Consider the following 64,786-nt stretch of genomic DNA (forward strand, 5'->3'; position numbering starts at 1 on the left):
GTTGATTCCTTTGTAGTGTAAACATAAACCCTTCTATACTGACTACTACCCCTACTGTCCTACTAGATTAGTAGTTGTGAGCAGACCTAGCTTAATATGTACAGACCTCTATCTAAGAGGCCTTTGTTAACTATGTGTCCCCAGCCTTCTTAGAACCTGTTCCAATTGTTCTAGAAGTTACAACCTATTCTAGAAAGAAAGTACATATAGTCTACCCTTTAGACTTTAATAGGTAGTACTTTAAGGACTTCTAGTACTAAGTCAAACTATATATAACTACTACTTTAACTAATCTATTCTTAGATCTTAATTATATTCTATTTGTCCTCTCCTTCATAAAGGAAGGCAACACAGCCACCTAGGCCTAGAACTGGATTGAAGGACATTAGATTAGAAGCCTGATCTGACTTTAGAATGATAAGTTGTATTTGGAATTTATAGAGCAACTCTGTACTTCCTTTATTAATCTGAATAAAAAGTATAATATATAGAACAAGCTTGTATCTCTGTGACAGAGCAAACATTCTACTAATACCTTCTTTCAGGAGTTTGATATCCTGGCCTAGAAGGTAGGATTCATACTTAGGTTTGATAATGTTCTTATTAGAATGCTTGAAAAAGCTCTTCACCTAGAACTAGTTAATAAGATTCTTAGAATAATACTAGAACTAATTACTTACACTAAGTAGAAGACACACACTATTTCCTTCAACCAAGCTGTAGTTTGAATGTGTCAAGTCTGTGTAGAACACTTACACATGTATCTAGCTCTGACAGTTCTAAGCCCTCAGATCAATCTGCCTGTAATTTATAATTAATCTGTTCTAATAGACATTAGAGAAGCTTAAAAGTAAGGAGTATACTTTACCTACAGAAAGTCAGAGTACTAAATTAAAGACTGCCTACAGAAGTAACAGTATATCTGTCAGGTCATTAGAGTAATAATGAGTAACAAGTAGGATTTGTAGTAAGAAGCCTTTTCTACAAATCTAGAAGTTACTTTAAAACTCTCAGACTCTAACTATATATTCTAGGATTTTGTAGAGGCTCAACAGTGAATGTAGTACTAAAGGGCTATGACTTGGATTTTTTAACAGTCACTTTTGATTCAATAAACACTGTAGAATTAGAAGTAAATAAAGTAAGAAAAGTAGAAAAAGTAGAAAAAGTAAATTAACAAAATTATTTATTAAAAAGAAAAAAGCTAAAAACAAAAGTAGATAGTTCTCTTATTTCTTCTGATTCTTTTGATCCTTCTCTTTGTACTTTATCCAAGTCTAAATCTATACAATCTAACCTACTACTTCTGTAGTCTAAAATCTTAGAATGTTCAGAACACTACCTAACCCTGTTTACTACTCAGTAATTTGTCTATAGTATTAAGTAAGGATAGTCTCAGCTGAGTTTACAGCTGAGAATATAGGTCTGTCCTTGTTGAAAGAGAGAGGTTAATAAGGAAATATTAGTATATATACTTACTCTCTTAAACAATAAGACTGTACAAACTGTATGTTCTCTTCAGAACAAGTAGTAATTTATTAGAGGACACTCTAGATATTAGCTCTAGGTCCCTATCCTCTTAGCTCCCTTCTTAGAATCCCCCCAGATCCAAACAATAGCTCTAGTAGACAGTAGATACACTAGTTTATATATTAATAAGGCCTTTGTGTAGGAACACTACCTTCCTACTTAATGTGTTCTACTTCTAATCCTAGTATATAATGTAGACAGAACTCTGAACCAGAATGGTTGGATCACCAAGTTTGTCCAACTATAAATAACTATTTAGGATTATGAGGAAAGTATCAAGTTTAGAGTTACTAACCTTAGAAAGACAGATGTCTTTATTAGATTTGAATAGCTAAAGGCTTACAACCTTACTATTAACTAGTTAGAGTAAACACTTGTGTTTAATTAGTGTCTCAAGTCTTACAACTATCTTATACTACTATTCTGAGTAAATATAGACACTTCTAATATTACTAACAGTTCTAATAAAGGTGACCAGTTGTTCTTCTTTAACTAGGATAGATATGTAGACACATATTCTAGTTAAGGCAGAATAGAGTTAATCTGAAGGATGTCTAAGATAGAACCAGTCTAGAACCCTCTCAGAACAACTCTACTCTAGAACACACATAGACCCAGCCTGCTGGATTTTGTCTAAGAGTTTCCTAAAGTCTTTAGTAAAGAGGAATTCAACCAGCTTCCTAAACACTACCCTTAAGACTATATAATCAAATTAACTAAGAGTTTCTAACCTAAGGATTGTAAGGTCTACCTACTCAACAGAGACAAGTAGGAGGTGCTTGACAAGTTCCTTCAGGAAAATCTTCAGAACAGTCAGATCTAACCCTTAAAGTCTCTTATAGTCTCCTCTTTCTTCTTTGTCAAAAAGAAAGATAGGAAGCTCTATTTAGTCTAGGATTATTGTTGTCTTAATAAGAGTACTGTCAAAAACAAGTACCTACTCCCTCTGATTCAGGAGCTCATTAATAAGACACATACATTTAGGGTTTTTACTAAGTTGGACATTTGATAAGGATACAATAATATTTGGATCCAAGACAGAGATGAGTAGAAGACTGTATTCTGAACTAATTGTAGACTGTACAAACCAACTATAATGTTTTTTGGACTAACTAACTTGCTTACAACATTCTAGTCATTCATGAATCACATTCTCATGGATCTGATTGACTCAGAGCATGTTAGTGTGTATCTAGACAATATTCTGATCTTTACCCAGACAGCTGAGTATTATTACTAACTAATCTGAGCAGTTCTATAGTAGCTTTAAGATAATAAACTATTCCTCTAAGAAGTAAAGTGTTCTTTTACACAGGAGTCAGTAGGTTATCTAGGCTTTGTAATCAGTAGAGGAGAGGTCTGTATGGATCTGACAAAGGTAACTATAGTTTAGAACTGGTTACAACCTTAGAATCTGAAACAGGTCTAAGTGTTTCTTAGGTTTACAAACTACTACTAACACTTTATTTAAGGCTTTAGTACTATTGCCCAGCCCCTTCACAATCTTACTAGCAAAGATGTTCCTTAGTAATAGAGTGATTAGTAGTAGTCTGTGTTTGAGTCCCTCAAGTAAGCTATTACTAGTAAGCCTGTATTAGTAGTTCTAACAGTTGTAGACAAGTTCTGAGTTAAAGCTAACTCTTCCAACTTTACAAATAGAGTAGTACTGTCCTAGTTCATTAATAGAAAGTAGTGTCTGATAGTGTTCTGATTGGAATCCCTCTCTGTAACAGAACAGAACTACCCTATCTATGACAAGGAACTCCTTACAATTGTCTGTTCCTTAGAGGAGTAGTATTAATATCTTCTCAGTACTGTACAGAAGTTTAAGATTTAAAGTGATCACCTTAATCTCTAGTACTTCCAAGTGTCTCAGAAGCTCAACTACTGTCAGGCCTGCTAGATGTTAAAACTGTAGAACTATAACTTTGTACTAACTCACAAACCTGGAACACAAATGATGAAAACTGATTTACTCTCAAGACAAGCAAGTTATAAAAGGGGGGAGAATAATAACAAAAATCTCATTCTTCTAAACAATTCCTGTTTTGTGTCTAAGACAATCTAAGAGATCTGACTCAAATCTGAGAATGTTGACTTTGTCACTTACATACAGTAAGCTCTAAAACACACACAGGACTAGGTTGTAGTAAAGTAGTTAGAGAAGCAGACTAGAAACTAGGAGGAGAATAAGGATGGACAGGTTTACTAGGAAGGCTAACTGTATGTTCTGAAGGATTAGAAGCTGTAGGAGAACATTGTTCAAGCTTATTATAACAATCTGACTATAGGACATTTAGGCTAACATAAAACACAGGAACTTATTACTCAGAACTACTAGTAGTTAGGAATGTAGAGGGAAATTCTGAAGTACATGACTGATTTTAATATGTACTAACAGACTAAAGCCTACCAGACAAGGGTTTGGGCTCTCTTACATCTGTATTAGATCCTGGATCACTCTTAGAAAGAAGTCTTAGTAGACCTGATTAGTAAGCTACCTGAGTCTTAGAGTTACAATACTATTTGTATGATTGTTGACTAATTCTCTAAGTAAGTCTACACAGTTCTGACCCAAACAGAACTCACTTCTAAAAGTATAGTGTGTATTTATTAAGATCATGTCTTCTAGTTGTACAGACTCTCTTAGAAGCTCATTCACAATTGTGGACTGTAATTCAAGTTAAAATTTGTGTAGAACTTGTACACACTTCTTAGAATTTAAGAGAATCCTTCTACTACATATTACTTACAGACTAATAACTAAACTGAGCAAGTTAATTAGGAGATCAAGCTTTATCTCCAGATGTTCATCAATCATCAGTAGTCAGAATGGTCTGAATAGTTAGCTCTAGCAGAATTTATGTATAATAACTAGTAACACTCTACAATAGGACAGTCTCTGTTCTTTCTCAACCATAGGAGACATCTGTACTAGGGGACAGTTCTAAACTGGAACAGTAGTTCTGAATCTGTAACAGACTTTGTAGAACAGATATACAAGACTAGGGAAGACACACAAGCTCTTTTGGAGAAGACAGTATAAGTTATAAAGTAGAACTATGATTAGAAGAGGTTTACAGCTAAGGATTACTAGCCTAGTAACAAAGTTATACTAGAAGCTACTAATCTGACTACAGACCACCTAATAAAGAAGTTGGACAACAAGTGTTTCAGACTCTTTATTATTGAAAAAAAGGTTAGTGTCTCTACTTACAAACTCTAGCTTCCAGCAACATAGAAGTACATACACTCAGTGTTTAACAAGGTTCTGTTGTCTTAGTACTATAATCTAGGTTTCCCTTTGTAACAAAGACCCCTACTACCTCCACCAGAACTTATTAGTTCTGAACCAGAATATAAAGTAGAGTACATAGTAGATACTAAGCTAGTGTACAGAAAACTCAAGTTCCTTATTTACTAGAAAGGATACCTAGTTGAAGAACACACTTAAGAACCTGCTAAGAATCTTACTCATACTACTAAGGTAATCTGAGACTTCTATTAACTTTATCCAGGTGCTCTGTGTCAACTCTGCCTTACAGATTTCCAAACCCTACTGTTCTAACTTATGTCTGAGTCACTGACTGAGTCTAATATTTACTAATCAGGATGATTAGTTTTAGAGGGGGGGTGATGTTACAGTTCTCTACTCTCACACCTTCAGTTCTGAGGGTTCTACACCCTTCTATACTAGAACTCAGGACTTCTGTCCCTCAGGAGTACTGTCTATAAACTATATGTAGGCTGACTCTCACTATTACCCTTCCTTACTTTATTATTCTGTTCCTTTGACCACCCTTTCATTCCTTGTTCATTCTATAGTCTCTTACCCTTTGTCTATCTCTTCATTCTTTGTACCTTTATCTTTGACCTTCCCTTCTTTCATTCTTTGTAGCTCATCATTCTTAGTAGCTCATACTCTCTGAGTACTCTTGTATAGTTTAGTATATATAAGTATACAAGATCAGACTAGTCCTGTAGTCTTGATCTTGTCTACTCTAGATAGTCCTGTACTCTTAGACTTACTTTATATACTCTACTCTTATCTCACACACACTCTCTCTGTCTGTTCTGCAAGTTCCAACTATGTTCTAGTGCTTACATTCTGTATTTCTGTTGTGTAGAATAGTTGTAGCCTGGGTCCCCTTACTAAGCCTTTGGGTCCCCTCTACACTGTTACTGACAAGAAATGGATTAGCTACATTGTAATTGTATATACTACCTCACATCTTTATAGCTCTCTCCTACACTTAATACTAATACAATCTCTATGAAACTTTGTAGAACAATAGATAAGATGTTAAGGATTATGAAAATCTAGTAACAATGTTGGTTTTTTGTAAAACTGACAGAGATATGAAGAAAATGAAATAGGACCAATCCTACAATCCTAACAGTTTAATAATTATAATTTTGCACTTGTCTTGTACTGTAGTTAGTATTTACATATTATAACATTATTCCTTTATGTATAGTTAGTTTATACACTCTATAGTATTGTTTTTTTTTAGTTTGTAGTTATTTATTATACTTGTGTATATATATATTTGTCTGTATATCTTAAATATGTGTATTATATTTGATATCTAATAAGTAATTGTAGAATCTAATGTGTTTCATAATAATTGCTTGACTATAATATGTATTAGTTATTATATTGTTCTGTATTTGTTCTATTAGTTCTATCCACATTATTATTATTATTATTATTATTGTTGTTGTTGTTATTATAGTGTCTGTAATTGTATTATCATTTATAATACATGTTAAATGTTTTATTATTCAATTTAATATACTGTTTAGTATATATATGCTTGTTTTAAGCATTAATTGTTTGGCTGTAATATTACTATATATGTTATTATTTGATTCATACTATAACATATGTGTACTTGTTGACAGTGTTAATTATTTGTACTATTATAATGTTAATAACAGATAAGTAGTGTTTACTTTCTCAATCCTTCTAACATTTGTCTGTAGTATAATTAGTTATTTATAATAACATGATTTCTGTAATATTATAGAATATTTTTAGTGATTAAATGTTGTAGTAAGTAATACTCATTGTAGTTTCAACACTACCTGTACAAATCAAGTTATTACTAGGCTAATAATTATAATCACTAAGACAATAATTATATAATGTCTAGGTTGTATATAGTATAGTAGATTGTGTGTTTACAGTGTATTGATTTGTATTTAGAATACTCAGACAGGTGTGTCAAGTTCTGTATTGTAGTGTACTGAGTGTAAGGCTCATAACCTATTAAGAAGGAGGTTATAAGAGAGGCTTAGAGGGATTACACAAAGAGGGGGGATAGTAGACTCAGCTTACTCTCTAGTATCTTACTTTATTGTCTGTTAATTAGTTAGTCTATATATACTATATAAGTATGTCTCAGATGTAGAATGTATAATAGAATGTATTCTATTATTACTTGTTATTACTTGTAATGTAGTTTATATTATTTGAGACATACTCTTGTATAGTCTTGTCTTAACAATGTTACACAGTATGTATTCAAATTATAGATAGTAGTTATATGTAAGGTGTATAGTAAGGAGGTTAAACTCAGTAAGATAGATGTATTTTTATATAGGGAAAGAAATTCACTTATTTATTTTATCTACACATTTAGTGTTCTTAGATAGTCTAAAGATCCTTAATACTTTAGATCTTGAAGGGTTTAGCAATATAGTATCCTTAGTATTAGAACTGGAAGCTAATTTACAAGATACTTTGTATAACTAGTAGAGTTTTAACATTATACATACACACTTTCACAACAAGGATTTGAATCTGTTGTTAGTTACACTTAGAGACATTCTAGTAAAGGATTAATTTAATGTACTTCTGTCACCTCTACTACAAATTGATCAGTCCTGATTAGTTATTTAGAGTATATTCAGATTCAGTCAGAGTACTATAATAACTACTATGTTAGCTAGTTTAGTAAGTCTGAAAATATTTATACAAGTATAAGTGTATATAGTTAACACTTATTCATCAGCTTAAGTAACCAGAACTGCACCCTCCTTTCTTTATAGACAGAAAGGCACCTTATCCACCTTTGTTAGTACAGTACCCTTTTTATTACAATCATCTGAGTTTACTAATTATCTTATTACTCTTCCTAATTAACACAGCAAATTTTGTATTATAGTAGTAGGTTTCCTTCTACTAAACAAGTGTTAGGCTTACTTCCTTACTCTGTCATATAACACACCAACTTTACATATTGTCAGGCTGGCAGATCTGATTGTCTTACAGAAACAGGTACACACTCTTGTTACAGTCAGTAAATCAGAATATTTGTATGTTATACTTTATAAAGGTAGTCATTTCATTCTCTCAAAGGTACTATGGAGGAACTTTCTGAAAGTTTACTTTAAGAATCCACTCAGAGAGGTACCTGTACTACCTCTGACTGAGTAGGAAAAAGCTATAAACCTTTAATTCTTATATGTTCTACTTATGTTTAATAAATCACATCTCTTCTATAATAAGTATACTGTCTGAAAGGGAGGCAGACACAATATGTTAAAATTCAGCAAAGACAGTAAGTATGTCAAATAAGATGTTAATACTAACATTAGGGGAACTGTAACCTTTAAACATTATGATAATTATATATTTATTAAGTTAACAGACTCTCAAACTATTATAGATACATATGTCTAATAATTCTTCTTAAAACTCTTGTCAAAAGGAGACTAGAAGTCTCTATTAAATATCCTTAAAGACAAGTCTTAAAGGAATTTACTTATTTTGTGACAGAAAATCAGACAATATAGTTAGGTAAGGAAACTATAAATACTTACATTTTATTACTGTATTCTTAAATATTCCTAGCTGTAAGGTGATCTTGGAAAAGGTTATAATTGATTATAGGCTGCTAGTTTTGACTGTATACTCTTGTTAACATGTATTATGATTAATAATACAATTACAAACACTATAGTATTAATAAAATGATTAATATATATACAAACAGAACAGACACAGAACTAACAGAACAGACACAGAACTAACAGAACAGACACAGAACTAACAGAACAGACACAGAACTAAGAAACATGTATTAGATACATAATAAGTATCAGATATGAGATAATGATACATTAGATATCTAAGACATACAGACAGACAAATAACATAAAAACAAACAACTTATTAACTAAATACATATTATTATCAGGGTCTATACCCTTATTACTTGTGTAATAACTTAAGAATACACATTCTAACAGATTATAAGCCTTGTACTCTCTACTTAACACCTTATATTACTACTATAAGACTATACTACACTACTTTACATTAATACTACACATCTATAATAGACTCCCTAAGTACATACAATACACACACATTAATCAGAACTGAAACAAATCTATCTACAACTTTAGAGTAGACAAGTAGGACAAATCCTACTTACTACAAACCTACTAATGTCTCTAAACACTTTGAACATAATATTACACAACTAAAAGACACATTCAGATTCAAAATATAGAAGTATTAGATTAACTCTACTATTGTGGCAACAGGCTATATACACTTGTTCACAAATGAACCAAAGCCTGAAGACATCAAGGTTGTACACACAATTTACACATTAATAATTAATAAAGTAGTAGATTATATAATGGCTAACTTTATACATACTAGAATGTTGATTAAAACTCTTATGAGTGGATTGGAAGAATGCTTCAACCCTTATACAGTTGCACATAAAGTATACAATGAGTCTTTACTATTTAAATACAATAATTATATTAAAAACTTTAGACAAGTACTTGATAAACTAGAGTAGATATATGTACAGCTAGTAGCAGACAATTTAAAACCTACAGACACTATGTATCAAGCAGCTATTTACACTACAACCCCTCCTAAATATAGTAGTACTATTACAGTTATAGAACAAGCTTGAGATATGTTTTACAATGGAAAACCTGAATCTGAGTATTAACCTATTAAGTTATAAAGACTTATTATAGTACTATGTCAAGCATTTAATGATTTTCACATCAAAAACCCTATACAATACAATAATAACAAGCCTACAATACACAGACAGACAAATATGTTTTGTACAAAAGATAAAAAGTACAGAAACAAGGGAATTAACAAAAATACAAGTAAATCAACCTCTACATTAAAATACTACAATTGTAGCAAATCAGGGCACTTCTCCTGTGATTGCTAGAAGTCACCAACTCAATCAACACTAGATGCCTAAGCTAAAAAGTCTAATCCTTCAGCTAACACAGTAGAAGTAATAGAAGCAAAATCTGTACTAGTAGCAACTATACTGTGTATGAACACATACATTAAACAGGTACTAGACATTGAAATGACAGATGTACTAGCCTCTTAGCAGGCAAATACTATTGTGAACACAAACAAACAACCCATTTACAAATTGGGTATGTTATAACAATATTTTGGATGAAAATAACACACTAATAAATAAATATATTCCTAATACAATTGATATAATTGATTCTAGTACAATAATACATACTACACTGTATTACTTTTGCCTTACAAACATACAAAACATATCCCTAGTAACAGTTACACTTACAAACAAATTAACAGTAACTCTTACAAAGGCTAGAGATATGATTATTAAAATTAAAAAGGGAAATTCAGGAAATACACACAATCCTGTAATTAGTAAAATAATATTGACACATGTTTATTATCATTTGGATTTGAACTTTTCACTTATAAGTCAAGCATTATTATGTAACAATGGTTTTGCATTCATGTTCAAACAATTAGAATACATTATTTATCATAGACAACACAAAATAGAAACAATTAAACTTGAAAACAATCTATATACATTAAGAAACACTCATTATATGAATTCTATAAGTAGAATCAGTGTTTACAATCTACATTAACATCTTAGTCATATCAGTTATGATTATATTAAACATTTATTACAGAATGACACAATAATATTATCTCAAAAGATAATGAACTTTAATGAGAAACAATGTATTGATTGTATAAAAGTAAACATTGAACAAACAGTACATTCAAAAACAAGATCCTTGGAAATAAGTGTAAACTACAGTAATATAATACATATGAATATAATAGGTCCAGTATCCTATGAAGGATATAAGAATATATGATATCTATTAATGTTAGTTGATGATGCAACATGTTGGGTATCTTTATTAAAATTATGAATAAAAGACAATACATATACTCAGTATGTTTAATAGAGCACAAACATATTTACACAATACAGAATACAAATAAATCAATTGTAAAGTAATAACAATAGAGTATTTTACAGGAAATTCTTCCAAGAATACTTAATTAGTTAAGGAACAAAATCCAGACTAACAGTAAAACATACACTGTAACAGAATAGAGTAGTAGAACAAATGTATAAAACAATATTTAAACAAATACATGCCTCTATTACTTTACAAAACATTCCATTATACTTATAGGTAGAAGTAGTAATGTTATAAGCATATATTCACAATAGAACTCCTTGAAGAGTAATAGGATATGTAACTCCTTATTATAAACAATATGGACACAATACTAGTATTAATAACATACACAAATTTGGTCAATACATTATAATACAGAATGAAAACCTATCTAAAATAACAGATAGAGGTTATTACAGACAATGGATAGGTTTCAACAACAATTCAAAAGGTCATATTATATAACATGATAGAAAAATAACTATTGAACATAATATACAATTCCTTGACACAAAACCTTTACAAATTGAAGGGGACTTAGAAGAAATCTAAGAAAACAAATATGATATTAAGGAAGACAACAATACACCCAAGTCCAAAGGACCTAGTGACAGAAACAAATACTGCTGCCAAGTACACAAAGGACAGACACATGTCAAAACAAAATCCAAAGGAAGGAAGATAGGCTTGAATGTTCTAGAAACTCAAACAAAAGCTCTCTGAGTAATCAAACATCTTTGATACATTTCTCCTGGACAAAACAATCCAAACTATTCCTCTGAAACAGCTCCACATTTACAACAGGACCTTAGTACATCCTCAGAAGACAAGGGAACACTTTCAGAGAAAGTAAATTACTAACAGAAAATATAAAATGAGTAGAAGTTGGCAGAAAACACACAATCTAACAAATCTGATCAAGAATCTAACAAAACTACACAATTACAGTGCTCTACTCGAAAGTGCAAAACTACAGAACGTTTAGGTGAAACGAATTTACTTAGTAAATGCTTAAAAGGTCTATCATATGTTGACAAAACAAATATTATGATTTATCTTAACAAATTTAACAAACTACATACAGAAATAATGGCAGATCCATTATTGTATAAAGAAGCAATCAATAGAAGTGATTGTGAGCTTTAGAATAAAGCTATAGACAACAAAGTACAACAATTAATACACTCTAATACTTGGGAGACAGTATATCCTCCTAATAACACAAATGTTATTAGAACACAATTTGTATGTAAAACAAAACAACTAGCAGATAATTCTATTAAGAAACAAAAAGCTAGATTAGTTGTACAAGGAATATTTCAACAAGACAGTAAAGATTATTATAATAATAATCTATTTGCACCCACTACACACATATCTTTAATAAGACTTACTATTGTATAGGGATGTTCAAAGAACTACAAGATACATTAAATAGATGTTAAATCTGCATACTTAAACAGAGAACTCAATAATGATGAAATAATATTTATTAAACCTCTACCAAGTGATTTAATAAAGTTAAAACCTGGACAAGTATTATAATTGTACAAAGTATTATACAGTTTAAAACAAGTCAGACAATAATAGTATAAAACTCTATACTGAATACTTAATACAATTGGTTTTACATAATCAGAATATGACTTTGTAGTATTTTACACAAAGAAAAACAAATGTACAGTTGTAATACTATTAGTTCACATTAATGATATAACTATTGTTGTACAAAGTAATAATATTATTGATATGATTAAAAACTCTCTACAATTACATATAGAAATTATGGACAGAGGCAAATTACATTAGTTACTAAACATAGAAATCAAACACAATAGAAACAAACAAACAATAATGATGAGACAAAGACATTATATTAAAAATGTATTAATTCAATATAACTTGTAAAACAAAGAATTTGTAAATGCCTATGTAACCAAATACACAATTAGTTACAAACAATAATCTACTAGAGGATGAACACACATTTATGTCCAAAATACTGTATATGAACATAGTCAGATCCTTACAATATATTGCAGATTGTACACAACCAGACATAGTGTTTATAACATCTCAACTCACAAAACACTTAAAATCCCCAAGCATGTTACATTATAATACTATAGTGTATTATATACAATACTTAAAGGGAACCAAAGATAAATGGTTAATATTTGGACAAGGAAATCATAATAATATTACTGGTTATATGAATGTAGATAGAATAATGCAAGAAAATAATAAAGCAATATCTAGATACACATTCTTCTTAGGAGAATTGCTCATATCTTAGTCAAGTAAAGGACAAAAACTAGTATCCTTATCTACATACAAAGCAGAAATAATAGTGCTATCAAATGGAATACAAGAAGCTATAGTATTACAATACCTAACAGATGAGATACTGTAGATCTCTAATGCACCTACAAATATTTATTACAATAACCAAGCAGTAATTAAATCTATAAAAGCAGACAAAACAAAATACTCAACAAGAACCAAACATATTGGCTTACAATACAATTTTATTAAATGTTATGTTGAGGAACAACTTATTAATATTAAGTATGTTCAAACAGACAATTAAAGGGCAGACACCCTAACCAAATTATTACATGTTCCAAAAATCAAACACCTTACAGACTTAATAGGTCTTATAAATGTTTGAAGGGGACTGTTAACATGTATTACAATTGATAATACAATTACAGACACTACAGTATTAATAAAATGATTAATACACATACAAACAGAACAGACACAGAACTAAGAAACATGTATTAGATACATAATACAAGACATGTATCAGATACACAATAAGTATCAGATATAAGATAATAATACATCAGATATCTAAGACATACAGACAGACAAATAACATAAAAACAAACAACTTATTAACTAAATACATATTATTATCAGGGTCTACACTCTCATTACTTGTGTAATAACCTAAGAATACACATTCTAACAACTCTATTAGTAGCACTTTAAACAGGAAGACTGTACACAATAATAGAATTTAGACTAGCTATAATGAATAGGGAGAATAAAGGCATTTACTCTGAGTTATAACAGTTTGTAGAGTTCTGATTATTATTTACCAGATAGTTGTACTGGCTGGACAATTCAACACCTGTCCCAGACTGTTAGTTCTGACTTGTTGTTCTGTTAGAGTAGTCTTAACTAAATAAACTGTGTAAAGTAACAAAATTAGATAATATATTCTAAACAAATGAAAGTACTTACTTTGTGTCATAATAGCTTGTAACACCTTGATTGTTCCTAGCTGAGTAAATATAATAACTAGAGGGTTTAATAGTGGTTGTAAGCTGTTGGTTCTAAAGTATTACTCTATAAGGATAGTCTTAACTTATAAGACTGTATACATTTACAAAATCACAAATTACTGAGTCATTAAAAGACACAACACTATTTACTTTGAGCTATTACTGTTTACAACAGTTTGATTGTTTATAGCCAGTTACTAATAATGTTTAAACAATGTATTAGCTATCTTAGACTACTCTTTTTAATAGAGGAATTTATTAAGCTTAAGCTTTATCTTCTTTACCTCTATAATCTCTAAGCAGTTACATAGTATACTAATAGCTTAGTATAGTTTACATACAGTACTAAATCCTATACTCTCACACTATAGTAATACAGTTAATCAAGGATATTAACTTATTTAGTAAATCTTATACTTTCACTTTTGTATACAACTACACATGTTTTAAAACAAGTGTACTGTAAGTCTAATAGAAGAGAGATACAATTGTGTACAAGGTTCTGTAAAGAAGGTAGAACTCAGAATGATTCTAAGAGAAAGTATAAATGTAGAACAACACTGGTAGAGTACTGAACACTGAGCTTAAAGACTGTAGGACACACAAAGACTGACAGGACAAAAGTATCTTTATTACAGTTAGTAAACAAGAACTAGGAGTACATAATAAGACACACCTTTGTTACAGTCAGTAAACAAGAACTAATACAATAAAGGTGTAAACATAAGCTTTATATACTAGAGAAGAAAGGAAAGTGGCTCAGGCTAAAGGAATGTATAATATGAGTAAAAAAGGAAACTATATGTATGGCTCAGAATTAGAACTAAGAATGAGTAGCTTAGGGCTTGAGACTAGGAACTGTATGTATGGCTCAAGACTGTGTGAGAGAGTTCTGGAACAGAACCCTCAGAACTCTCAGAACTCTTAGAACTATAGTAAGCTGTACAGTAGACTTACAGAATAATAGAAAAGGAGCTTAATCTATCTCCCTTCTAAGTATAGAATACTCAGTTCATTAGTATAAGACTCTTGTATTAATGTAGTTTACTTATAGAATACTATATAGAATAATAACAGATGTAAATAAGGAACATAAGGAACATAGAACAGTTCTATAATACTCACCTCAGTTCATTAGTACAAGACTAAGGTGATACAAGTAGTAGCTAGAAGGTTTAAATGTACTACTACTCACTTAGGAGAGTAGTCTGAATTAAAATGGAAATCATTACTAAAATGGGCAATGTTGTGTCTTTACTCATTTAATCTCTATACTAAGCTACCCTCTTATAAATCTTTACAGGCAAAATCTGCTAGGATAACCTTAGCAGAAAAAGAAGAGAATCAGATACTCAAGCTATTATCATGCTTACACAACACATACATTCTGATACATTCTAATCAGAAGGGCTCAGTCACATCAAAGTTGTATCATCCTCATGTCAGCAATCCTTCAATTACATCATTATCACCCACACAATAGTCTTGGTTGCTCAACTCAGACTAGTTAGGTTCTGGACTCTAGTTCTGATTCACAAAGGCAAGACTCTGAGCCTTTGGACAGCTAGTCAATCAATACAAAGGGAACTTGGATTCAGAGTCCTGGATAGGTTGATATAAAGGAGACAGTGGTGGATTTGTTTACAAAGGACTAGTAACTACAAAGGACTCCTAATTTCTATAAATACCCTCATGTAATTCATACTTTCCAGTAATCAAGTTACTCTCTACTGTAACTCTTAGTGTGTAGTTTGACAGTCTCCTTAGTAAACATTCTATCTTGCCTTGTCTTGTCTTGTATTACCTTGTTCTAAAGTGCAGCTTTGTTGTTCTACACTACTCTTGTCTTGTTAATTATCACCTTCAGAACTTGTACATTCTGCTCAGATCTACCTACTCTTTCTTACTCTTGACCCCTCTCAGTGTCTGTACCTTACAGACTCAACTGACCTCTTCTACCTCAACTAGTACTTAAGATTGACATTTTGGAGCCTACTGTGAGAGGGGTTTCTTAAGGTGTCTCAAGTAGGCTGAGCAGCCAACAGGTAGTAGTACTACTAAGAGTGCACCAACTCAATCACAGAAGAATCAGATTCTGAACCCAAATTAGATTTGGTTGACTACAACCTCTTACAACTTGTATTCTACACACTCAGTCCTGTTTCTAAAGGGGTTTCTGTACAACCTCTTAAGTAATCTGGCTCAGCTTCACTATTTATGTTTCATAGTTTGTTCCCTAGTTTGTTTCCATCAACCTCTACACACAACTCTACTTGTTCTACATCTCCTGTTCTGTCTGTTTAAGAAGAGGACTACACAATCACTCTAGCATTTCCACCACTTCTGATTGTTCTGACAGTTCTGAGTACACAGAACAATCTGATAAGTTCCTAGTCTCAACAAATGAGCTCACAGAATAATCTGAGTAGCTTGCCTACTGTAGCTAGTACTCTGAGTGGTTAGCTAGCTACAACCAACATTCTAAATACTCTACTAGTTACAATCCAAGGACAGACTAGCCTGCCCCTATACTGAACAAGCTGTAATGCTCCCTGTTATGACAGAACCAATGTGTAGGACCTGTCTTAGTTCCTTAAAGAAGTAGAAATGATTGGAGATAAGTTCCAACTTTCTAATCAACAGCTTATCTGGAGAGTAAAATATTACACTAACCAATCTGATTCCAAGATCTGGACCTTAATACCTAAAGTTACAGACAGTGTCTCAGATTAGTAAGCTGCTCAAGCAGTAATTCTTAGATTATACCTGTCTCTCAACTATAATTACTACTATACAAAGAATGATCTCTGTATCCTAGTCTAACAATAGGCTGTCACCAGAATCCAGAACCAAGAGGAGTTTACAGAGTACTAGTATGAGTTCTAGAAGATAGTAAGCTTCCTAGTCTTAAAGAAAGAAATCATGGAAGAAGATCAGAATGAAGCATTCCTTAACAGTATCACAGGTGCCTTCAAAGATTAGCTAACTCTCTGTTTGCTAGCCTACAACCCTAACTACAACAGTTGTATAGCTTACACATACACTAAAGTTATTAAGACTGTCAAGCTTATGTAGAGAGGTATGGCTTTGTAATGCTTGGGAAAGACAGTTAATGTGTTTAGAACAACAAGTTCTGGAAGTGTTCTAATAAAGAAAGAAGACACAAACATGACTACCATTCTTGATTCACTCTACTTATTCTAAAGCAAGTTAGACTTGTTTGAACACAAGACTAGTTCCCTGTTTGTAGGAAACACAGATATGTAATCTGTACAATCTACACAATCTACTCAATCTATAAGACTGCTCTACAATACAAACTGCTCCTTCTGTAGAGAAGACAGACACTTCATTTGCTTGTGTTTAAAGGTTAATGAGTTCATTTGTGACAGAAAGTGTATCTGGAACACATTCAGAAAGGTTGTTCTCCCTGATAGATTGTTTGTTCTGTCAACAATCTAAGACTAACTACTTATAGATTGTTTTGACCAGTATCACACAACCAACCCCAGAAAGTATACTCAAGTCTCCTAAGATGTACAGGACACACTACCACATATAGTGTTCCTCCTCAAAATTGTAAAACTAGTACTAGTATCCTAAACATTGTTTACTATTCTAGCTGTATATATTGAAGAAGTCTTGGAAGCAGAATACAAGGTTGAAAGACTCAAAGTCTTACTCAGAGAGGTGAAGAAGAAAGTTGCTACTAGTAAGAAGCTCAAGTTTGACAGAGTAGAGGTTCTGAGGTGTAGAACAACAAGCATTCTAAAGAAGAAGGACAAGGAACCTAAGCTGGAACTAAAGCCTACACTACCTACCAAAGTAAGCCAGGCTCTAAAGTATGATAGATTAAAGTATACTAACAAGCCTACTGTCAGACTACTACCAGAACCACATTAGTACTGTAATCTCTCTCCTATTAAAGACCCTGTTATTGTTTAGTAAATAGTCTCTCACATTCTAGACTCTAGTATTAGCCTCACCCTAAAGGAGCTGTTATTAATTACATCTAATGTCTAAAAGCAAGTCAAGGAACTGTCATCTACTAGGTGAGTTCTAAACACTACTATACACCTTGTCTTGACAGAACCCTTAGAACTAACAACTTCTAAAGATGTAATCATAACTCAAGTCTCACAGTATGTGTAGAGCCTAGAGTTGGTTACAGAACAGGCTATACTGTTACATACAGTTAAAGCCATCTTCAAAGATACTAAAGAAATCCACTGTATTCTAGACTAAGGAGCAATACTCTGTATCATTTGTGAGAATGTATGGAAACGTCTTAGAATCCATCTGTGTTCTAATCTCACAATTATGCTTAAAACTGCTGACTCTGGACAAGCACTAACACTTAGTACTGTTGAGAATGTAAAGATCAATATTGCTAGAGTCAACATTACTCTCTAAGCTCAAGTTGTTTGTCAAGCCCTGTTCAAGGCACTCCTAGGCTGACCATTCTTTACTATCACAGAATGCAAAACAAAGGACTTCATTAATAGTAACCAATTCATAACACTATTAGATCCCTCAGATTGTTAACAGAAGTACTGAGTTATGACTGGAACACAAACTGTTTTGTAGAAACACAATAAACAAGGATTTGTAGTAATTACTAATCTCTCAACTCCTATATTAGTCAATCAGCCCCTCAGTGTTCAGAATAAACAGTGTTCTGATTCAAGTTCTGATACTACCAAAACTGCAATTCCTAACATACACACACTATCCTACAATAGACACACACTAGTCTCTACTATAGTCAATCTACTCCTCAGTTGTCCAGTCACCCTGTCAGCCACCCCAGGATTAGACCCCTTTGTTCTATACATGCCTGACAGCTCTAGAGAAAACATATTTGTATACAAGAAGGTAGTAAAGAAGGTTAGACTAGTTGCTGGAACTCTCCTAGAAGAGTTTTGGATTGTTTGATAGAAGCATCCTAATCTGTTAAAGGACATGCCAGAACTACTACTGCACCCTAAGCTGTTTGTCCCAACACACTGTTTCACACAAGAATGTATGGAAGCTCTTAACATTAATCTATACAACTTCCTCTGGCTAGAAGAGTACCAGCTTTTGATCAACCTGATTTTGATGTATAAGGACACCTTTACCTAGAACAAGCTTGAGAAAGGTGTCCTGGACCCAGAATACTTTGATCTGATTTTGATTCTGACTGTTCCACATATTCCATAGGTACAAAGGAACATCCAGATTCTACAGGGAAACCTTGACACAGTTGTGAAAATTCTTAAAGACAAAATTGCTACTAGAGTTTACAAGCTGTCAAACTCATCTTACTGTTCCTAATAGTTTACTGTAGTAAAGAAAGATGGAAAGTCTCTGTGCCTGGTCCACAACCTCCAGGAACTCAACTGAGTTTCAATCTAAGACTCATCTGTACCTCTGATGATTGAACAGGTTGTTGAATCCTTCTCTGGAAGGGCCATTTACTCTGTGCTAGATCTCTTCATTACCTTCAACCAACACTCTCTCAATGAATACTCTTACAATCTTACAATGTTTCAGACACTACTCAGAATGTTCTGACTTACTGTTATTCTGATAGGTTATACTAATTCTTTTCAAATTATGTATGGTGATATTACTTTTATTTTACAGGACAAAATTCCTAATACAGTACAACCCTACACTAATGATGTCTATGTCAAAGGCAGAACTACAAGATACAAACTTCCAGACAGAACATACAAAACTGTTCCTGGAAACCCTAGTATCTGACAATTTGTATAGGAACACACTCACAACCTAAACTACATTATACAGTGAGTCAAAGCAGTCTACAGAATGTTCTCTAGTCTGAAGCTGTGTGTGTTCTGACTGTATACAACTATCTTAGGCCATAAGTGTACCTATGCTGGAAGGGAGCCAGATGATTCAAAAGTCCAGAAAATCTGTAACTGGCCTGTATGTCAATCTGTCTCTAAAGTTAGAGGATTCCTTAGAACTGTAAGTGTCCTTCACATGTTTATTTGAAATTTTGCTCAGCTTGCTAGACTACTCACACATTTGACCAAGTATAATGTTCTGTTTGAGTTCTGTTTGGAACACATGGTAGTGATAGACAAACTCAAAGACACTATTATCAATAGCCCAGCCTTATGTACTATTGACTATGAGTCAGACATGGAGGTTATTGTTACTGTGGACTCATCTATTATTAGTGTAGGATTCTATCTCAGACAAGAACACCTTGACAGTTGTTGTTGAATCAACTGATTTGGATTGATTAACTGGAACAAAGTGTAATCCTAATACTCCCAAGCTAAGATCAAACTCTTCAGATTGTTCTGTACACTCTGTACTCTACAAATTCACCTTATCAGAGTGAGGAAGTTAGTAGTGGAAATGGATGCTGTCTATGTTAAGGGTATGATAAATAACCCAGACCTACAGCTGAATGCTACAATCAACAGATAGATTGCCAGAATCCTACTGTTTGACTTTGAGTTCTGACACATTCCAGCTCTACAGTTTGCTTGTACTGACAGACTGTCTTAATGTCCACACACTGAAGCCAACCCAGAAGAAGAAGATGACTTTGAGGAATGGATCAACCAAGCTTATACCTTCTGTTACAGTTCTGTGTTCACTGTTCCAAACAATACCAAACCTTCTGAGACATTTCCAACAACTGATTACATACATACTAGAGAATATTGTCTCAGACAAGTTAAGACCTTTCTGGAAACATGCCTCTGACTGCCTGGGATGGAAAATCACAAATTCACCACCTTTGTTTACTATACAACCACTTTCTTTGTCAAGACTGGCCAACTGTGGTGGAAAACCCAGAACAGCAACCACTAACTTGTAATAGAACCTAACTGACAATAGAATCTTGTCAAGACTGTGTATGACAATCTCAGACATAAAGGAGTCTACTCTGTCCAGGCTAGACTTCTCAACTGCTTCTGGTGGCCTAGCCTTAGACCTGATGTCAAGTACTACATCTGTACCTGTCACAAATGCTAACTCTGTCAGACAACTCAAATCCTGATCCCTCTCAGTGTTTCAAAGATTGCCCCATTATTTGCCAAGGTACACATTGACACTAAGTTCATGCTGAAAGTAGGAGGGTTCTGATACATTGTTCACACTTGATGCACACTCTCTGGCTACCCTGAGTTCTACTTACTCTGTTCTGAAACCAGACAAAGTATTGGATGATTCATTTTTGAAGATATTCTCTGTCAATTTGGTGTGTGCCCAGAACTTGTTACTGACAACAGAACCCTGTTTGTCACTACACTAGATTGGCTTCACAACTGATACCACATTAATCACATCTGTATTAGTGTATACAACTCTTAAGCTAATAGTATTATTGAATGCTGCCACTTTAACATACAGGAAGCCCTTATGAAGGCTGCTGAAGGGAATGAACTATAATGGCATGAACACACACATTCTGTCTTTTGGTTGGATTGGATCACAATCTGTTACACAACTAGTATGTCCCCTTATTTTATTGTCCATAGTGTTAAACCACTTCTCCCATTCAATATTACAGAAGTAATGTATCTTGCCCCAGTACTAGACAAACTTATAATGACAATAGAACTCATTGTAACTCAAGCACATTAACTACAGAAACATCTAGCTGACCTTCAAGCTATTGTGGAATGTGTTCATACAGACCAGATTGCTTCACTCTAACAATTTGAAGAAACACACAAACACTCAATCAAAGATTTTAACTTTGAACCTAGTCAACTTGTCCTCATACACAACTCCAAATCATGAATGGATCTTGGACAAAAAACCAAGCCACACTATCTTGGACTGTACATAGTAGTCTATTGTACACAAGGAGGATCCTATATTGTAGCTGAACTTAATGGATCAGTCTCCTGTCTTTGTATCACAGTGTTCTGCTTGGTTCCATACTTTGTCTGTACTATACTCTTGATTCTGGTTACATATCTTGTTGAAAACTTTGGTCCAGCTGATGAAATTGACAATACTAACAACTCACTACTGTCAGACAAGCCTTCTAAGGACTCTAGCTCTAACTAAAGGCTAATTGTGGCCAACCACTATAGACCTATGTGTTCCTTACTTTCTTGAATTCACCTTTTTCTAGTAACCCTTTATAATATTCTAGACAATGTTCTGATCCTGTTCTACTCTATCTTCTGTTTTTCCTTAATTTTGCTTTTAACTAATTGTAGATTATAGTTAGACTTACACTTCAAACCTACATGGTTTTCCCTGTAGTATGTTTTTTTCTACTAGGTTTTTTGTACACAGGTTTTTGTCCAGCAGCCCTTAGACCACTTTTGCATTTCTTTAGTCATAACAGTCTCAAAGTTATGTATTAAGAGCTTTGTTCTGTTCTGTTCCTTTCTGTTCTGTTCTTGTTCTGTTCTTGCACTGTTCTTGTTCTATTTTGGTTCTGTTTTTGTTCTGTTTCTTTTTCAGTTTTGTTCCATTCTTGTTCTGTTCTTGTTCTATTCTTGTTCTGTTCTTATTCTGTTAGTTTGCCTTACTTTCAGTATGCATATAGCCTTGCCTCTGTTGTTTACCTATCAATGCTGAGTCACTCTTATTACCTTACAATTATTACACTCATACTTTGGTAACATTATACATTACTATGAACATATGAAAAATACTATTCAAAACTATAAAGGGGGGATTATATTTGGCCACTTCTACAGACAGCTTTTATGTTGACTGTCTCACCTACACTAGTTCAATTGTTCTGAATAGAATGTCTAATTCTGTCCATCCTTCTGTCTATCCTTCTGACACCTTGCCTTTACACCCATCCTAGCTTGTAGCTGCTCTACATCCTGTATTGTTGTATCTAACATTGTACAATAGGTAGCTACCTATCTTCTAAGGACACAAAGCTTGTGTTTGAGCTCTAGATCCTCTCAGAACTCACTGTTGTCTGACAAGTGTTCCAAGAGTTCACCTAGAAGAATGTTGTCTTTAAAAGCTATTAGTATTAATCTCAGAACAACTTACCCAGATCCTCCAGACACACTCTTAACAGTCCAGTTATAGGGTACAGGTTTGTCACTATTGTCCTCCCCTGCCTCAACCTTACATCCCTTACCACCTTACCAGTCTTTGTAAGAGAGTAATAGATCTTGCTCTTCTTGTATACTAAGTATACAATTGTCTCACCATACTCTTAAATGTACACTATATACTAACAGACACAGTTGCTACACCTCTGACTCATTAAAGGTGTCAGGCTACTGTCTAGCACTGACTCTGGCACTAGAGAACTGTTCTAGAACTGTAACTTGACCTGCCTGTTTTCAACCTCCTCTACTACCCAGTCTGTCTTGTGGAAGTCTGATTTGTACAACACAGAATGCCTCCTACCCAAATATATGTAATCTGCATCTAGATCAAGTGACTAGTAGTAGTTAGTCAAATCATTAATAAGTAAAGAAGGGACTATGTACTGCTTGAGTTGTCCTCCTCATTATTCTGACAGTCTGGTAGCACTCCTTACTACTTACAAAGGAGTGTGTCCAACCTCTCATTATTTAGCATTTGATCCTACTTGTGTACTTAGTATACAGACAACTCATACTCTAGCTCAGAACCTGGCAGAATGTCTAGTTCACCTATAGGAGTACCTGTCTCAGCATCCTAGACAGTATGCCTAACCACATCAGACAGTCTCAGAACTACAACCTTTACTACCTACTTTGTTAGAGGAGCAACACTTGGTTTGTCAACAGTTATAGTATCTTCATACCCTTGAAGTAGTTTGCCAATCAGAGCATCCTTACAGCTACTATACTCTGTATCAATTTACAACACCTATGTTTTGAGTTGAAGTATGAGCTACTACAGTATAGTAAGCACAAAGCTGGCCTGTACACTTGATACAGTAAGTACATCCTAATCAGCCTACAGTGTCTTGTCAGAAGACCCAGAGACAATGTGACATTCAAGTACTTACCTACAACCACACCAGTTCTGCCCTCTACTCTGTTACTACTGATAGCTGATCCACTGTCCTTACACACTGTAGCAACTCCTACATCCTTTGTATAAGAGCCTACACTTAGTTGTAGACCTGATTCACTTCTTGTAACAATAACATGGTTGAAGAAGAAGGACAAACTCAAAAAGAAGCAGAAGATTGAAACATAAAGTGTGCCAGTTTGCAAATTTACACCCTCAGGTGTGACTAGGGACAGTCACATTCTAAAACACCTGAGAGATGTTATACTTATACAACACATATATTCTAATATGTTCTGATTGGAAGGGCTCAGTTGTATCAAAGTTGTATCATCCTCACATCAGCAATCCTTCAATTACATCATCATTGTCTACACAATAGTCTTGGTTGCTCAACTCAGACTAGTTGGGTTCTGGACTCCAGTTCTGATTCACAAAGGCAAGACTCTGAGCCTTCAGACAGCTGGTTGATCAATACAAAGGGGACTTGGATCCAGAGTCCCAGATGGGTTGATACAAAGGAGACAGTGGTGGATTTGTTTACAAAGGACTAGTAGTTACAAAGGACTCCTAATTTCTATAAATACCCTCATGTAATTCATACTTTCTAGCAATCAAGTTACTCTCTACTGTGACTCTTAGTGTGTAGTTTGACAGTCTCCTCAGTAAATGTTCCATCTTGCCTTGTCTTGTCTTGTATTACCTTGTTCTGAAGTGTGGCTTTGTTGTTCCACACTACTCTTGTCTTGTTAATTGTCACTTTCAGAACTTGTACATTCTGCTCAGATCTACCTACTCCTTCTCACTCTTGACCCCTCTCAGTGTCTGTACCTTACAGACTCAACTGACCTCTTCTACCTCAACTGGTACTTGAGATCAACACTATAGAGCTACTTGAGAAAAGTATGTATAAGGCAAACTAGAGTATTTAAGACTAAAATCAGTAAAAGAGACAAGTTTTAGAATGTCAAGTTACAGATAAAACTTATAAAAAACATATATAAAGTATTTAACAGTCTTCCTAAACAACACAACAAAAAGAACCAGGGAGACAAACTAGTTGTATCAAAGAGTCTGTGTTTTAGGGTAGGTAAGGAGTAGTAGGGAAAGTATGTAATGTGCTAGACAACTTTAGCTAGTAGTAACACAATAGTAAGTTGGTTAGTCTCAAGTTATAAGGAAAGAGGTAAGGTAAGGCTAGTATTGTACCTTAAGTATAAGAATATTTTCAGCCAATATTGACTAGTCCTAGTCATTTTCACTAGGACTCACTAAATGACAACTTGAATAACTGGGAAAATACATACTTTAATATTATTGGCCAATCTTAACTAGAATATACTACATCTTTACTGTGTTTAAGGTTCAATAACAATTACAGTCATACAAAAAGTGGTTTGGAACTGAGAAAGTTAGATAGAAGCCTCTGCTTTTACCTTAATACAACTATATTAGTCTGGTTTAGCTACAGTAACTATATTGTTGTCTGTCTCACCATTTGTTACTCTCCATTTAGAAAGCCTCAGCTGCCAGTCTGTAATTAAAAAAATGTTCTGAGAAGTAATAGACTATCATGGCCATAAACTAAATGTGACATACATAGGATGATAGGGAAGACTGAAAGGAATTGTTGGTTTTTCAACTTGGTTGACTGCAACTTACATAATTCAATAGTGTAAAGCTTGTCATTGTTTATGCAGGATTGTTCCTTGAATATGGACCACACCCTAGACTGATATGCAAACAAACAGAAGAAATAACAGTAGTTGAACATACCATCTTGATATATATATAATTGCAATAGGTAGATTCAGAAATGCCACTTTCCAGGAGGGTTACAGGCAGACTTGACTAGTCAGTCGATTGATTGGTTCGTAGGGTCAGTAGGGTAACAGATATACGAAAAAAATAAAAGAGGGTAAAAGCAGGCAGGAAAAGACCTGACAAACTGAACTGAACTGATAATGCAAGCAAGCAATCAAGCAAATGACGCGTGCAAGGAGCGACACAGGAAAGGACGAGAGACAAAGAGACAAAGACAACAAATATCAAAAAAGAAAAACGATAAAAGAAATGCTACAAACCGTTGCAGTAACTAATGACAAAATCGAGAAAGAACACCATGACTCAAAACAGTGTTGTTGGGGGTAGAAAAATACCCTCATAAAGCGACATGGTTTGAATCTAGCTATGGACAGATATTGGCAGATGGTAAAAGAAAAAGTTGGGAACTTGAATTAAACTCCGTAACGTTCGTGCAATCGAGCCTGGATACCCTGAGGGAACGTTGGAACTTGACTATTCCACGCTACTGGGTCCCATTCTTTTAACCCCCGCAAGATCTCCGAGAACGCATGATTTAGTCCTTGCGATGGAGTTTGCCATCGCACGATTGCGTTGCAGAACCACAATAAGCTCTGAAGAACCAAAAAGTATGAGATTATGTCACGCCGAGACGATACTCGAATCGACAAGCGGCTTACCTTCCAAATGCCACCGGGATTTACTTGTACGAGTTGACATAACCCGCGGAATGCTGAGTCTTTCTCCTCGTTATCGCGAATGTCATGTAGCGCCTGGCACCAGGCTTGCGCAAATTCGTTCAAATGCGGTGCGACAATCGATGGGTGCATAAGTCCAATCCTGCCAATAGACACCGCAGCATTTTCGTGTAAGCTACGAGGTGCCTTAGGATGCAGTAAGATGGGAACCAGTCGGGTAATAAGCGGTTGAACCCATTGCGCGAATTCGGGATCATCTAGATTCCAAGTGAGGTAAAAGAAGTTCTATGAGGATCGACTCCTTTGAAAGAAGAACGTTATTAAGCACATACCTGTACCGTATCGTAGAGCGACCTCGCCAACGCTCCATGCGGCATTATTACACGCGCTGACAAATTCGACTTTTGGCTCCGGGTCGAGTTGGATGATGAGTTCTTGCATGATCTGCGGCATCTTTGGTCTTAGTAACGGGAAGCAATGCATCGCGAGATCGCCAACAAGCGCATATGCTGACTGTCGTACTGGTGCTTGAGGGTGCTTGAGACATACGGTTAGGAGATCGAGTAAATTGGGGTTCGATGCGCCTATGTACGGCTCAAGAGCCATGCCCAAACCTTGAGTGAGACCTGAGAGTAGATCCAAAGCAACTACAAGGAAAGATCTGTCTGGTTCATCAAGATCGGGATTTTGTTGGTATGCCTGGTAGTTCAACAGTGATGAATGTACGAGAGACATGCATCGTTCAAATATAGGCGTGACGTAGGGTAGGAAGGCGGGTCCGATGGCGATTGTTACTGACGATAGGCACTACGCATAGAAAATCAGGATACAAATCTCCACCAGAATTCTGTTTGCTTACCTCCAGTAAAGGAACGAGATCCTCGTCAGAGTTCTTGAGTTTCTCCCACCGTTTCAACAGTGGAGGCATCAAGATATCTACGTAAGTCGGTGTTTGCAACGCAGAACCAACAGCATCAGCTAAGGTCCCGACAGCATCATAAAGGATCAACATGTTCTTGTGCTGATACTTGTCGAAAGCGAAAACAAGATTCCTCAGAACGGGTTCCAAATAAGGGATAAGCTCAGGGCCTGCATCCTCCTCCAACGTCGCGAACGCACTACAACCCGCTTCTTGTACACGCTTATTATTATCCAGTACCATCCGAAGCAACTAAAGGAAGATTTGAATATAAATGCCTTTGTTAAGTATCCGAGTACTTACACCTTCCAATGTGGGAACGAAGAATTGCATTTTGTGTTCAGGAGATATTGGTTGTGTACACCAGCTCGCGTATCTCCCGAGTGTCCAGCACGTTATTGATCGAACCAGGGGCTGAGCCAAAGATTTAATACAAGGCTATCTCGAGCTACGCGGGAAGGGCTCACCTTTGGATCGTTCAGCATATTAATTAGGTACGGAATTAATGTTGGTAGATGCGGTTCAATAGCGTCTATGCAACCTGATGCCAATCATGAGCAAATTCAGAACAGTAATTAATATATCAGGGCGATCTTACCTTCTGCCATAGCACCCAGGGCGAGAATACCACTTTCTCGTTGCAACCAGTCTTGACTCCATAGTTTATCTTTGAGCGGTGCAAGCAAAACATTGAGAAGATCCGCGCCAAATCGAACAGCCAGCACATCAAGAGCGGCTGCTGCACATTTTCGAAGATTCCACTCCGTGGACATTTCATCGTCAAAATCATCCGCATCGTATTCGTCGTCGTCGTCATCGTCGTCATCGACCAATTCATCGCCGTATGCACCAACACGTCTGTCCTCCTCTGGACCACCCTCGTGTGCATATCCATGGGATTTTTGACCATAATGCCTAGGTTTGATATCGCTTTCTTTATCAGGAACGTTCGCATCTTCTGCGTCACCATCCAACCATAGGAGGTCGTCTTCGCCATAAACCATACATTCAAGCAGAACTGGAGCAACCTTTCCGAGCAGCGGCTGTAATTGAGCTACTAGCTCGGGGTCTTCTGCGAACGTAAGCCAGAACTCGCAAGCCTCGAGCGCAACAATTTCGTTTTTGTCGCGAGTTGAATAAAGCATATACTCTGCAACGTTGCTCATCTCTGGCATGAGCTTTTCCGGACGCGACGCAAGCAGGAGGACAAGCGATTGGCAGACGTGTCGACGAACAGATGGGTCTTCATCGGAAGCACGCTTGAACAAAGCAGCGATGAAGTTATCGATGTGAGCGAAAAGAGATTGGCTGCTTATCGGCACGAAGTATGAGAGACACGCAATCGCATGTGCTCGCATCTTCGCGCTATGATGCTCGGTAAGCGTTAGGAATTTGGGTACCATGAAATCTAGAGGACGCGTTCCGTTGATCTCCACGTCCATCTTCCGCGGATAGTCTTCGCATGCTTTCTCCAACACGTTAAATGCGGCCTACATCGCGATCAGTATGGTGGCACGTACAACGCTCCATTTGTAAAGAAACTTACCTCCTGCTGATCTTCGTTGGTCGAGTCCAAGGTCTCAAAAAGAAGTTGAAGGCATTCTGGCCAATTACGTGGTTCGAGAATGCCGAGGAACGCGACAACATCTTGCCCGGCCGTGTTACGGATCATCACTGATGACTCGTTGAAGGACTGAAGAATGGCCGCCTTGACAAACGTCGCCACCTCTGGCGCACTTCGAAGAATGAGTCGTGCATTGTTCTTAAGAAGGTAACCGGCGATCGTTCGGATCCTGTCCTCTTCCTGCGGCATGTACGCGAGTATATACGAGAGGTACGCAATGTAGTCTGGTACTCTCGTGAAGTTGTTCAGTTTCTAGACGCGCAGTCAAATGAAACGTCCACATTGCACAGTAAAAGGATGGCTCACGAGTGTGATATTCTTCTGCACCTCAGTGTTGTTCGTGTCCGTCGATTCGTGGATGGTCTGCAAAATTTCCTGCAGACCGGCCTGCTGGGGGGCCCAAGTCGTCGTCATTGTAAAGGAGAAATGATCACCAGACGCGGGGGCGCGAGAAACGCGACTTTGGAGGTGACTGCTGGAGATGTGCGGGCGCGATGAGGGGACAAGCTGGCACGGACGGTGGTTGAGGAAGTGAGTGTGATCGAGGTTGTTTACGAGCTCGCCTGGCATGGCCACTCCCGCGAGAATCTCCTTCCTTTCTCGTCCGTGGAGCTTTAGTCAAGTAAATTGAATATTTCGTCGCGACGCGTTGTACAAATGCACTATTGGAGGACTCTATTGTCCTTCGCTCAGACACATATTTCTCTTCTTCTCTCCTTCGATGCGCCCAGAAGAAGAAAAGGGTTGATTCTGCCGATGTTCCTATTCACCTCCCTGGCTCGTAACGAGGATTGTCTTTCCGGCCCTCGTCATAGACGAACGTCATGTCATTGTCAGTCAGTCGATTGCGTAGTTGTTCACTTTCTACTACTCCTCTCAGGTGCCATCAACACGCGCTTAACTCACGGCACGGGGACACTCAGACCAGCGATATGAAGCTACTGGAAGCTCGATGGCCATATGAAAAAATAACTAAGCTCATTAATACCCGCATATAGCCGAGAATCATCGCCCTAGGCCTGCCGGTTTGAACCAGCTTGCCGGAAGTGGATCTTCCCCACCCAAGTATCTTCATTCGAGTCTGAGGATGTAAATTTGAAACTTTTCCCGCTTTAACGGAGAATGCAGTGCGATTGATCCACAGCCTCGTAAGAGACTTTGAGGCTGTAAACTTCGGGAAGACTTCGATCTTCCTCCTTGGCATGCGCAGTTGTAGTAGGTAGGAGAACCTTGTTCGGGGAACAAAGGCGCCCGAACACGATCCCCTCGGACTCATTTTGTTGTGTAAGATCCTAATCTTGAATCTGAATCGGATCTCGCAGAGAGAATGTGCTGGACGTATCGTATCGAATGACGAACTGTCTTCTGTATTGATTCATGCTGTGTGCCCTGTACACATGTTGAAGTGTCCACACAGTAAGCACACGCAGGATCATTCATTGGGGACACCGGTCCAATTGACCGCCGAATCACCTTTATGTATTGATGCGATGACTGACGATGCTTTCCGCAGTCCAAATATTGATGTTATCCATCAGATAGCCAAAGCGGAAGAGATCGCGGCTTCCTGCGCTTGCCTCGTTGTAAATCCTTGTACTTAATTGCACCGATTCAAAGGGACTGCAACGAAGCTGGCTAAATAGGGAGTAAGTACCCGCGCTATATAGCTGTACATTCTTGGACTTTTCCCTTTTGTTATTCTTAGACTCCCTGGTTACAATCATAAGTTGCATTGTCATTTTAACTCTGAGATCTGCATTCTGCACTAAATCTTGCAGAAGCAGTGAAATATTGGGAGTCAATATAAACCGGATTCATTAAATTTAGTTTCAGAATGCCAACCCAATACTAAGCCGTTGCTTCCCCCAAAGTGTACTTCATAAATTACAATCTATCTGAAATCATTCTAACAAATGCATTCACTACATAAGCATTTGTGAATTATTATAGTGGACGGACAAAGAGAAAGAACTCAGATACTTGATTCACACATAATGAGTATACTATGACACAACAATGTGGAATCAGTACTATTAAGTGCTAATGTACATACAGTATATAATGCAAACTGAGATGCATATAGAGCCATTAATGCAATGAGTTGCTAATGCTGGCCTTATCATTTGTAGAGATTCATTTTACTGTGTTATATTGAGCCTTGCACAGTTGTATTGCAAGGAGACACGTCTATCCTTGCTTACTTCATCTAAATATGCTGGGACAGTGTGTAAATGTTCAAAATGATTACTTCAAGGCAAGTAGCACAAACACTTTACCTTCAAGAATTTGAAGAACGTTTTTGTAAGGAGTACTGAAAGTATCAGATACTGAGATACCTGTCATGGTATTCTGTAAATATGCTTTACAGTAAGACCTGGTGTTGTATACCTGCAATGTTTTAGGAGTTGATACTTCACGTGTTTACAACACACATATGTCTACATGAAGGAGTTAATAGAACAAACAAGAAACATGTCAAGGTGCATCATGTATTTCAATACATCAAGAGGGTCTCCTGCACAGTTCTAGACACTATACTCCTGTATTCCCCCTTCAATCATTCACTCAACAAACTTAATTGACAGAAAAATAAGTAGAAGTTAGGAAGACTAGGTTCAAAACTAGTAGTAAATGAGAGAGCATACCCTTTCAAAAACTTGACAATAGCATCTGCTGTAAGTGCTCCAGTATAGGTTACTGGTTTGCTATGCTTGTAAACAATTAGAGTACTATAATACCAGGACTTAGATAATTCTTCAATCTCTGTACACATTACAAATAACTCACAAATATGATGTGATCCTATGTTGTGTACAGAGGTTTACCTGACTAGTAGGGATCTGAGTGTACTGTATACAGGTACAACCATACTCTGTACAGGTCTGTACAGGGTACAGTTGTAAAAATACAACTGTTTTTTGAGTTCTAGGACACAAGTACAGCTACAGTGTGTACTGTATACAGTTGTATATGGTAATACACTTGTAAATACAAATTTAATATTATATTAATAGAAAGAAATAATTAATATACTTTAAAATCGTTAAAAAGGCCTATTATTACTTTATATGTATGTCCCTATCAAATTAGCACTTGTTATGCCCATTTTCATCAATATATTCAGTAAATCTGAAATATAATTTGTATGAAGTAATAAAAGATAGTCACATGACTAACTATTTTGAGAAGATAAATAATATAATATTAATACATTGACCCCAAGATTAGCTAAATTTGGTGTTTTTATGTATAAAAGGTATATTATAAGGTATACAAAGAGAAGAAATAGTTATAAATTGTGCTACACATGTTATGTTATTAATACTGAAAATCTTCTTTGGATGTCCGTACTCTGTATACGGCCGTATTTGGCCGTATTTGGCCTAATAGGATACGGGAAACGGCCCGTTTTATACGAGCCGTATTTGGTGTCTCAAAGTCCGGTACGAGTACAGATCGTACCGTGACCGAAACGGGTCGTAACCGTACTGTACGGTACGATTCGGATCCCTACTGACTAGTACAGTCTACCTCACCGAGTTTGATCCCTACTGCCTTGAGGGTTGTTGCAGCCTCCTCATATTTTGGTGCAAGAGCCTTGCAATGACTACACCTACACAATATCATCAGAAAAGGAAGGTATAATATTAGTAAATAATCATTAGATCAATTAATCCTAAAGTACGAACCATGGTGTAAAAAAGTTAACCATAATCAGGGCTTCTTTGTTGACAATAGAGTTAAAGTCTGAGGCTGTAAGTGTTATAACATTTGCAGCCAACGCAACACCAGCCGTGATGAGCAGAGTTACAAAAGGGACAAGCTTTAAGAGACGCATTTTTTGCACCTACTGGTCTATTAAAGTGCTTGTATTTAAATGCTACATGAATTGACGTGTCAGTTTACTAGGGATCCACTTTTCCATAGTATTCGGGAAGGCATTTCAGCTCCGACAGAGGCGGATAAGCTATGTCCAATACGACAACGTTTGTGCTAATGCTAACAGCTCGTGAATGTATAACGTTGGATATAAGTTTGCCAGAAGTAGCAGTTGAAGACCGAATATTGAATGCAGCAGGCGTTCAATGAAGTCTCCAATTTGTGAGTTTGCAGTTAGAAGAGTAGTTATTGACAGTCCACCAAGGCAATCTTGCGCGAAAGTAGTCCAGAGAATAGCCTGATTAATTCGGATACAAAATTGCACAGGTAGGTCGGCCCGAAGGTTTTATATGCAATTTCGAGAAATTCGGACAATCTCTGTACGGCATTAGGATAATTCGAATCATCCCTCCACAACGTACCATGGAGACTATTGACTTCCATCTCTCACTCTCATAGATCTGTGCTATACTATTTATTGTCTCAATTTTACTATGAAATAAACGCGCGTTATTGTGCTAATCCATTTTTTAAGGTATTCAGGAAGTATAGGAAATCAGTTATTTACATGTTATAATTTTATCTGTATATTTAGTTTATAATTGCGCCAGGACATAAAGTATTAATTATTGCATGGACTCAAATATCGCATTAAGAGCGGACCGTTCAGATGCAAATTGAATAAATCCATTGGATACCAATACTGACCTGATCATAATCATGGTGGGCACGTTGCAGGGCTGCTTGGTTAGATTCATTGTGACAGTAACATGTAATCAACAATCTTGTTTATACAGAAATCGATAGAACAATAATCGAGTAGCTGCATACCATTAACGTATGAAGGGATGAATTCGCATAAATATTTATTTATTCACCCTGTAAAATAATAATATTTCGAAAGTATACATGGTACTCGTCAAAACATATAAGTCGCAGTTACTTCAATGCCAAGAAGCGGACGCCAGTGGGCTTTTTCGGACCTCTGGCAGTCGTTAGAGGCAACGTGTCGAGTTTCAGTGTACTTGAATCTACGTTGCTACATCGCACATCATTACAGAGGCAATCAGTAATGGTAGACACGTTCCATTATCAGTGGTCCCCGCGAGCCTGGTGTTGGTCGGCGTAGTAGCATCATCTGAAACAGGGATGGACTCGGCAACTAAATGTATAGATTCTAGACCGATCCGCAGCAATAATAGTACAGGAGAAAGCATCCTTCCGAGCTAACACTCACGGTATCGCTGAGCTGATCGTTCTCGTGATACGATCATACTCCAATTGCAGAGCAATGCAATTTGCTAGCTATGCTTCCTACAAAAATAATGTCAGTCATCACTTCAAAGTGCCTAATTGAAAAAGAAATTTGAAATAAATGGCTCAGGCCAACATCGATGCTGGTCAACTCGTGTTCTCCTTTCCCAAGCTCGTTCTGTCTGTCATGAATCCGTGCACTCCCTTTGTGTGCACAACACCACGCACAAACACATTGTACTCTAGTGAATGTGCTTATGATTGCGCAATCCTCCTTTTCTCGACAATTATAAAGAACCACTACAAGCGACCACCTCAGGCGGAGCAATACTCTTCCACCGAAGTTTGGCTTGTCGTCCAGCCGTTATGACATGCTAACCTTCGACGAAGTACGGCATGCCTAGCCAGTAATGTGGGGACAAGCCTTTACTGCCCTGCCCTTAAGCTTGAAGACAGGCCAGCCATAAGAGATTAAGTCCTGGTCATTTTCCGTCTGGCCTTACGCCGTGCTCCGTTTACCTCTAGGAAACACTGAGAGTGACAGACGATGTTGAGGGCGCCCGTGATCCAGACAGACGAGAGACGAGCTAGAGTCAAACCTTTTACTAGAACATCATAGCCGCGAGAAGTTGCAAATGGGCTGATACTTGCCTTGGTCCAGGGATTATTGTGGTATGGTATGGTATTGGTCTCGGACCGACAAAAATCCAACAATGCTGCGACTGCACGTGACTTTTAGGAATAGTTTCTCACACTGTCACGCGCTGAAGTCTAATTCCGAGAGACTCAGACACAAGTCATTCGGCCTTGCTCATCATTCAGGCCGGAGTCACCAGTGTTGTCCTTTGCACTAACCATCATCTTAAACATTGTACTAGATAGCCATTTCAACACATGTATCGAATTTATTGCACCTGTTCAACTATTGTCTTCACAGCAACACCACTGCATTTGTCATTGTCATGTCCCGCAACCGTCTTGTCCTATCCTTCAGACATTATTAAAGTTATCCAAGAGCAACAATCACTCGCGTATCTCACCTTCTCCGATATAGCGGGAAGGGAAATACGGATTCCAGACGGGTTCAAATGCATTGACCTCACCAGGGGCATTCTATGCAGACCCGAGGCAACTAGGCTGGACGGACGCCGCTTTCTATTGTGCAAGGCGAACAGGTATAAGGTGCTTTATATTTTCAAGCTCGTTGTCAAGCTCGGCACCTTGGAGTACCATACCAGATAGTTAATAATGGTATACTGAGTATACAGGTTCGTTCAATCATGACTTCGACTGGCATTTACTATATAGACAAGACAACTTTCTTGGTTTTGCACAGCGGCAAGAGAGAGGCATGGTTAAATAAACAAGATGCTGCCAACTGGTGCTCCCCTTCATTTAACCTGCTTTTCCTTGTCGTGCATCCGTGCACTACTTTGTATAAACTATGAAGAACCATTACAAGCAATCACCTCTGGGAGTGCAATACATCTCCAGTGACGTCTCCCACCCTGACGTACACATCTTTGGCTGCCCGGCAAAGGTAGAAAAACGTGCATTTCAAGAGCTGTACAGACAGGCTTTTACTGTCTTGCCTTACCTGGAAGACGGCCTCACCATGAGAAATTCCGTTTTAGTCACTTGTTCTGGTCTTGCCCCCAACTATGCTCTGTGTGCTTTTAGGAAAACTTGAGAGTGACAGACGACGTTGAGTGCGCCCACGCTTCAGATAAACGAAAAGTTGAACTAGGGTCAAAGTTTCACTATAATATCATGGCCTTGAGAAGTCGAAATGCTTGTTGCTCGCCTCTGGAGCAGTCATTCTTGCTTGGATTGGAACAATTCTACCAGTACACGTGACTGCTAGGTTTTCGCACCGCTTTGCAGCGCGAATTAGAAGTCACACTGTCGCACTCGCTTCCTCGTCTCCGTCCTCTAGGTTAAGTCAACTATACTGGAGAAGGAGGTGTTGTAATGACACGATTAGGCTAATAATCCTTTTCTTTGTGTTTCTATTGCAGTCCACTTGTCCACCCGGCTGTGCGACACTGCTCTTCAACTGCCACAACGATGATGTCGAGTTCGTCCCTTCTTCCTCTACATAACCCTTAACAAGACTTCCTGTGTAAGAAAGCTGCTCATATATCAGCTTTGGTATGCTAAAATAACTTGTGTAGCCTTCGGCGGGAGGGATGCTTCTTGAGGAGGCTTTCTAAGGCAACTTCTGCGTTTGTCCTCGCCGTATAATGTGTGCTGGCGAGGTGTCGTCGCCGTTTATCATGGCAGTGCTAGTCAACCTCGATAGTGAGTGGCCTCGAAGTATGCTAATTTGATTATCCCAAGTCACTTTTTACTGCTTTGGGCACTGGGATTCTTAGGAACTGCGATACTATGTCGGCGGATGCAATTGCAGGCTGTAAGAGTCTCGGATCCGGGATGCAAATATATATTTCCTTACAGCTCGCTTTGTCGCGAGTCTCCATTGAAGAAGGCACGGAGATAAATTTCTAATTTAAATGGCCCCCTGAAAGAACTCTCACATTCGGCGATATCACCGATGCTCTACGACAAGACGAAAATAGCAAATTTCGACTGAATGAGGATTGGGTCCTGGAACGCTGGGATGCCCAGTATATTGCAGTTCCATTCAATGATATGTGTCCTGTGAAAATTTTGGGCGTGCGGATAACTCCTCTACTGGCCTCAATTGAAGCAAGGACGAGACTCGCAGAGTTAATGACTCTGATTTGGAAGCTCTCACAAACTCCGAATCTTTAGTCTCCTGGAGAAGTCCTTTGCATTCAAGATTAAGTCAAACCAAGAACGTCACAGAAAAGACGCAATGACAGATTTGGGCTAGGCCGAGGCTAAGCGCTCTACGAGAAACGGACCTCACGAAAAAAATTTCGTTTTGTCTACAGTGATGAACATCAATTCAGAGTTCTGGTCCATGTAATCCATTGGTCAAATATGTTGGTGGTAAGTCATGTTTATAGTATCCTTCGATGCAAGGCTGACATTTTTAGCCTACATTTGTTGCTAGCCTAAGTGCTCTGGATGATAACAGTGCGGAAGACAACGCCGACAAAGAAGCTCGTCTACAATCAAGATATGGAGATGTTCCTGGCTCACCGTGGAAACCACGGATATAGGAACGGGGAAGAACGATGAACCTGCTTCCGTTAATTAACAAAGAAACATAGTGAGAGTAGTGAGAGATACCACCTAGAACTTTTAATAAACTAACGAACATCTCTTCCTCTGTTTGCTAACGTGCCCAACTCCTTACTGCGAACGTCGTCACATCAATCAGGTATTTTCGTAGAGATACCCATATATCCATACCTTCCTAGCTCGACGTGACCCTAAATTCGTGGCGCTGTACAGAGCGAATAGAATGGCTCCTCACCTGTGACCCAGCACAAAGCAAGGATTCCGAGTATTGACTTCAAAGGTCCCTATCATAGCGGAGACCAGGCCATACTATCATATTCCCGCGGTTAAGCATCGCAAGCAACCTTCATCTAACGGTATACCCAAATCTAGGTAGTGGTGTTCTTGGACTGCGCACACAGCCGCATTTCGTCCCGTGGCGGAGTCGTCCCGCAGAGGAACTCGATCATCCAATTTAGAACGGTGCCACAGGAACTATGATCATGGGAGGTTGATGCGACGTAAGAATAGATCACGGAGGCTTCATCAGTCAAAGAGTATCACTGGTGCCAAAGTCGCTGGATGTCGGATTGCAATTCGCCACGCGTCGCCGAGAAACCAGACGGCAGCTTGATGTTTGTCGCCATTTGATATCACAGACGCCCATATCTATGAAATCATAGAATTTGAATGTCTGAGTGCAAATTTTTAGCACTAGCCTTCATTTGTGGCGTAAACTTTCATTAGTATTCGTTGGCGTCTGAGACTGTTCTACAGGGCTCACCCGAGATAATGATGCAAGCAAACGGAGTCTGATGTAATGCACATTTTCCTTTTCGATTTCCTTGCCATGTGGGACCGATATCTGTTTTTCCACACCTTTTGATCATCTCATTTTGGAGCGAGGAATGTCTGACATCGAACGCCCAATCCCAGATCCCATGAGTGCAACGTATGAATGCATGATTCAAGAAGTGTGTCGTACGCTTCCTAACCATGATCATCTAGACACTATCCGGATACGCCTAGAAACGAGATGCGTCCGCGGTCCGTAGCGCTCTATCTAGATTCACACGGATTGGCTTCTACGTTCAGACTTTTCGGTTTGAACGTCTTCTTCCTCCGGCTTACAGTCACCTTCTGTTTCCCTACCTTAGCAACGGGCGCCTAACTTGGAATTGCCTCACACCCAAATGACGGCATCGCGCTACTAGGCAGCACCCGAATCGGGCTCTATACTTGTATGCTCTGTTCTTCATTCGCGAACTGCAATTGGTTCTAAAATTTTTGGCATCCTCCGCATCGCCCATAAATCCCGTTCTACAAGTCTTGTGCACCAGTTGATTTCATTATGTAGTGCCGGATGTATCAGTTTGCGTGGCGGCTTCCCTTTTCGGCATAAGAGGAAGGTCGCAAAATGAATGGAACAGCGGGATCAGAAGATCTCTTCCGTTGGCAACAGCGGTAAATTGAGGCGAAAGGACCACTGAAGAAATTCGAAAAGATGCGCCAATTGGGCTCCTCCCGCCAATAGGTGATCCAGTACAATGGATCAGCTACTCAGCCTCTAAGAACGCCCAGCGGTGCTTCTTATCAAACCAAGCGTATATATACGACGCGGGTCAGGACGAAGGACCTCATAGCCCGGTGTTCTCACAAGACCTGTCTGTCGCGCCGTCTGGTCTCTCTTTCTGCTGGTACTCCATTCGCGAATCTCTTTTCGACACATTTCGATGACCAAATACGCGTCGTATTATTCATCGTCCTTGGGACCGCTCAGCGTTGCCCGGGTATTGATATGTAAGAAATGCCACAAATACATTGCATGCATGGATGACCTTCTGTCACGAGTACGTAAACCATTTGGCTAGCGAGTTGCAACAGCTTATGCAAGTCTTTTTCGCGCAGTCGTATTGCGGGGCCCAAAGCCCTAAGGCCGGACTTTTTGACGATGCGTAAGTAACGTCCTCGGTGTTTTTAGGGAAGCCTGCAGACCAATTCGTTTCGCTCTTTTTTAGTTCCAACGTCTCTCTTGGTCCTCGACAAGTCTGGTTGATGCGCACAGGAGCACACACCGTACGAGAGCTAAAGGTGGGTAACCTTCCTGCATAAGTTTAGAATGGTCATCAGTCTAACCCGAACGCATTTATCGTATAGTGTCTCGGTTGCGAAGCATATGTCGGTTTCCAGATAGTGCACGCTCACGAGCCTTCGGAACGATGGAAAAACGGCGCATATATCCTTGAACGGGAGTTCCTCTTCATCCATTCCATCTACGAATGCTCGTCAAGTGACACTGAATCGGATGATTCTGGCTCAGAAGAGCGGTCGTATCAGTGGCCGGGAACACCGCTGCGTCTCAAGGTCGTACAGGATCTGCGCAAGTCACGCCGGACCAGGCGAATGACTGTCTTGTCGCCAAAGCCTTTAACTCTAACACCCAATACACCGGATAAACCATTGCCGAGCGTCCCTGTTCCGGACGAGGTGAATTGACGCTGTTCCTGATGGTCCCACGTTCATAGCGCATCCAACTCACTACCCTCCGCTCCGCCCCGAAAGGGCGTCTGGCCCTCGCGTTGCATTTTCCTGATTTTCTTCACTTTCTTTCTGTTTCACGATTTTTTGTTTCAACCTTGGCTTTTCCCAATTTCGTTACTCTGATTTTCTTTGTGTTCATCGCGGTAACCCCGCGCACGTTCACCTTACCTTTGGTGTCACTTCTTTTTTTCGAGAACGACCTACTCTTCAGGGAATATAATAAGTTATCCATTTCGTTCTTGTATCTATTGACATAACATCTGTATCACCACTCACCGGATCCTTAGCAATGTGTTTGTACGATAGCCAGGAAGCAAAATTCCTTCATTTTGTTTGGTTTAAATCGTAGATCGGAATGTCACTTGAAATTCCAGTACTTTTTTCGCACGCGTGGACCTGCCGCCAACAGTGAATCAGAACCATTGGAAAGATGCCGACGGTAAGGACAGCCACAGATCACAACCACACTCCGCGACAAGCCGATGAGTGGCCCCGCACCGCAGAGAGGTAACATCGCTCAGCTGAGCTTAGACCTCGCTTCAAGCATGATATCGAGTCATTGTATGTAGATAGATGTGAGGTGTCGCAAACCAGTCGTCGTCGCAGTAGCCGTTGTGAAGCCAGATAGAATACAAAGCGTGCTTCTGGCAGCCATCACCATCATCATAGATGATCGCATCTACTCCTCGAGAGACTTCTATCAGGCCAAAGAGTCATAAGGAGCCTTCGATAAGGCGTACTTGTGCGGCATATCTAGCAGTTGAATAGATGAGAGTGGGAGCACGGCGTCGAGGTCCGTGATTGCACGTGAATCATTTACTTACATAAGCTTTTTGCCTTTGCTTGTTCCCAATTTGGTTTTTACCATTTCCCACATTCGAAGTTACCTTCTTGCCACACTGACTTGCCCACTGGATACACCGTACTCATTCCGTGATTCATCCCCCGAATCTCACCGTAGGAAGGCTGTTTCCATCAACTTCCACCCTTTAATCCGAAGGTCGACATGCAACGTGACGTGTAGGAAGGAGATCGCAACAGGTTATCGTGATTGTAACTGGTAGGGTAGGGCACGCCATCGTTTTGCTACATCCACGAGATACAGTGTAGATGCATTCCTGACAACCAATTTCAATGGCTCGCTTAACGGTCCGAAGGAGACCGACAGACAGATTGCGATAGAATTCATCATGTTGAATTCGCCGCCATCTTGGTCAAGTCAAAGGGCTCGTCTCGCTGAATTCCTTATACAAATATTCTCCCGCTCAATAGCTGCCAGAAACCTTGGTAATTGAACATCCCCTCATACGCTGTCCCGCGAAGCATCAAACCTCCGGTCTTCGCCCCATATTTCGCATCCGAGTATACTTCAATCGTCAACAATATCTGCTGACTTTCAAGCGAATAAATCGGATGGATCGAAAGTAGGGATCACACTGCTGTGTCTACGTGCGAACGGCGTGATCGGCTTGCGGGAACTGGCAACGATGACTATGTCAATCCAAATCAAATCGTATTCGATACTCTTGATGATCAATGCTACTCGTCTCACGGTCGAACTCTGATTTGACTTGGTATATGCGGCTCGTGATGACGCCGCCGGCTTGACAGTAGACGCCGACAGCTATTTCGACTGATTCATTTCGCTTCCTGAAGAGTTCGGAGTACGCACCCTATACGCCGCCGTCCTCACTTATTACTTTCATCAAAAGGCGCTTCAAGTTGGATGTCCCTACTTCACAAGGTGATGAACACAGGTAATTCTGCTTTCGAGGCGAGTAGCATCTCTAGAGTGTCATTGTCCTGTTCGATCATACAACCCTCTTGCCCTGCTTGGGCGTCTACATCTTTCTCTACCTCCCGGACCACAGGGAGCACAACCACCCTCATTCTGATGACGGCTGATATTCCCGTAATGACGTTAGGGGGATGGGGGATTGCGTAGCTTTACGGAACAGATGAATGTGTTGATCTTCGCTGGTGTCTACGAAGGCTGATCTGGACGCTGGATGCTGTACGTGGTGCACTTTGGGGTTAAACATCTTCCACTGATAATCACTCGGTCCTTAGCAGTTGGACGGCCCGTCCTGCAACCATTGTCAGCGTCAGCGAAATTACTATATTCTTTACTTGGCGGATTGTTATCTTTGTGATCACTCCAGTTTTCGGATCTCGCTAACGAATCGATAGGGCCAGAAGACGTTTCATGTCTCTGAATTTCAGTGGTGTGCAACTAGCAAAACCACATCAAACCGAACGGCCAATTGGCATATGCTGGAGTTGCAAGTCTTGCGACACCCGATTCGTTGCTATACTGATTCTGTGAATTAAGTCGCAAAAACTTACAATATCAATGGATATATACCCGCGACGTTGCGGACTTCGCAAAAACTATTTATTTCGCAACCGCGGTCTGCACAATTCGCTTCGTCACCGTTGTATGCTTCTAAAATCAAAATCGGAAGCAATTGCGGGTGAAGTGCATTTGATGTGTGTTTCTCCTGCCCGACGGTAACATGAACTTCTTTGCACGTTATTTCACAGGTCTTTGTCATGATGCGGACCCCAGACAGGAAAGAAATAGCAACTTGCATACTCAATCAATACTTTTTTGCGCTCAGAATGCACCAGTCGTGCTTCTACTAGTAGCAAGCCCAGTCTGAACTTGTATCTCCCTCATGATCCCGAATCGAATTGCTAAGAAACATGGCTTCTCTTGATAACGGATACGGATGCCTTCTCAGTGGAGCTGTTGTCGAAATGTATTGTTGTCGAAGTTCAAGATGCAATTTTTGTCCGAATCTGCAACTGTGGAGCTTAGTTGTTCTGCAGGACCCTCAAACGTTTACACTGAACAGCTTTCTCTTGCCCATTCTTCCATTTTAGCGATGTGGGGAGGCTATTTTGCGACAGTTTGGCGGGCTACACGTTTTAAGGGCATTGTAGTGCCAGGCCGGTATCAAAGGCAAAAAGTCAATAGCGATCTGCAATCTAGGAGGTTCCATCGTAATCTAACTTTGAGAACCTGACGATGTTTCTGTTTAGGATATGGAGTTACTGAACCTTCTGGTTTCTGAAGTTGCTGCAGTACAGTATTGGTGAGCCCTCATTTCCGACTTTTGGCTATCCAACTCATTGATCGGAAAGCACGGTCTGCAGGGGCTTAGGACTTTGGTCTTGCTATCACCGCTTTAATGCAATTCACGGAATTCCGCTAATCCGCCCAGGGGCAATCTATCAGCTTGAGAGGGCTTGTCATGGGCTTGGTTTGCCTCATGAGAGTGATAACGTGTCGTTTATCTCGACTTGCCTTTACTGCTGACAATGGCGGATCTCTCAGCATATGTCACGTTGACCATGTCGCGGACAAAAATAGATTTCCCCTGGCGACATGCTGATTCCGTGAGCCTCAGAGTAATACATTAAATGGCTTCTGTCGCGGCTTGCTTCCTTGTCTAGACCGCTGCTTGGTCGGTTCGGTTTTCACCCCGCTTTTAATGGCTCAAGATGGCTTAAGAAGATCTAGTCTATCAACGAATGGATCCGAACCTATAACGGAGTTCAGGATATATTAGCGGGTATAGTTCTGACTCCGCTGGAACCACGCTGCGTATTATTGATCACCGAGGGCGAAGCTAGCAACGAAAGGACGGAAGCAAGCAACCCATTCAATTTCCGTGCAGGGCGTTGTAAACACCGGCCCATGACCAGGGTAATATCAAATGCGCAGTTGGTCATGAAAGCTCCTTACTGGGCGGCGACGTTCAAACACAACCGTCTTCTCGTCGCACTCCGCCATAGAGTGACACACGTGTCTTAACGTGTTGCATTGTCCCAGAAATCCGTTTCTGAATATGAGTGGGAGAGTTTGGTTGTTCCGTATCAGAAAATGGATATATCGCTTAGTCACTTGTACAAGGGGGGCTTGGCTGACCTGGCCAGAAGAATGCCTTTCCCGCTGCGAAATTGGGCGAGTGGTGCCACTGTATGGGGAGATTGCTGAAGCGGCTGCCGGCTCGTGGAGCGGGGCAGACATGAATTGACAAATAGAGAAGCCAGAGCACAAAAAGCTGTCCGAGCAATGCGTGATTCCAAAACACAAGCAAGTGAATATATTCGTCCGACGAAACAGACAGAGGGCAGTGTGCTGTGCTGTGTCCTTCTACTATTTACTTTTTATTTATTTATTTTTTGAATAATGTTTGAGAGAGACTTCGAAGGATTTGCATCCAATCCAAGCAAGACGAATCAGGGCTAAATATATTTGTCGCAGGCATGAGAGCGGATAACCTTGTTTCGGACTCTCACCCTCTGCGCCCTCATTCCCATGCCTCGTCTCATTCAAATCCTCTGTTTTTAAAAAGACGCTCTCTCTCCGTCCTCAGCACTACAGAATCTGCCCTCGCCGTCGACAGCGGTTGCACCGCACGCGGCCCAATGGCCCCAGATCTTCTCTATTCGTCCCAGCGCGATCCCGTGCAGTACCGCCCTGGCGTCCCTCGCGGTGTGCGCTCAGGCTCTCACAAGGACGAGGGCGAGGGCACACACGCGAGGGAAATCGAGTTAAAGAGAAGCCGCGGGGAGATCTCCTGTGCAGAATGTCGGAGGTGCGTTCCGTGTGTGTGTGCGCGCGTGGACGAGCATGGTGTTCTGACCGTATATTATTGTTTTGCAGGCTTAAGATCAAATGCGACAGGCAGCTACCTTGTTCCAGCTGCTTGCGTAGGGGATGTGCGTCACTCTGTCCGAACGGTGCGTTTCATCTCACAGTCGCATAAAGTATTTGTGCTAATGCGGGCCGAGCAGGCAGTCTTGCCACCGGGCAAGGGACGCGGTATGTGCTTCCTTGTTCCTTGGACGCGACTGAATGAACATGAAACTGAATATGATTGCAGATTTGTCTTGGCCGCGACGGACCACTTGCACAAACGGATGTCAAAGATGAGCGAGCGCATTCGTCAACTCGAAGACGCGCTCGCTATCATGCAGTCCAATGTGTCGCAGGAATCTCATCCGTTGCTACGAGACGAGCTACTGTCCTTGAAAGTCGACAAGGCTCCTGAGGCAGAGCCAGACCCTGCTCGTGAGACTCCAAAGTGTATTGACGGTCTTGGCACTCTTTCAATTAGTGACAAGGGCCCGCGCTTCTATGGTGCTTCAGGCAGTTCGGAGGTGAGGAATTTATATGACTACAGAGAATTACGCAAGCAACATTGCTAACGTATTGCCACCGTTTCAGCTTATGCTGATGAAGGACGACGATGAAGAAAGGTTCTCGTCGCCAAGTGCAAGCGGAGGGTCACCCGTCTCTATTCCGTCTTCGTCGTCTCAGCATAGCTCCAAATCACCCCAGTTACAGCCCGAGGTTGCACTCTTCTCAAACGCTTTCCCCTTTACCCCAATTGGCCCTGCGCACGATATGCAAGCGAAGATTAAGGATCATTTGCCGAAATGGGACGATGCGGTTAAGCTTGCCGAGGTTTATCTTGAGTCCGCTGCATGGCTCTTCCGCTCGGTATCGCGGGACCAGCTCATGGACGACATGCTTCCTGCAATTTACCACCGTTCGATTCCTGACCCTGGTCACAACAACGTAAATGACTATACCGGTCCGCACTCTCTTGCGCTGCTTCTCATGTGCTTTGCAATTGGAACTCTCGTCGACATAACCCAGGAGCCTTATAGGGCGGTTTCGGATCACTATTACCAACTTGCGAAAGCGGCAATCGTCTTACAGAACGTTCTGGAGCAACCAAGCCTCATAACTGTCCAGACGCTGCACCTAATGAGCATCTACAACAGCATGAGGCAGAGTGATGGCCGTGGAGATGATTCCGGAACAAGCATGGAAATGTCCTGGAGCCTTCTTCGGCAGGCAGTACAACTTGGATTAACAGTATGTACAAGCAGAATGGGCCTTAATTTCATTGCTGACATTTCGTTGCGTCTAGATCGGACTCCGTTAGTCGTTTCCAGTTCTGTTATTGTTCGCTCTTTAACTGATTAATTAATGCATGACAGATCGTGATAGTGCAAGGTGGGGCTTAGGACGCCAAGAGACAGAGAGGCGACGAATTTTGTTTTGGGACCTCTTTGTCGCCGATTCATGGCAGGTAAGCACTCTACTCCCGACGAAGCAATGTGTTCTAAGCTATCGTCTGTAGTCCTTGGCATGTGGGCGCCCTCCTTGTATTACTATGCCATATGTCGATTGTCAGTTCCCACAGGACGAGGATGCCCGGTTAAATGAAAAGGGAAAGATGGAACCCGGTTGTACGTACTTTGAACCAGATTTTCTTGAAAAGTGTGGGCTAACTGTCTTCCCTTAGTTGGCTCTTGGATGTTCCGTTTCACTCTGGAGTGCGTCAGCGAGATTTCTGCTAAGACCCTCACTGCTTCTGTACCACCATATTCAATGATCCTCGACCTCGATGCAAAGCTTCGGGATTTTCCAGTCCCTTCTTTTCCAGATAACATTCCTGTCGATCTCTCAAAACCTGCTGCTGTTATGGCCCGATACGTATTTTCCCACGCTCGCGAGACAAGTAGGTGCTCCGATTTTCCCTTTCGGTTCATTCATTGATCATCTCTGTATAGTACTGCTTAATCTGCACAAGGGCTTCTTTGCACAGGCTATGATAGATGATCCAGTTAATCCACTTAGGAGCCAATATGCACCCTCATTTCTGGCGACTTATCGTTGCTCATCGCATATTCTAAAGTCAATTCGAGATGAGTTTGATACTATTCCTACTCTTTGTGCAAGATTTTGGATGCCATGGACATATGCATTCTCATCTGCTGTGAGCGTTTAACGTTATGCACCTTGCATCTTATAATGACAGCGTTATATCTAGGTGGTATTTGGTACTATTGTAGTGCGCGGGCCGAGCTCGAGTTATGCACCTTCGTCCCTTCAAGAGCTAGACAAGGCGTGTGAGCTCTTCTCCGCGGCAAGTCAGCATAGCACACGTGCCGCAAAAGCATCTGTCAGTTCATGTGCTTATCCTTGTATTTGCAATGGCACTGAATTAAGTGCTTCTTATAGGCTATTTTAGAGAAATTGAAAGTGAAGGCGCATACTGCCTATGAGTCGTGCTTGAGGTCAAAAAGCATGCCCGAATTGCAGGCTGGCGATAATCAAGTTATGCCAGCACTGAAACTGGAAAAGGATGATGAACTTGATTTGTTTAGCGGACGTGTCCCTCTAGTTTCTTCAAAAAAGGGATCATCGGCTAGTGGATCATCGCCCGATGTTAGAGCTGCTATCTCTGAAGAGACCCCTAGCCCTCCGCCGTCTTACAGCAAACCTAGTCCGTCGTCACCAGGAGACGGTACAATACGCATCAACAAAATTCAAAATCCAATATCACCTCTCGGGAACGCATTTGCTGGCGGATCCCAAATGCACCAGCTAAGTGCGCTTCGTTCTCCGGAGTCAGCGTCACCGGATAGTGCTTATCCCCCAGTCACGTGGGCCGGGGCGGGTGTTGGACCAGGTTTCAGGGATATTTACACCGAGCACGGCGCGGATACACCAGGATCATTCCCAGTGAGCTCTGGTTCGTATCCGCCTACCGTGAAGCTCGATGAGTGGGTAGCACCATCAGCTTCGCGCAACCCTCAGTCGAATTCGCATTCGTCCAATCCCGATATAGGGATGGACGGAATGGAATACGACCATGGTAGAGCGAGCGTCTCCTCGCACCAAGGCTATATCCATTCCCATCATCAGTTCTCGCAGCCTCTTCAACATGCACCTCCGAACCAACAGCCTGCATCTCGCGTCTTCCATCCACGCCTTCCTTCCCAACTAAGCCACGAAGTGACTGATCCACGATATCACGCGGCATACGCTGCACCTCAGCCACCACCACCATCTTCAAATGCACCGGGTACTTACTATCACCCACCTGGTTCTGGTGGAACACCGCCAGAGTTGTATGCCACTGCACCGCGCGAGTTCGCAGAGATGGGTCTTGCGTCACACAATTCTGGACTGAACCAGCGCTGGACATCCTTCATGCAGGACACTGGTCTGTTCTACGGACCGACGGGCGGCCCCATGTGATCCATATTGTTCAAAACTGTGGTCTTCGCCGTGGTCTTCGATATGGCGAATGTCAGCGGCATGTCTCATGAACGGGTGCAGTCTCACCTTCGCGATAATTTCTATCTATCTTCCAACCTTAAAAGAATTAAGCGCTAATACAGATGTACATTTGACGTCACCTATTGTTTCTATTCCTTAACCTTGTCGTGTCCTGTGCTACCTGTGCTACCTGTGCTATCGATCTGTTCTTGTGCTTGTCGTGTTCGTTTCTCAAATATTGAAACCAAAAGATGTAATGTGTTCTGTTTTTCATCGATAAAGCCGTACCTGTATATGTATCCTTACCACCGTTGTCAATAGTTGTTCATTCCTCTTGTATCCTATTTTTTGGGTTCTGTGTCTGGGTTTGTGTTTGTTCGGGTACAATGTAAATCAAGTTAAATTTGTTGTTTTGTAACTGGCCAGTGTTCGGCAATGTCCGGGTGGCCCAAGATGTACAGGTTACTGTTGAATATATGCGTCAGTTAGCAACCCATTTCAACAACAAGTTACTGGGAGAGAATCCCAGTACTGACTAGAGTGGTCCTGCTGTGCGGTCCCCTCGGACATCGTAATGCAGTATACATATATGCCGGAATAACGTCACCTGATGTGAGTGCACATTCAAATTTTCCGACAAGAAAAGTCATCGATTACACGCGTTTATATAGGAATCGAGGTTGTCTTTACCTTTTTCCTAGGGAAAATGCTTGTTTCTCCCGGAAGTACGGTGCGAGAGGGACAAAGGGCCGTCTAGAATGGCCGTTATCTCTCACTGATCAGAATACGTCGTGTGTTTCGTTCGGAGGGTCATGCCGACAGGGTTACGTGAATGGCAAGGGAAGGGGCGGCGTACTCAGGACAAAGACCGAAAAATCACCGTTTAAATAACAGTAATCTTGGGCGTATGTGGCGTTGACATTGTGCTCGATACGCGTACCCCGAGGTCTAAGGACCAAGGGGTGCATTCTGTACTCGAATCTTGCTGGAAAAGGAATCTTGGATTCCTGAAGAAGCGCTTTGGATGACTGACAAGAGTCAGGAATGTACCCGTGGCTTTTGACAGGATATAATGGAGACGGTCATGGGGGCACAAGGGCGAGATGAGAGGACAAATATTAGGAGTGGAGAAGGAGGGGGAGAGGGAGGCTGGCTGGCGTCTACTCGAATGAGGAGGCTAATTTATACCCAATCTGATTCTGTAGGACCGACAGTCGCGCGCCTCTCTCCCCGGCGCAATGCTTTGTCCGTATGTGTAAGTACCTGCCATATGTCTGCCGAAGTCCGTTGGCCCGGATTTGCGCCAGGCGTGCGTACATGTGGTGCGTGCGGTGTCAGTTGCCTCCCCTTTTCCCCAATCCTGCGTTTCTATGTTTCTCTTCCTGGACGAAACGATTACTTCCGTTCTGTGACAGCATTGATATGTATTTAATACAGTCCGGTAAGAAGTGAATCCCGCCAATTGCCGTACCTTCCCTTCCCTTCCCTCCAGACGATTACACGAACGAGCGGGGTCGCAGATAACTTACTGTGAAGTATATACAATGTGCTATCTCTTTCAGGCAAGAAGCTAGAGGAGTTGAACTACAATCACCTATCAGAGAGATCAGGCTTCAATAAAAGCTCGCTCCGAATTCGCATCGTCTGTCTTCCCCTCTTCTCCCGTGGAGGTTTCTCTCTGCCTCGCCGCGCACGCACGATTGGCTTCGAAGGTCGCTAAGTTGGGACGACTGAGCGTGAGTCCTCGGGTAAATGACTACTTCGTACTTACTTAGTCGTAGGTAATGAATAGAAACTTATGTATGGTATGCATGCGTGTAAAATATCTGAATTCCGAGTAGGCATGAGGCTCAGGTTCGACCCTCTCGTCCGAATGAGCGCACGACTTCAGTCTCCTAACTCGTGAAGTTACGAAGCCGAGGGATAAAGGGTGCGCTCTTAGTTTTGCTTGTGCTACTACTTTTATTAAACTTCGATTCGGGCTTCCATGGAGGGGTGGTAGACGAGGGTGTGAAGTGCAGTATTTCAAATAGGCATTCTGGACTCGAGAGTCAGGCTTCAGGATGAAGAAGGCACACTCGTACATACTTCTGCACTTCACCTCGCCTCATTAGGGTCTTTACGGTTATTTTATCTAGGTACATGGTGTTAACTCGTGTTAGTGCAGTCCGAGTTCGCGGACAACATTTAACATTTAATATTTACATACTAACCCGTGCTAGTCACCGGTTTCTTAAGGACTCTTAGCCGGTCTGGATGTCCTCCTGAAATCTAAGGCCCAACTCCTGATTGGATCTTGGCGCCCATGGAGATAGGTCCGCTTCATCGGCGTCCAGATAAGGTCTTTTTACCTCCTGTTATTTGCGCGACGAACCATCTTCACAACTACTTGACATCTACGCAAAGTGTTATCTCCAAAAAGCCAGCGTCACCTTGTTACCCGGCCGGGATCATGATGGGCCACTTACGTAGTCATATGTATAAGTAAGCGTTTAGAGTTCGGGCGCCGCTACACATCATCAGAAAACATATCTATACGTACACGTATTAGGTACCCAACCTTAGTGTACGTACTGCCTGCTGTACTCGTACCTGCAGAATGACCTGCGCACTTACATATACCTACTTAATTAAGAAGCACGGCTTTTACTAGACTAGAAGTCTTAACTCGTAAGCATTTTAACTAAAAAGGGACGGAAGAAGCGTGAGGTTTATATATAAGGAGACGGAACTACATGCGAAGTTGCGAAGCTTTCGGCAATGACCGGCAGGACCCACGCATCATGACGCATGACGCTCGGACGCATATAACAATATAATTATCGAGACGGAATCGACTGTTCTTCGGACTTCCCTTCCTCCCTACGCGTGGATAATAACACATCCTCGCACTTGTCGGACGAATCGACGTGTTGGGCTTATCGCTGCCTAGCGGTTCTGTATTCTGGAATCTGGGATGCACAAGGGAAGTAGAGTGGTGCTGGATGGTCACTTGGTTATGTCTTGCCTTGTTGGCTGAGGAAGAGCGAGGTATTCGGTGATTGGTATTCTAGCGGACCGACTTGGACGGATGTCGGTGACTCGGTGTGAAGAGATGGAGAGTAGAGTATGTTCCGATGCAAAATAGGCTAAGTAGTATATGCACAGGGTCGTGTTAGCTCTTAGTAGTTACTGTATCTATGCATGCTTTTATCACAATTCCGAGAAAGAAAAGACATCGAGACCCCCCCCTCCTCCCCCTTCTTTAAAAAAATCTTTCAATACACTGGCATTGGGTGGATTTTTCATTTCGGAGGCTCTCGGAAGTTTGGTCGAACTGACATGGCCTAGAGTGGTGAACGCGGATAATACGGAGATGGTCAATAGAAAGAAGGGTAGGGAAGTCTGGAAGATAAAATTACGCCAAGAAGGCGGCTGTCGGCCTGTGTCTCATGTTTGGTAGTAGATGTTGTTCTAGATTTGATCATGACGTTTACTGTATAGCAATATATATTGTACAAAGAGTGAAAGAGTGTACTAATTATGCACATGAAAAGTTGTTATACTCTCGATTTATTTCTGAAGAACTTGACATGAGTTTTTCAAACACAATGGCAGGAACAACTTGTACATAGTTTTCTCATATTACAGAAAATCAATCTTTGTGTTAGTGGACTATTTAGTGACTTCTGTTAGTAGACTAGACTTGGTCTTATAACTACAAACTACTAGTTAATTTTCTTGGTAGAAGGATAATAGAATTTAACATATACTCTTAGTAATGTTTCAATCACTCCTTCAAGTAATTTTACAGTAGTAATGAATAATACAAACCTACTAAGACTTCTTTAAATTATATTATCTTTAATATAACTGTAACTAGTCTCTAAGAAATCAAGTCTGACAGATAATTCTTAGTACAACAAATTTTAATTTACTTTCTGGTAACAACTAGAAGATTGTGTACAACACTATATCTGAAATGTAGAAGTGCTTCAAGAGCAAGTTCTAGATTCATTACAATGAAAAGGAATGATTTTTGCTCATGGAAGTCATTATAACAATAGAGATACAAGTATTGTTAATACAATTATTAACTTAGAATTGTAATAGCACATCTAGTATCAATATAATATCTATAGAACAGTACTGGGGAAGTGCTGAACACTGTTACAAACAAGTTCTGTTGAGTTCCAGGTTTGCTAACACATACAGAATGCTGACAGGACAAAGGTATCTTTGTTACAGTCAGGAATAAGAACTGGTCTATGTACATGCAAGAACTCACCTTTGTTACAGTCAGGAATAAGAACTGGTACAACAAAGGTGAAAGATCAAAACTATATATACTAGAAATGAAACAAAGGTGGCTCATGCCTAAAGGGGAAAACAATGCCAAAGAGAAAAGGAGGGTGTATGTACCTAAGAATGAAGGGTATGTGACTCAGACAATAAGGAAACATAGTGTGAAGACAAAAGGGGAAATGTGTGTGACTCTAGGGTTCACACAAAGGAGGTCTAGGCTTGGGAGAAGGTCTGGGTTCAGAAATGTGGTTCTGCACCAGGAGAGGTACAGAACAGTACAGAAGCTGTTGTAAGCTGTAGGGTAGGCTTACATCTAATGTATAGAGATGATTAATTTTTCTGACACAGAGAAGTTAATAATCACATTAATAATTAAATATATTCTATCTATCTACTTTATGAAGGATGTGTCTCTCTCTCTGTACTATAAATCAAGCTAGTACAGTGGCTCTCGAGTCTTGACCGAGTCAGCTGAATCCTGTGCCCAAATGGAAATACCAAGCAGGTTTAACAGAGGCCAGACAAACACATAGCATGATGTACTATGATAGTAATGATGTGCATCAATCACAAATGATTACTTGATTACTATACATACTAACATAGACCTTTTTTAATGCAGAGGATATCAGAATATCAAGATTGATTGATGGAGGTAGAGTGTTTGTTTGTAGGGGGATTATCAAGAGGCCCAGTGAAATAAAAGTGTTGTAAAGTACTAACTAATTAATGTGAGGGATGTGAGTATTTAAATGGATGTTTTTGTTGTGATCATGAAAGCTATGAGGCACGATTGATCGTGCATAATAGTAGTGTGGTACGATTGGAATGTAAGTAAATCAGGACCGATCCTGTATGTGCGTGAAAGCGGATCGGATGCGTTTTTGATATTATTTTCAAATGGGGAACGCGGAAATTTAGTTTAAGCAGACTTTTGTATTATGTATATTATATATAGGGGGGATGATCGTCAAATAGGGGAAGTGATCGGATCGGAATTGAGTTACGTTGAGTAGGTTAGTGTATCTGTATCTGTATCTGAGCTGTATACAGTAATACAGTATAAATTCAATAATACACTAATGTAGCGATACAGTAATGCAGTAATATAAATATAATATATCTTGATCGTGTATGCCTACAAAATACTAAATAGGCTGAGTTGCTTATCTCAATCGAAGTGTGGCTTGTATTTCGCGGCACATGGAATGCCGAAATCAATTTATTGAATGGATCAGAAAATTTGTGTTGATCGCAGGATGGCGTAATAATATAATACAGTGCCATAGACTAATATCAATATTAATATTAAATCCTAAACACATGATGGCCGTACCTCGACTAGGGCTGAAACCGAATGGGTCGAAACAATGGAACACGACACCAGTGCAAAACGCGGCGGTCAAAAGAGGTGGGCACAGGTCACAAACGAGATGAGACTTGCACAGAAGTGGGAAAGAGGCGAGCAAGAAAAAAAGGCACGGAGGTATTTCATTATTTCAATTACACATTCTTCCAGGCACAGGTAACCTGTTGCCAGGAACGGCAATGTGCTAAGCCGGGCAGTGCGGTTAGGTAAGCTGTCCAAGGATAACTCGTTTTTTTCTCATGTCGGTTTCTCTTGCGACGTGGACAGTGGGAGCATAGAAGGGCGGGAGAGTGGGTAGATTGGGGAAGAAGAGGTGTTGTTGTGCGGGAATGTGAGTGAGATGAGAGGCGGGCTGGGAGAGATGGGAGGGATGGGAGAGATGGGGCGGGGCTGACCAAAGAAAACTGGATGAGAAACGACAGCTCGGGTCGCACGTGTCAGCGCAGATCCGCTTTGCCGCTTGGAAACAACTGACTTTGTCTCGCCTTCAAATTCAAACGGTCGTGAAAATATATCCACATGAAGTCGTGAAAATAAGAGACTGAAACGAAAGGAAATGAGAAGGATAGAAGGGAAGAAAGAGAGGGACAGAGATTGATCAGAAAATGCAAGGGCAGGTTGACCAGGCACACAGGGGAGAGTACTTTCCCAGCCGTCCGCCTTCCTAATACCCACTCGACTCCCAACTCTTCCCTTCCGCCATCTCCCTCCGTCGTCCTTCCCTCCATCGTCCCCCCAACTCCCAGGTCCTCCGCGCTCCCCCGTGCCGTCGACCACACAGCGATACACCTGCGCGTCAGGCGCACTGGAGTCCCGTCACCATGTCGTTTCCCCCAGCAGACCCAGAACAGCGCTTCCCGCCAGAACACGACGTCGACAGACCCACGACTGCCCGACCGCCTTCGACGCCAGATTTCTTCTACAACCACAATAACCCACCGTATACTTACTCTCAGGAGAGCGCGATAGAAGAGGAAGACGATGAGGAAAGTGAGGATGAGGATGTGTTTGCGTATTTACCTCCGACGACCGCCGAGGTCCAGCAGGAAGCCCAACTACAACAGCAACAACAACAGCAACACCACCAGCCGCCGTTTGCACACTCTATAGACAGTTATCCCGAGCGACCGAAGACGCAGCATGGTGAGCGGCCTGGGACTGCAGTGTCCTCGTCGTTGGGTTTCTTCCCCAATTTCAGCTCCGCCGTCCCGGCAGTCTCGCCAGCCTCCCATCACCACACGCACACCGACTCATATCCATCTACCTTACCGCCCATTACTCCCTTCTCAAACTTCCGTGTCGATACCCCACCGTCGACAGAGTCGAATGGTGACCCGAACGACCCTTATCGGTTGCGTCGTATAGATACAGCGGGGAGCAGGACGGATCCACCCGAATCGCAGGCGAGCGGCGGAGCTGCATCACGCTTCTCTGTCCCTACCGGTAGCGAACGAGGTCTCCGCGTGGAACTGCCATCAGCTGGAGCGATAGCGACACCTTTGGCCGAAAACGAGAAGGATTTCGATTTAGATGATGCAGAGATGGGCAAAAAGCGGCCGACGAGTGTGGATAGCACGGAAATAGCTGTGAGCGTCTCTCCGAGTATGATGGAGTTCTCGGACGTGGATATGGACGTAGAGAGCCGGGAGTCGATAAAGATGGGTTTTGATTTTGACGCTGTGGAGGAAGAAGACTCGCCGTACCCCGAAGTCCGCGCGTCGGTATCTAATGTCGACGACCCAGAGATGCCTGCGCTAACGTTCCGGATGTGGATTATCGGTCTCGTGCTATGCATGATCGGTTCTGCTCTGAATGTCTTCTTTAACTTCCGTCAACCCGCGCCTCAGGTCATCCCATTAGTACTCGTTCTCGTATCTTATCCTATCGGGAAACTCTGTGCCTTTTCTTTTCCCATCAAAACCTTCCGGGCACATTTACCTATTCCGTGGCCGACTCGCTTTGGTGGGCAAGGCTGGAAGGGTTTTGATTGGACCTTTTCACTGAACCCTGGTCCATGGAACATCAAGGAGCATGTCCTCGTCTACATCATGGCGAACGTCGCCGTCGGGAACCCCTACGCACTCAATGCTATTGTTGTCGCCGAGATCTTCTACAACATCAAGCTTGGTTTCTGGTTTAACCTTGTCCTTACTCTTGCAACACAGCTGACAGGTTTTGGTTTGGCCGGTTTATGTCGACGTTTCTTGGTTTGGCCCGCGAGCATGGTCTGGCCGCAAAACTTGGTTGCGTGTACCTTATTGAATACCTTACATGCGGAGGACGATGCAGAGAGCAACGGCCTTTCGCGATATCGATACTACTTGTTGGCGTCGGCCGCTGCGTTCGCGTTTTTCTTCCTCCCAGGTTTCATGTTCATGGGATTGAGCGTGTTCAGCTGGATATGTTGGATCGTACCTAATAATGTACCAGTGAACCAGCTATTCGGCATTCAAAGTGGGCTTGGGATGAGTATATTAACGTTTGACTGGACGCAAATTTCTTGGATCGGAAGTCCGTTGATGGTTCCGTGGTGGGCGGAATGTCACGTCTTTGCTGGTATGTTATATTACCCCCATGCCCAAGTACCTAGTTGCTGATTAGATGCATAGGATTCGTACTGTTCTTCTGGATCTTGACACCGATTCTTTACTACACCAACGTGTGGGACCTTTCATACTTCCCGATATCCGCTAATGAACCATACGATCGCTTCGGTGCTTCGTACAACATCAGTCGGATCATGACGGCTGACAACCAGTTCAACGTGACGGCGTACGATGAGTACTCGCCTCTGTACCTTCCCGCAACGTATGCGATGACGTACTTGTTGGCGTTTACGCTGTCGACTTGTGTCATCGTGCATACAGTGTTGTACCATGGGCGATCGCTACTCAATGGCGTGAAGAACGTGAAGATCGAGAAAGATGATATCCATGCGAAGCTTATGCGTAACTACCCGGAGGTGCCTGACTGGTGGTATGCGTTTGCGTTCGTGTTTTTCTTTGGGATGGCGATTATCTCTGCGGAGGTGTGGCATACAGGGATACCAGTGTGGGCGCTACTCATCAGCGTGCTGCTTCCTGTCGTATACGTTCTTCCGAGTGGTTTCATCTTCGCTATGACCGGGCAAGGAGTGAGTTTCGTTTTAAGAGGTCTTCTTTATCTCGGGCTGACGGTTTTTGTGATAAGATTACGTTGAACCTGTTGGCACAAATTATCCCTGCGGTATTACTTCCGGGTAATCCGCTGGCGAACATGGTTTTCAAAGCCTACTCTGTACAGACACTCACGGAGGCAACGATGTTTGTTCAGGATCTGAAGTTAGGTCATTACATCAAGGTTCCTCCTAGAGCTACTTTCTTGGGTACGTATCTTTCAATTACTGCGCACGCTTGACAACTCTTCTTATGTTCTGGTGACTTTGGGATCAGTTCAATCTACTGCTACGATCTTGGCTGCTTTCGTACAAGTCGGTGTGAAGGAATGGATGTTCGCGAATGTTAAAGACATTTGCTCAGATAATCAGAAGAGCAGTTTAACTTGCCCGCACAACCAGGTTTTCTTCACTGCCTCCGCAGTCTGGTAAGTCACCAGTTCACTCCACCCAAGAAGCACTACTCACATCATCTGTCAAAATCAAAAGGGGTCTCATCGGTCCCAAAAGACAATTCGGCACAAACTCAATCTACCACCCCCAACTCTACGCAATGATCATCGGTGCCTTCCTCCCCCTACCATTCTGGCTATGGCAACGCCGTCGTCCCAATTCTTGGCTCAAATACGTCTCTACTCCCATAGTATTGAATGGAGTCTCCTTCATCCCTCCAGCGACGGGGATAAATTACAGCAGTTGGTTCTTCTTTGGGTTTATTTTCCAGTATTTGATTCGGAGGAGGAACTTTGGGTGGTGGAGTAAGTTTAATTATGTGACGAGTGCTGCTATGGATAGTGGGACGGTGTTGAGTTTGATTACGATTTTCTTTACGCTGCAAGTGAGTTTTTTTCCTGTGTTGGCTGGTTCGGGTTTTCCGCTTTGGGGACGCCACGTCGCAGAGGATGGAGGATGCTAATTATGACTCTGTTTTATAGTTCCCGAAGGGTGGAGGTATTAATTTGAATTGGTGGGGTAATTCGGTGTTCTTAAACAGTACGTCTTCATCTCGTTTCATTTTCTTCGAGTTTTTTTCTAATTAACCTTCTGCTCTTTCTTTTTTTTCCTTTCCTTTCTTTTCTTTTTTTGTAGCCGCTGACTTTAAACGGACTCCTTTCCGGATGACGCCCCCTGATGGGCTGAGTCGATGAACATTCATTTATGTTTCTTTTTTCTTTTTTTTTAACTGTTTGATTTTTTTCTTTTTGTCCTCTATCCTGTCTTTTTTTACTGTCTTATTTTTTACTGTCTCTTACTCGATTGTCTGTCCTATGCCTATTCTATCCTTTCCTATCTTTTTTCTACTGCAGTTATTATTTTTCTTAGTGGTTAGTTGTGGGTCAGTCAGTCGAGCGAAGCGCCGACCCTCTATGTGTGATCACGCACGGCACACATCATAGGGTTCGAGCTTCTCTTCCCTCCTTATCGGTCCCTCCCCCCTCCTTATCTTCATCATCCGTCTGCGCCCCTGTCTATCTCACCTTACTTCCCGGCCCTCACCATACCTTCCGTCCTTCTCCCGCTTTCCTGCCGTTGGAATCTGGCGCGGAGCGTTACGGTCCAGCGGCTAGCAGGTACCGACAAGCCAATCGACACGAACTTCTATCCGTCTATGAAGTCATTCGTCTACGGTCCTTACCTTGATTGGGATGGGTCGGCGGAGATTACAACATCGTTGTAGATGGGGCGTGCCTCGGCTATTTTTCGCCGAGGCGGGGACACATCCAAGATGAAAGATGAAGGAGATGAGGGCACACGGAGGAGAGACAGCGAGCTATGCCCAGCAGACAACCACAATCCGAATCGAATCAAAGAACCAAGGGCCACGAGGCAGGGAGGCAGGGAGGCTAGCACCGAGTACTCGACTCGACAAACAACTAGACCGGACTGACTTGCGTGTCGGCGTTGAAAGGAATTTGTGCTGTGTGCACGTGTAGTTATTGATTGGAAAAAGCTCGACGTTGTTAGTAGTCAGTAGTAGTTAGTAGTAGTGATCACCCAAGTGTCAAAGTATAATTAATTATCTAAAATGAGGCTTGTTTCTCTTTTGCGACTCTCTCATTCTTCCTGTCTTTACTACTCTCCTACTGTCTCTTTCCTTGCTGATTTTGCTTTTCACTCTGTTTGTTTGATTCCTGTCCTGTCGTTGACTAAATACTCCTCTGTCTTGTATCACCTATATCACCTACATACATATACTTTTTTGTCGAAATGACTTGTTAGTTTGTCCCTAAGTCTCAAGCATAGTCATTGTTAATTGACACAATTAAGAGATATTTTGTAGAAAGAGATACATGTTTGAGTAGAGAAGGACATTATCATATTTGGTATGAAACTGAATTCCTAATTACTGTATATATGAAACAAGTTGAGATTTAATTGTATTCAGTTGATGATTTTCATGAAAACTGAGATACAGGTCAATTTACAGGTCATGATAATCTTATCTCCCAACATTCTGTTATACCATATTTATATTAATCTTCTTTGCGTCCTTTCTCGATTCGCCTGATTTGTTTCTTTGTATCCAGAGTCAGGAGTTGCATTACATTACTACTCTCCTGTATTGCTGCTATGCAGCCATTTTGTCTCCATAACACATGTACATGTTCAATCCATGTTTTATCCTACATCCAATCCTGATAATGATTTGACAGAATTCCAGCTAATACTCATAAACAAAGCCAAAACGTCAGAGAAGTCGTTACAATACAAATGACTTGGTAACAGTATCCAGTATCCTAGATTCCTGCTACACTATACTTAAAGAATTAGTAATCGTGAATTGTAATTCATTACTTTATGATTTCGTGATTATCTTATCTTCCAACATTCTATTATACCAAATTAATGTCAATCTTCTTTGTGTTCTCATGCCCGAGTTTTGTATCGTGTCGCGTATCCAGAGTCTCGAGTCGCATGTATTATATGTGTGTCTGTTTCTATGTGTCAGAGTCGGTAGCTATGTTACATTGCCACCCTCCTAAATTGGTGCTACGTATCCATTTTGTTTCCATGTAGATGTACTGCCTGTGTCTCTATGTATCTATGTAAACGCGAACGCTGTTACTCATCTCTCCGAGATCGCAGAACCACTAATAAGTGCACTCCGTAGATCTGCTCCCTCGTTCCCCGATATCACCATGTTTCTTACTTCTTGCTTCTTTGTCTCCAGCACAAGGGATATTGTCAAGAAAATTTTACGTGTAACATTTATGGAGCATCTTGAGTAAGTAGCATATACCATAAATTTAATGCCTCATTGCCCCCCGTTTCACTAATACTTTGACGAGTGGGCTTCTTTCGTCAATATGGAGGGCTAACTATTTTTGGACCTGGATCTGAATGTGAAGCCCACCGCAAAGAAGATAAAATTAATATAATGATCCGAAATCGTATGAAGGTAAATTAGGAGAAACGTAATCTTGCTTAGCCATTTATTAGCTCAACCGTACCCGTAGAATCAATACAATAGATAAATATAAGAATATATAAAATTGTTTCGCAGTGGAGAAAGATCGGCTTTAAAAAAATACCGTACCATACAAGATAAAATGAATATTGTGAATATTGAAGAAGTTCGAAGAAATAGGCACCTGTGCTAAGATCCGAAATGTGTACACGTACAAAATCTAGAGTTTCCTGGTCAATCTGAGGTTACGGATTAGTACGAAATGGGAATTAGGGCTGAAAGACCGCGACTCGAGGGTAGCTGCTTTGAAGGTACCAAATGCAGATGATCAGGTTCCGCGGATGCTACCAGCTTGAGAGCGAAGGTTTGTAAATCTGCAATCCGGAGACGGAGAACGGGATAACGGGAAGTGGGGAGGAAGGGGATCATGGGATCCTCGAACTGGACGGAATAGGACAGCTAGACAGATAAGAAGTCAAAGAACGCTGGGAAGGATGATGGAGTAGAGTGGCTTATTAATTGAGTTGTTGTTAGTATTAATAGTGTGGTTTGAGGGGTACAAAGGAATGCGAGAAAATCGGGAGAAGTTGTTCGGCGAGAGAAGATAACAAAAAGTGAAGGAAAGGAGAATCAAGAAGCATATATGCTAGTGCCTATACTACATGTCTGGAACTTGGTTTAGCTCAAGTAAAATAAAAATTAGAAATTTCAAGTGTTTCATCTCTATCTTTTGTTTACTGATAATCCGAATTCTTTCTCTTTTAACATGTAGAGCAGGGTGAAGCAACCCTGTCAAGATAACTATAAAATTAAGTCACAAAGTCCTGACAGTTGAGTAAAACAAGTTCAGTTTCAGTGCTTTTAGAATTTCAAATAGTCTCCCTAGGAACAATTTAAAAGGATGGGAGAAAAAGACTAGACAAAGTAATATATTACAGACCTCTCAAGGAGAGATCAAAGATAATCTCCAACTATAATGTGAATGAGGAGTGAGAACAGAGCTTCCTAGATAACCCTTATAGTATGATGAGAGGCTAGTCCAACTCATACAGGATCTTGAATTAGACTAATAAGTATCTTCCCAAGATTAAAGTATTGTCTAATATCTGTTACTACTTGCTTTACAAATTGTGAACTTAGCTGATGCAAGGAAGGTTGGTTCAATACACTAATAATGGTTGATACTTGTTAAGGGTAAATGTTTATGATTTTTGCACAAGAGATTTAGTATTGTATCTTAACTTTATGTTTGAGCTTTTGATTTTGATTACAAGGCATTTGGAGGTAGTGTTATACAGTATGAAAATGTTACAAACCTTTAGTAATATTTTATAAATGATTAGCAATTACTGAAAATATTACATTCTCAGAATCAGCTTGTAATATCTTAAAGGGAATATTCATTCTCATACTTTACTCAGCAATTAATTTATTACTTTAATTACTTAAATACTATAACTATATGTATTTTTAAAATAACTATAATACAATAACTGTAATTTTGATTTTAAATAGCTGTACTTTAGTGAGTATTATCAGTAATACATATTAGTAATACAACCAATACTAATGAATATTATTTCTTCTGGTTTCTCCTCTACCCTAGCTTTTTATACTCTCTAAGGCTGTACTTTGTAACTACACTTCTCTCTAATAGTAGTAGCTCCTATTATTATTACAAAAAAGTTGCAACAAATGTATTTAATAATAGCAAAAGTAAACTAATAAAATTATTTCATAAGTATTACATTCTAAAATAATACTTATATTTTACTTGTAATGTAATTATAATGCTTGTATATAAATGTAAGAAATATACAAAGTTTCTATTAAACTACAAACATGTTTTAGAGTAAGTAAGCTTACTAATAGTATTATTACAACATTACATGTGAGGTACAAGTACTCAACTCTTATTATAATCTGTTAAAATTATATTATAAGATATCTACAATAATAGTTAATAGATTATAATAGTTATAAAAATATTGTATTGTACTTATAAGTTGATTATAATACTTTTAGTAAGATAATATGTAATTATATATATTAATATTGTTAACAATCACCCTGTTAAACTTATAATATAATTTAGTTTTACTTTTAAACTGTATATTAAAGTGCTTATATAATTGAGTACTGAAGATCAAGAGTATATAATGCTGCACCAAAGAAAACGGGCTTGTGGATAAATAGTTTGTTCGGATCAACATGCCTGTCTGACAGTAGCCTTTATTAGTGTTACTGTTAGAAAAGAGCTTACTTTGGCCATCACTGAATATATGACCTTCAAAAATGGCTTTATACCAGCAACAAGGGGCAGAAAGACCACCTTGTAGAAGGTTTTTCCGATGTTGTTCAAGCTCCTGTAAACACATAAGATATATGCTAGCCGTTAGATGTGTTTCTAGCACCTAACCTCCTCAGTAATATATGCAAGTCTTTTCTCAATCCGATTCGAGGTTAGCCATTTATTGACCTGTCCGGTCGGTGCAAGGCGATCCTTCCAAAGTGTAGGGTCATGTGGGAATGCTATGCTGTAAAACGAGTCGAACTATTCAACAAAGGAGGATTAATTTTAGTAATTGATTAATTTATTATCGACGCTACATACATGCTCTTCAATGATCTTTGGTGCTCCGTTCGATGAGAAAAACTCCCAATATCCGAAAAGATTATAGCCAAATGTCTTCTCAAGTTCTTCAGAAACTTTCTTGTAACTAAAAGTTGGATCCGGAGGCATGTAAGTCACTGCAAGAAATCCAAAGGCTAGGAATCGTTCTTGATAAAGGTAGGCAAGCCTAGAAACCACGACCGAGCCCCTAATTTCTGAAGGTTCACTATACATCAACAGAAACTAGATGTAAATACTCACCAATCATGTCCGACGGCAATGACATCTCGAGCGCTCTCATGCTCAAGAATGTCAATCAAGTCTTGAGCCATGGCGTTCATCTTGTAAGATTCGGTGGTCGTCGGTTTGTCAGAGCCGCCGTATCCTAGCATACTATGGAAAAGGTGATATTTCTGACATCAGCATGTATGTTCATTTCAGTTTGCTTTTAGCTGAAGACATACTCTGGTACTATTAGACCGTAGCCTTCTTCTGAGAAGAACACTACTTGACGATGCCAGTCGTATGACGTTGATGGGAACCCGTGACATAATAGGATAAATGGCTTGTCGGTATCTCGAGGGGCAGCCAAATAGTAGCGATAGGTAAAGCCTCTGGAAACTTTAAAGTCTTTGTATGCTGTAGGCTCTATTACAAAATTGGTTCGACGAGGGGGCGGGCAGGATGTTAGGGTGTTCAGCGCACAGGGGCTGGGAGAGAGACGATAGAGAAGGAGGATGGGGCGGGGTGCTAGAAATAGCTGTGGGCAGCAGGCGGTCTTATATTGCATAGATCATACTGCTGCAAATGTCTTAGTTATTTCCAACCTTATCAAGACGGTTTACACGTTCCGATAAAATTTTGCGCGGGCCGACCGTGATCGCTTTTCCTATGGAGCACAGTCTTCTAAAGGCAATCTGCCATCTACCTCAGGTCTTGTTGAAACCAAAAGCAGCTTGTCACTAGGTAGACGCTCAAGGTACGTTCCCATGAAGAGCGTTCGCAACCTTTTTTGGTTCCAATAATAACGAACATGCGTTGCAGGTGTGCTTCATCGACTTGAAGAAGAGCACTTTTGTTGAGAGGGATTATGTGAGAGGCTTAGAGGGATCACACAAAGAGGGGGGATAGTGGACTCGGCTCGCTCTCCTTAGCATCATTGTCCATTGATTCAGTAGGTATATATAATATGTAGCTATGTCTCGGGTACGTCCGTTGCTTATATGCGTCATTCCATATATGTTAACACTCCCCTTCAAACATATATTAGTTTAATAATATGTTTGTTTTGTGACTATTCGTTTATTTGATTTGTAGTTATTTTTATTTTTATTTTTAGGGGTAGTTATAGTGCTGCTACCACTCCCCTTCAAACATTTATAAGTTGGCCAGACCTATAAGATGTTTGATTTGCAGATTGTTCCAACATTTTTATTAGTATTGTATCTGCATTGTACATCGTGTCTGTATTATATTCACTCATGTATTGCATATAATAATATCATTTGTATAATATAAATGTGTCGTTCGTATTGTATATTTTAGTCCACTGTGTGTTAACTTTGTACTTTGTTAGATATTTATTAAGTTTTCGTTCAGTGTCATGTTATTAGTTCTGTAGTTTGTTCATCATTATATTATTAAGTCATTGTTCATTGTCTTGTAGACTGTTTGACATGATTGAAATTGTTCAGAGTTAATCTGAAGTTCGTGCATAGTTTACCATTCAATGACAGTATTGTTTTCACAATAAATCGTTTGAAATCGTTATTAATATCATATGTGCTTCAGAGACCTGCAGAATCTCATGAGTGCTGTGTAAGATTGTAAATCGTGTGTTTTATTTATTAAATTTGCTCAAGTATTACTAGTAATTTCTTTTTACTTTGCTGTGAAACTAATGAATCATGCTAGTAAAATGTATATCCAGTGTTGCAATGATATCCTTCTTTAAT

At 40.2% G+C, this 64,786-nt stretch overlaps 10 protein-coding genes across 10 annotated transcripts; 5 read left to right on the forward strand and 5 right to left on the reverse strand.

Annotated features, from left to right (window-relative positions):
• Window positions 1-25,875: 25,875 nt before the first annotated feature.
• FOMMEDRAFT_116555 (ARM repeat-containing protein) lies at window positions 25,876-29,589 on the reverse strand. The gene is made up of 9 exons (XM_007261999.1): window positions 29,392-29,589; window positions 29,008-29,337; window positions 28,060-28,951; window positions 27,929-28,002; window positions 27,765-27,875; window positions 27,402-27,713; window positions 26,875-27,349; window positions 26,525-26,799; window positions 25,876-26,458 (listed from the first exon to the last, which is right to left on the reverse strand). Exons 1-9 carry the CDS (start codon window positions 29,497-29,499, stop codon window positions 26,279-26,281), a joined length of 2,757 nt encoding a protein of 918 aa, XP_007262061.1. The 5' UTR covers window positions 29,500-29,589; the 3' UTR covers window positions 25,876-26,278.
• A 2,814-nt stretch (window positions 29,590-32,403) lies between these two features.
• On the reverse strand, window positions 32,404-32,923 carry FOMMEDRAFT_150794 (thioredoxin-domain-containing protein; the record flags this gene model as incomplete). Its single annotated transcript, XM_007262000.1, has 3 exons — window positions 32,404-32,573; window positions 32,622-32,698; window positions 32,775-32,923. The coding sequence occupies 3 exons, from the start codon at window positions 32,921-32,923 to the stop codon at window positions 32,404-32,406; spliced, it is 396 nt and encodes a 131-aa protein (XP_007262062.1).
• A 1,432-nt stretch (window positions 32,924-34,355) lies between these two features.
• FOMMEDRAFT_16597 (uncharacterized protein) lies at window positions 34,356-34,834 on the forward strand. The gene has a single exon (XM_007262001.1). It carries the CDS (start codon window positions 34,406-34,408, stop codon window positions 34,586-34,588), a length of 183 nt encoding a protein of 60 aa, XP_007262063.1. The 5' UTR covers window positions 34,356-34,405; the 3' UTR covers window positions 34,589-34,834.
• A 407-nt stretch (window positions 34,835-35,241) lies between these two features.
• FOMMEDRAFT_150796 (uncharacterized protein) lies at window positions 35,242-35,451 on the reverse strand (the record flags this gene model as incomplete). The annotated part of the gene is made up of 2 exons (XM_007262002.1): window positions 35,242-35,331; window positions 35,392-35,451. The coding sequence occupies 2 exons, from the start codon at window positions 35,449-35,451 to the stop codon at window positions 35,242-35,244; spliced, it is 150 nt and encodes a 49-aa protein (XP_007262064.1).
• Window positions 35,452-37,757: 2,306 nt separating this feature from the next.
• FOMMEDRAFT_150798 (uncharacterized protein) lies at window positions 37,758-38,015 on the reverse strand (the record flags this gene model as incomplete). Its single annotated transcript, XM_007262003.1, has 2 exons — window positions 37,758-37,863; window positions 37,933-38,015. The coding sequence occupies 2 exons, from the start codon at window positions 38,013-38,015 to the stop codon at window positions 37,758-37,760; spliced, it is 189 nt and encodes a 62-aa protein (XP_007262065.1).
• A 1,375-nt stretch (window positions 38,016-39,390) lies between these two features.
• Window positions 39,391-39,627, forward strand: FOMMEDRAFT_45980 (uncharacterized protein; the record flags this gene model as incomplete). The annotated part of the gene is made up of 2 exons (XM_007262004.1): window positions 39,391-39,459; window positions 39,526-39,627. Coding segments are annotated over 2 exons (171 nt in total), but the record flags the coding sequence as incomplete, so codon positions are not given.
• Window positions 39,628-42,692: 3,065 nt separating this feature from the next.
• Window positions 42,693-43,729, forward strand: FOMMEDRAFT_150801 (uncharacterized protein; the record flags this gene model as incomplete). Its single annotated transcript, XM_007262005.1, has 6 exons — window positions 42,693-42,881; window positions 42,955-43,007; window positions 43,069-43,175; window positions 43,250-43,311; window positions 43,369-43,383; window positions 43,436-43,729. 6 exons carry the CDS (start codon window positions 42,693-42,695, stop codon window positions 43,727-43,729), a joined length of 720 nt encoding a protein of 239 aa, XP_007262067.1.
• A 617-nt stretch (window positions 43,730-44,346) lies between these two features.
• FOMMEDRAFT_131048 (uncharacterized protein) lies at window positions 44,347-47,980 on the forward strand (the record flags this gene model as incomplete). The annotated part of the gene is made up of 11 exons (XM_007262006.1): window positions 44,347-44,516; window positions 44,585-44,661; window positions 44,716-44,743; window positions 44,805-45,081; window positions 45,149-45,809; window positions 45,931-46,022; window positions 46,074-46,182; window positions 46,239-46,454; window positions 46,507-46,712; window positions 46,767-46,898; window positions 46,958-47,980. 11 exons carry the CDS (start codon window positions 44,347-44,349, stop codon window positions 47,978-47,980), a joined length of 2,991 nt encoding a protein of 996 aa, XP_007262068.1.
• Window positions 47,981-55,312: 7,332 nt separating this feature from the next.
• On the forward strand, window positions 55,313-57,956 carry FOMMEDRAFT_73943 (OPT oligopeptide transporter; the record flags this gene model as incomplete). The annotated part of the gene is made up of 7 exons (XM_007262007.1): window positions 55,313-56,210; window positions 56,264-56,787; window positions 56,844-57,018; window positions 57,086-57,236; window positions 57,298-57,646; window positions 57,744-57,801; window positions 57,898-57,956. 7 exons carry the CDS (start codon window positions 55,313-55,315, stop codon window positions 57,954-57,956), a joined length of 2,214 nt encoding a protein of 737 aa, XP_007262069.1.
• A 4,668-nt stretch (window positions 57,957-62,624) lies between these two features.
• FOMMEDRAFT_73598 (alpha/beta-hydrolase) lies at window positions 62,625-63,621 on the reverse strand (the record flags this gene model as incomplete). Its single annotated transcript, XM_007262008.1, has 4 exons — window positions 62,625-62,771; window positions 62,832-63,039; window positions 63,093-63,224; window positions 63,296-63,621. 4 exons carry the CDS (start codon window positions 63,619-63,621, stop codon window positions 62,625-62,627), a joined length of 813 nt encoding a protein of 270 aa, XP_007262070.1.
• Between the last annotated feature and the right edge of the window lie 1,165 nt (window positions 63,622-64,786).

This window comes from Fomitiporia mediterranea (assembly GCF_000271605.1).
Source record: "Fomitiporia mediterranea MF3/22 unplaced genomic scaffold FOMMEscaffold_1, whole genome shotgun sequence".
Lineage (NCBI taxonomy): Eukaryota > Fungi > Basidiomycota > Agaricomycetes > Hymenochaetales > Hymenochaetaceae > Fomitiporia > Fomitiporia mediterranea.

Excerpts from the sequence above, each read along its gene's own strand:
- FOMMEDRAFT_116555 (XM_007261999.1), bottom strand. The coding sequence starts at position 29,499 with ATGACGACGACTTGGGCCCCCCAGCAGGCCGGTCTGCAGGAAATTTTG. Across the intron at positions 29,338-29,391 it reads TGCAGAAGAATATCACACTC|AAACTGAACAACTTCACGAG; the intron begins GTGAGCCATCCT and ends CTGCGCGTCTAG. Across the intron at positions 27,714-27,764 it reads TCGTTCCCACATTGGAAGGT|TTGCTTCGGATGGTACTGGA; the intron begins GTAAGTACTCGG and ends ATCTTCCTTTAG.
- FOMMEDRAFT_16597 (XM_007262001.1), top strand. The coding sequence starts at position 34,406 with ATGAATCCGTGCACTCCCTTTGTGTGCACAACACCACGCACAAACACA.